We start from the raw sequence: 72,089 nt of genomic DNA, 5'->3' as shown, positions 1-72,089 counted from the left end.
TATTACAGACTACAAAGGGAAGCACTTCGAGGCAAGCAACACTGAGGCATGCATGAGAGCATCAGCTGTTCCGGACGACTGTGTGATCACACTCTCCGAAGCTGACGTAAGACCTTTAAACAGGTCAACATTCACAAGTCCGCTGGGCCAGACGGATTACCAGGACGTGTGCTCCGGGCATGTGGTGACCAACTGGCAGGTGTCTTCACTGACATTTTCAATGAACCTGATGACCCTGATTGAGTCTGTAATACCAACATGCTTCAAGCACACCACCATAGTCCCTGTGCCCAAGAGCACTAAGGTAACCTGCCTAAATGACTACAGACCCGTAGCACTCACGTCCTTAGCCATGAAGTGCTTTGAAAGGCTGGTAATGGCTCACATTAACACCATTATCCCAGAAACCCTAATCCCACTCCAATTTGCATACCGTTTAAACAGATCCGCAGATGATGCAATCTCTATATCACTCCAACACTGCCCTTTCCCACCTGAACAAAAGAAACACCGACATGAGAATGCTATTCATTGACTGCATCTCAGCGTTCAACACCATAGTGCCCTCAAAGCTCATCACTAAGCTAAGGATCCTTGGACTAAACACCTCCCTCTGCAACTGGATCCAGGACTTCCTGACAGGCCGCCCCCAGGTGATGAGGGTAGGTAGCAACACGTCTGCCACGCTGATCCTCAACACTGGAGCCCCTCAGAGTTGCGTGCTAAGTCCCCTACTGTACTCCCTGTTCACCCACGACTGCATGGCCAGGCACGCCTCCAACACTATCATTACGTTTGTAGAAGTGGTAGGCCTGATCATCGACAACGACGAGACAGCCTACAGGGAGGAGGTCAGAGACCTGGCCGGGTGGTACCAAAATAACAACCTATCCCTCAACGTAATCAAGACAAAGGAGATGATTCTGGACTACAGGAAAAGGAGGACCGAGCATGCCCCCATTCTCATCAACGGGGCTGTAGTAGAGCAGGTTGAGAGCTTCAAGTTCCTTGGTGTCCACATCACCAACAAACTAACATGGTCCAAGCACACCAAGACTTACAGTAGTGAATGCATACATTTCATACATTTCTATTCATTTCATAATTTTTTTTTTTCTGTACTGGCCCCCCGTGGGAATCGAACCCACAACCCTGGCGTTGAAAACACCATTGCAAACACCATGCTCTACCAACTGAGCCACAGGGAGGCTCGACAAAACCTATTCCCCCTCAGAAGACTGAAAAGATTTGGCATGGGTCCTCAGATCCTCTAAAGGTTCTACAGCTGCACCATCGAGAAAATCCTGACAGGTTACATCACTGCCTGGTATGGCACCTGCTCGGCCTCTGACCGAGCAGTTGCCATCACTGAGGCTAAGTTACCTGTCATCCTGGACCTTTACACCAGGCGGGTGTCAGAGGAAGGCCCGAAATATTGTCAAAGACCCCAGCCACCCCAGTCATAGACTGTTCTCTCTTTAACCGCATGGCAAGCGGTACCCGGATGCCAAGTCTAGGTCCAATAGGCTTCTTAACAGATTTTACCCCCAAGCCACCTGAACAGGTAATCAAATGGCTACCCGGACTATTTGCATTATCTATTTCTTTACTCATCTATTGTTTACCTAATACCTATTTATTCCTTAAAAAAATGCACTGTTGGTTAGGGCTTGTAAGTAAGCATTTCACTGTAAGGTCTACACCTGTTGTATTCGCCGCATGTGACAAATACATTTTGATTTGCTTCTAATCGGTTGCCATTGTCTGGAATCAAACACAGTAACAACTGGTCTGCAAGTTTAATCTTGTGGGTTTTATGTTGCATTTAAGACTGAGGTTATAGGAAAACAAGTGCTAACACAACTGTGCCTCTCCATTTCTACTCACCACCTGCAGAATGCAAGTATGGATTTCATATCTTCCTTTATGTCTGCTATGTCAGACAGTCAGCCAGCCAAGCAGTCAGTCACCCAGCCGATCCGCGCGCACACCACCCACCCCTCTGTCCCTCCATCCATCAGATAGACAGACAGACCGCCCGCCACACAGACAGACACAGAGAGACAGACAGACAGACAGACAGACAGACAGACAGAGGCAGCCAGTCACACAGACAGACAACGACGGAAAGTATTCAGACCCCTTGACTTTTTCCACATTTTGTTACGTTACAGCCTTATTCTAAAATAGACTAACATTTTCATCAATCTACACACAATACCCCATAATGACAAAGCAAAAATAGGTTTTTAGAAATGTTTGCTAATGTATTAAAAAAACTTTGTTGAAGCACTTTCGGCAGTGATTACAGCCTCGATGTTTCTTGTGATGACGCTACTAGCTTGGCACATCTGTATTTGGGGAGTTTCTCCCATTCTTCTCTGCAGATCCTCTCAAGCTCTGTCAGGTTGGATGGGGAGCGTCGCTGCACAGCTATTTTCAGGCCTCTCCAGAGATGTTTATTCGGGTTCAAGTCCAGGTTCTGGCTGGTTCACTCAAGGATATTCAGAGAATTGTCCCAAAGCCACTCCTACGTTGTCTTGGCTGTGTGCTTAGTGTCGTTGTCCTGTTGGAAAGTGAACCTTCGCCCCAGTCTGAGGTCATGAGTGCTCTGGAGCAGGTTTTCATTAAGGATGTCTCTGTACTTTGCTCTGTTCATCTTTCCTTCAATCCTGACAATTCTCCCAGTCCCTGCCGCTGAAAAACATCCCCAAAGCCTGATGCTGCCACCACCATGCTTCACCGTAGTGATGTGCCAGGTTTCCTCCAGATGTGACGCATGGCATTCAGGCCAAAGAGTTCAATCTTGGTTTCATCAGACCAGAGAATGTTGTTTAGGCCAGCTCTAGGAAGAGTCTTGTTGGTTCCAAACGTATTCCATTTAAGAATGATGGAGGTTACTGTGTTATTGGGGACTTTTAATGCTGCAGACATCTTTTGGTAGCCTTCCCTAGATCTGTGCCTCATCACAATCCTGTCTCAGAGCTCTACAGACAATTTCTTCGACCTCGTGGCTTGATTTTTCCTCTGACATGTACTGTGAACTGTGGGACCTTATATAGACAGGTGTGTGCCTTTCCAAATCATGTCCACTCAATTGAATTTACCACAGGTAGACTACAATCAAGTTGTAGAAACATCTCAAGGATGATCAATGGAAACAAGATGCACCTGAGCTCAACTTCGAGTCTAATAGCAAAGGGTCTGAATACTTATGTAAATAAGATATTTCTGTTTTTTATGTTTAATAAATTAGTTTAAAAAAATCACTACCTGTTTTTCACTTTGTCATTATGGGGTATTGTGTGTAGATTGCTGAGGATTTGTATTTATTTAATCAATTTTAGAATAAGGCTGTAACGTAACAAAATGTGGAAAAAGTCAAGGGGTCTGAAAACTTTCCAAAGGCACTGTACGTTTATTGGTATTGGGAGTCTTGTCCTTGGGGAAGAACTGAGTGATTTCAGCTGGAGGACCAGATGCAAAGTCAAAATTGGCTATATTGCTTTTTGGTCTCAATATAAGGTTATAAGTATGGTTAAGGTTAGGTTTAAAATCATAATCAGATTTTATGACATTGTGGCTGTGCCAGCTTGTAACCACTCTGCAGAGCTGCCTCCAGAACAAGATTCATGATGGAAAATGCTAACCTGTTGGGCGGTGGTGAGGGAAGGTAATGAGGGGGGCTGTGCCTGCTTGTGACCACTCTGCAGAGCTGCCTCCAGAACAAGATGCATGATGAAAAATGCTAACCTGTTGGGCGGTGGTGAGGGAAGGTAATGAGGGGGGCTGTGCCTGTATCACCCCGCAGAAGGCATAGTGGCCCAAATGCGGTGTGACAGGCCATGCCAGAGGAGGACATGGGGGACCTAATGTCTTGTGATCCCCCAGAAGGTGACAGACATTGATTGGGAGCATTCTGACGTTACGTGTAATGACAACAGAAAGGAAAGGTCAGAGTCAAATGGCATGAAAGTGAGGAAATGGCTGAGTATCACGCTAAGTCCTGACGAGCCATAGGCTCTTTTCCCAGTACCTGATTCCATGTGTTTTTAAGAATAAAATATTATGATTTTACTTACATATGGATGTAGGTAAAACCTACATATTAGCCTGCATACAGTATGGATAAAAAGCTGTAGTGTCTCATTGTACTTACAGGTAGTTGATAATACAGTATTATCTACCTTTTATAAGCCTTTTGTAGGTGCTACCTTTTGTCACCATATTATTCTGACAGTGAAGTCTGGATATAATAAATGTGAAACTTCACAATCATAACCATTTTGTGTCATTTAGGGGTCATAGAATTGAAATCAATGGAGAAGGGAGGGTCGTTTTGGAATGTGCTGAGAGCAACATCAAACTTTATCTACTTCTAATCTCATGGATTTTAAAACATCCTACATTCTTCAAATGGCCTCATGACAAAATGTACTGTGAACTGGTGTGATTCAATATGTTTTAGATACTGTCTCTGAACAGCTGGTTAGGATACTGTGAGCTATTTTACAGTATACTCCTAGTGAGAGTATGCTTTCCTGCTGAATGGGTGTGTCTCTCTATAGCCAACCTTAAGACTCACTTTAGGGGTGAGGATGTGAGAAGTCCACTCCCTTCCCCCCCCTCCCCCCAGTCTAGCCCTGGGCCCTGTGCTATGGCCATTAGGGAGATTTCTAGTCCACCCCAAGCAATGACAGGTGAAATGGAGCACAAAATCCTTCATACATCCTTCATTCATCTAGCGAAGGGCCTCTCCTCAACCTTTCTTCAACCCCTCTGTGTTTGTCTCTCTCTATCATCATTTGTGTCTGTCTTTTGTCTCTGTCTTTTGTCTCTATCTCTTGCTCTCACTCATTCTCTCTTTATATCTTCTTCTCTCTGAAACACTCTAAAACATACAATGAATACGCCTTCAAATGTTTGTGAACACCCTTCTATCCTTGACAATAGGGGAGATTTTCGAACTGTACACCTATTGCATTACACATCCAACCACAGCAGGCAAAGGTAAGGGAATATTCCCTTAGGTAAAAGTCTACTGAATAAAAGACAGTTAACAACATGTCCTTGTTATAGGCCACATCGTCTAGAGCTCTTCAGCCATGCTGGCCAGCTGGTTTGCATAACAATCAGGTTACATTCTGAGGTGCTGCTCTTATATGTCACAATGAACAACATCCCTTATGGCTGACATGAGATTACCTGAAAGCTGCAGAAGGCAGAACATATACATACAGTATATACACGCACACACACATGCACACACACACACACACACACACACACACACACACACACACACACACACACACACACACACACACACACACACACACACACACACACACACACACACACACACACACACACACAGTTCAGAGAGCCATGCGGATATGTGATGGAAGATGGCACCTATTTACACAGGCCTTATGTCCCCTGGCAGTGGGGGAAGTGCTTGGTCATCAGTTTTCTGATTCATTAGACTAATGAGATGGAGTTTGAGTCCCCCCCCCCCTCGCTTTTCATCTCTCTTTCCCTCTCTCTCGCTTTCTCTCCCCCTTGCCCTCTCTGGCTCCAGAAATTCACACTATTATGGTTACCAGTCCGTCTAACAGCTTGTTAATTCATTCAAAAAGCCCCCGCAGTCAAATATAATGACATTTAATTATTGTCTTTGGCCATAGGGGTATTGAAGCCACCACTACAGTCACTACATAATGAGAGAGCCTATCTGCATTATTGATAATTACCAAGTTACATACTATACCAACCATGGCCAGGACTGGGCCCATAATGATATCACCGCTGGTATTTCTTATGTTTTGATTAGATTTTTGTTTAATTTTCAGCAAAAAACATTCATATCCAATCATCAGTGTTCTGAGTTTCTTTGAGTGTCTTGTTCCCACTGCTTTTGTACAACTGAAATCAAAGGGAGGGAGATATTTGTGGTAAGAGCTCTGTTACTAGACATTCTCGTTGGGATAATGAGGAATGACTTTTGGAAGTTGGGTTCTATTGTGCCAGAGCTCTAAGCAAACGAAACGTGTTCAGTGTCTGTATCAAAAGAAGAAAAGAAAATGTTAAAAATGCAGACAGGCCTTTTTTTTGTTAATATGCTATCTGATATGTTTATTTTAAATAATACTAGCCTTTGAACTTTTAGGTTTGCAGTGTGGATATGTATTGTATACTCAGTGTAAACAGATACATTTTGGTCAAACTGAACCCCATCACTTGAGTAGTGTGTCAAACCATGGCCAAATCGTCTACAATCACAATAATAGTAATAATGTAATGTAAGAGGCCTTTTAATCAATAGGGGAACCCAAAACACCACTTCAAATGTGTTGTCATATGGGTCAGAATGAAACAGTGACAAAAACTAGAGATGATTTTAACTGAAAAGAATACTGTACGAGTCAAAAGTTTGGACACACCTAGTCATTCAAAGGTTTTTCTTTATTTTTACTATTTTCTACATTGTTGAATAATAGTGAAGACAACAAAACTATGAAATAACACACGTGGAATCATGTAGTAACCGAAAACAAATCAAAATATATTTTATATTCTTCAAAGTAGCCACCCTTTGCCTTGATGACAGCTTTGAACACACTTGGCATTCTTTCAACCAGTTTCATGAGGAATGGTTTTCCAACAGTCTTGAACGAGTTCCCATATATGCTGAGCACTTGTTGGCAGCTTTTCCTTCACTCTGCGTTCCAACTCATCCCAAACCATCTCAAATTGGGTTGAGGTCAGGTGATTGTGGAGACCAGGCCATCTGATGCAGCACTCCATGCAGCACTCTGATGCAGAACTCCATCATCCTCGGTTGCAACACTCACTACCGAGTTCCAAACTGCCTCTGGAAGCAACATCAGCACAATAACTGTTCATTGGGAGCTTCATGAAATGGGTTTGCATGGCCGAGCAGCCGTACACAAGCCTAAGATCACCATGCGCAATGCCAAGCGTCGGCTGGAGTGGTGTGAAGCTTGCTGCCATTTGACTCTGGAGCAGTGGAAATGCGTTCTATGGAGTGATGAATCACGCTTCACCATCTGGCAGTCCGACGGACAAATCTGGGTTTGGCGGGTGCCAGGAGAACGCTGCCTGTCCGAATGCACAGTGCCAACTTTAAAGTCTGGTGGAGGAGGAATAATGGTCTGGGGCTGTTTTTCATGGTTCGGGCCCCTTAGTTCTAGTGAAGGGAAATCTTAATGCTACAGCGTAAAATGGCAGTTTAGATGATTCTGTGCTTCCAATTTTGTGGCAACAGTTTGGGGAAGGACCTTTCCTGTTTCAACATGACAATGTCTCCGTGCACAAGCGAGGTCCATTCAGAAATGGTTTGCCGAGATCAGTGTGGAAAAACTTGACTGATCTGCACAGAGCCCTGACCTCAACCCGATCGAACACTTTGGGATGAATTGTTCCGCTGACTACGAGCCAGGCCTAATCGCCCAACAACCGTGCCCAACCTCACGAATGCTCTTGTGGCAGAATGGAAGCAAGTCCCTGCAGCAATGTTCCAACCTCCAGCAGCAAAGGGGGGACCAACTCCATATTAATGCCAATGATTTTGGAATGAGATGTTCAACGAGCAGGTGTCCACATACTTTTGTTCATTTAGTGTATGTACAGCGCCTTTCGAAAGTATTCACCCCCCTTGGCATTTTTCCTATTTTGTTGCCTTACAATTAAAATATATATTTTTTTTTTGGGGGGGGGAGGTTGTATCATTTGATTTACACATCATGCCTACCAATTTGAAAATTCAATTTTTTATTTTATTTGTATTTTTTATTGTGAAACAAACAAGAAATAAAACAAAAAAAAACGAAAACTTGAGCATGCATAACTATTCACCCCCCAAAATTCAATACTTTGTAGAGCCATCTTTTGTAGCAATTACAGCTGCAAGTCTGTTGGGGTATGTCTCTATAAGCTTGGCACATCTAGCCCTGGGCAAGGCAAAACTTCTCCAGCTCCTTCAAGTTGGATGGGTTCCGCTGGTGTACAGCAATCTTTAAATCATACCACAGATTCTCAATTGGATTGAGATCTGGGCTTTGACTAGGCCATTCCAAGACATTTAAATATTTCCCCTTAAACCACTCAAGTGTTGCTTTAGCAGTATGCTTAGGGTCATTGTCCTACTGGAAGGCAAACCTTCGTCCCAGTCTCAAATCTATGGAAGACTGAAACAGGTTTCCCTTCAAGAATTTCCCTGTATTTAGCTCCATCCAGCATTCCTTCAATTCTGACCAGTTTCCCAGTCCCTGCCGATGAAAAACATCCCCTCAGCATGATGATGACACCACCATGCTTCACAGTGGGGATGGTGTTCTCGGGGTGATGTGAGCTGTGGGTTTCCGCCAGACATAGCGTTTTCCTTGATGGCCAAAAAACTACATTTTAGTCTCATCTGATCAGAGTACCTTCTTCCATATGTTTGGGGAGTCTCCCACATGCCTTTTGGCGAACACCAAACTTGTTTGCTTATTTTTTTTTTAAGCAATGGCTTTTTTTCTGGCCACTCTTCCGTAAAGCCCAGCTCTGTGGAGTGTACGGCTTAAAGTGGTCCTATGGACAGACACTCCAATCTCTGCTGTGGAGCTTTGCAGCTCCTTCAGGGTTATCTTTGGCCTCTTTGTTGCCTCTCTGATTAATGCCCTCCTTACCTGGTCTGTGACTTTTGGTGGGCGGCCCTCTCTTGGCAGGTTTGTTGTGGTGCCATATTCTATCCATTTTTTAATAATGGATTTAATGCTGCTCCGTGGGATGTTCAAAGTTTCAGATATTTTATCTAACCCAACCCTGATCTGTACTTCTCCACAACTTTGTCCCTGACCTGTTTGGAGTGATCCTTGGTCTTCATGGTGCCCCTTGCTTAGTGGTGTTGCAGACTCTGGGGCCTTTCACAACAGGTGTATATATACTGAGATCATGTGACAGATCATGTGATACTTAGATTGCACACAGGTGGACTTTATTTAACTAATTATGTGACTTCTGAAGGTAATTAATACATCAAGATGGACCGACAGAGATGGTCGCTTCAGGTCCTTAGGAAACATGCAGTCATTTGTTTTTTTATGTATTATTTCTTACATTGTTAGCCTAGGAAATCTCAAGTGTTATTACATACAGCCGGGAAGAACTATTGGATATAAAAGCGATGTCAACTTACCATCATTACGACCAGGAATACGTCTTTCCCGAAGCTGATCCTTTGTTCGGACCTCCAACCTGGAAGTGGGATATTATCGCAGAGGTCGACCCAAAACAACGCGGTCGCCGCAGGAGAGGCAGACGGAACAGCCTACTGGTCAGACTCAGAAGGCGAGAACACCATCCACCGCTCCCAAGCATATTACTCGCCAATGTCCAATCTCTAGATAACAAGGTGGACGAAATTAGGGCACGAGTTGCCTTCCAGAGAGACATCAGAGATTATAACATTCTCTGTTTCACGGAAACATGGCTCACTCGGGATATGTTGTCAGAGTCGGTGCCGCCACTCGGTTTCTACATGCATTGCGCCGACAGAGACAAACTTCTCTCTGGTAAAAAGAAGGGCGGGGGTGTATGCCTCATGATTAAAGACTCATGGTGTAATCATAACAACATACAGGAACTTAAGTCATTTTGTTCACCTGACCTAGAATTCTGTACATTCAAATGCCGACCGCATTATCTTCCAAGAGAATTCTCTTCAAATATAGTCACAGCCGTGTATATCCCCCCAAGCAGATACCTCGTAGGCCCTGAAAGAACTTCACTGGACTCTATGTAAACTGGAAACCATACATCCTAAGGCTGCATTTATTGTATCCAGGAATTTTAACAAAGCTAACCTGAGAACGAGACTTCCTAAATTATATCAGCATATCGAATGCGTGACACAGGCTGCTAGCATTCTAGATCATTGCTACTCTAACTTCCGCGATGCATACAAAGCCCTCCCCTGCCTTTGGCAAAGTCAGACCATGACTCCATTTTGTTGCTCCCAGCCTATAGACAGAAACTAAAACAGGAAACGCCCTTGTTCAGGTCTGTCCAATGCTGCTCTGACCAATCGGATTCCACGCTTCAGGAATGCTTCAATCACGTGGACTGAAATATGTTCTGGATAGCCTCAGACAACAAAAATTATGTATACGCTGACTCAGTGAGCTAGTTTATTAGCTAGTGCATCGGCGATATCGTACCCACTGTGACTATTAAAACAATGTCCTAACCAGAAACCGTAGATTGATGGCAGTATTTGCGCAAAACTGAAAGCGCAAACCACTGCTTTTAATCATGGCAAGGCAACTGGAAACATGACCGAATACAAACAGTGCAGCTATTCCCTCCGCAAGGCAATTAAACAAGCAAAGCGTCAGTATAGAGACAAAGTAGAGTCACAATTCACCGGCTCAAACACGAGACGTATGTGGCAGGGTCTACAGTCAATCACGGATTACAAAAAGAAAACCCCGTTGCGGATATCAACGTCTTGCTCCCAGACAAATTAAACAACTTCTTTGCTCGCTTTGAGGACAATACAGTGCCACTGACACGGCCCGCTACCAAAGCCTGTGGGCTCTCCTTTTTCGTGGCCAACGTGAGTAAAACATTTAAACGTGTTAACCCTCGCAAGGCTGCCGGCCCGGACGGCATCCCTAGCCACGTCCTCAGAGCATGCGCAGACCAGCTGGCTGGTGTGTTTACGGACATATTCAATCAATCCCTATCCCAGTCTGTTGTCCCCACATGCTTCAAGATGGCCACCATTGTTCCTGTTCCCAAGAAAGCTAAGGTAACTGAACTAAATAGCTATTGCCCTGTTGCACTCACTTCTGTCATCATGAAGTGCTTTGAGAGACTAGTCAAGGGGCATATCACCTCCACCCTACTTGATACCCTAGACCCACTCCAATTTGCTAACCGACCCCAGTACCACACTGCACAGTGCCCTATCCCACCTGGACAAGAGGAATACCTATGTAAGAATGCTGTTCATTGACTACAGGTCAGCATTTAACACCATAGTACTCTCTAAACTCGTCATTAAGCTCGAGACCCTAGTTCTCGACCCCGCCATGAGAACCTGGGTCCTGGACTTTGACGGGCCACCCCCAGGTGGGGTCATGACAGGAAATAGTGGGGTCATGACAGGCCAACCAGGGTAGGCCCAGCACTACGGGAAACAAAGGAGAATCAATAAGGAAGAGACTGATTCTCTCCTTGTGACCCTCCTGCGTAACCATGTCAAGTGGAGCGGTGGCCTCCCTAATCAGCCCTGACCCTAATGGTTGACTATCTAGGGCGTGCACAGGAACAAGGGGGATCCCTAAACTATGGGCAAATAAAATTCCCAGCTGCACCTGAATCAACAAGCGCCTTATGCTAGGAATGTGGGGAAAACTCAGGAAATTATTGCCCTCTGCGGCCACAGATGGTGCAGGGAATGGCCCCTCCTCCGGTCGCCCTAAGCGCAGCACCTCCCAGCTCCATGGGAGTCGGAGCGGAGGTGCTGGGGGATGGAACTGACAGGCCCCGATCCGGCAGCCGTCCCATCATACACCCTCGGGAGCGTGAGTCAAATCCCGCTGGGACCGGGTGAAGGAGGGGTGGACAGTGGGGCCTTCTGTAGTGGGGCTGGTGGAGGCGCTGGACGACCTCCTCCTCTCTCCCAACGATCCATCGTCTGCAGCATGCGATCCATGGCGGTGCCCAGACATTGCAACATGGTCGCGTGCTGCTGGATGCGCTCCTCTACCGCCACAGGGAGGGTGTCTGCTCCTGCTGACTCCATTTGACAAGTGAGTAATTCTGTAATCGGCCTGTGTGTAGCTGGTGTAGAGAGTCAGGCGCAGGACAGCAGATATGAGTAATCAATGTATTTACTCCAGAAATCACAAATACAACACAATATACCGAGCCCACAGATACGGACCGTATACGAGACAAACAATTACTCACAAACAAACATGGGGGAACAGAGGGTTAAATAATGAACAAGTAATTGGGGGATTGAAACCAGGTGTGTAAGAAAAAGACAAAACAAATGAAAATGAAAAGTGGATCGGCGATGGCTAGAAGGCCTGTGACGTCGAACGCCGCCCGAACAAGGAGAGGGACCGACTTCGGCGGAAGTCGTGACATCTTGAAGCAAGTGGGGACAACATTATGTGCAATGCCCATTGCATGAAATGTTTCAGTGACTGTTGTAAGCCTGTTTAGGAACATTAAGTTATTTCAAAAGACTGCTTATTGTTTTTTCTTTATCTTTTTGTAAAATAAAATGCATCTACCACTTTCATCTGTTGGTCCTAACTGTCAAATCATGGGAATTCCAATCATTGTCCATGGCGCTGAATCCGCTTGTAGGCTACATTTGCCTGTTTGTTTGTTTACCTTTCACGTGGTGAAGTCGCTACTGGCCATATTAACAGTGATGGTAGGCTATAGCTATATATATTTTGGTAGAAGTAACAGTCAGTGGATATTCCCCCTTTCTCTTTATTTTGGATCTTTTTACAGCTCCTGTGAAAGTTTGGATGTGTGTAAAACCATCCATACCCCTGGGTAAATGCTAATTGAATCAACGTTGTTTCCATGTCATTTCAATGAAATTACATTGAACCAATGTGGAAGACATTGAATTGACGTCTGTGTCCAGTGGGTAGTCTACGTGTCTAAGGCCTAATATTATATGCCCACGGGGAGCAATTAGGGCTTCTGTAACTATATTTAGATGTAGCCTATTTAAAACAAGTTGTTGTTTAGTTATTCACTGTCTTTTTTAGGTCTTTTCAGTAGTGAATTGACAATGTTTGGCATGTCCATGGCTCAGACACTAACTGTCACGTCTACTCCCGCTCCCCTCTCCGGAGCAAGAAGTCGCCGGTCTACTAACCACCGGTCCTGGCAACCCATCATTACATACACCCTCCCCTCATCATTAGGCATACCTGGACTTCATCACTTCCCTGATTACTCCCCCTTTATCTAGCACTCCGTTGTTATCACCCATAATACAGTATTGTTTCTGTGTTCATGTTCAGATGCTACGCTTGTTCGTTTATTCACTCTGTTCATTCTAATTAAACTCACCGACTGCACCTGCTTCCTGACTCCCTGCGTCTTCGTTACACTAACATTCACATCAATTTGACGACAACGCAATACATAAAAAACTGTAAATAACCACACATTTAGCCATGGAGCACGTTCTGATTGGCCAGTAAAGAGAGTGCTTACCTAGCTTGTGGACCTACAGGAGACAGAGGAGAAACCAGACAGCCCACTCCTGCAGAACTCCTTCTGCTCTCCTCTCCTGCTCTTTTTCGAGAAATTTAAAAAACCTCTTCCTTCACTTCCTGTTTATGATTCACCCATCAGTCGCGTTGCAGTCACTATATGGACAAAGGCAGAGGACCTGAATGGCATTTGTGTTGCAAAGTGAGAGTCAGAGTGCTGGGCAGTTTGTGATGTGTCAGCAGTTGCTACATGGGGAAAAGATTTGACAATCAATGGCATGATTACAACATAGTATGTCAGAGGTCTAGTCTGCAATAGCATGTACAAAGATCTAGTAATCAGACCTTTCCTACACATATACAAAAAATAAGGTCTACATAGACCTTTCCGCCTCCTCCTCCTCCTCTTCCTCCTGCTCTTTTTCAGGAAATTAAAAACCACCTCTCTTCCTCCACTTTCTGTATACGATTCACCCACTGACTCACCCATCGGTGGTGTTGCAGTGGCCATGGTAACCGAGCTACACCGCTAAAGTGTTCCGGTAGTCGTCCTGTGTCATACCTCTCAGCTTTTGGGGTATTCAGGAAAGAGAAGCTTTGATGGATATCAAAACAATCAATCATCCATTAAAAACTAACATTCACATATTTTACAAGAAGAGAGAGACAGTGATGGGTGTGTCAGTGTGGGGTTTGGTCTCATAGTCAGACAGTGACAGGGTTTGTTTGTTTGGACATCAGTGATTGATGAGGGGGCTGCTACCTTCCAATTACAATGTCACTTATTTGAACTTCCTGTTGAATGCAGTATGTCAAATCAAATTAAAATGTATTTGACACATGCGCCGAACAGGTGTAGACCTTACCGTGAAATGCTTACAAGCCCTTAACCAGCAATGCAGTTCAAGAAATTGAGCTAAGAAAATATTTACTAAATAAACAAAAGTTTTAAAAAAATCTAATGAAATAGTAACAAGAAAATGACATAACAATAACGAGGCTATATACAGGGGACACCGGTACCGAGTCAATGTGCGGGGGTACAGGTTAGTTGAGTTAATTTGTAAAGTGATTATGCATAGATAATAAAAAGCAACTAGCAGCAGTGTAATTGTCTTATGGGTAGACGCTGTTCAGCAGTCTTAGGGGTAGACGCTGTTTAAGGAGCCTTTATCGGTCCTAGACTTGGCACTCCGGTACCGCTTGTCGTGCGGTAGCAGAGAGAACAGTCTATGACTAGGGTGACTGGAGTCTTTGACAATTTTTTGGGCCTTCCTCTGACATCGCTTAGTATATAGGTCCTGGATGTCAGGAAGCTTGGCCCCAGTGATGTACTGGGCCGTACACATTACCCTCTGTAGCGCCTTACAGTTAGATGCCGAGCAGTTGCCATACCAGGCGGTGACGCAACTGGTCAGGATGCTCTCGATGGTGCTGCTGTAGAACTTTTTGAGGATCTGGGGACCCGATGCCAAATATTTTCAGTCTCCTGAGGAGGAAAAGGTGTTGTTGTGTGTGTGTGTGGACAGAGGAAGGGCTCTGAATGGCATTTGTGTTGCAAAGTGAGGGTCAGAGTGCTGGGCAGTTTGTGTTTACATCATAACATGTACATACGTCTATTAATCAGACCTTTCCTACACTGATATCTCAAAACTACAATGTCAGGAATGAGGGGGAAGTTTCTCCTCTGTTCATGTAGATGCAATTTATCAGTAACAGTATTTTATGTTATCAAAAGAAGTGTCTTTCTCATGCTTACACATATATAATATGCAATACCATCACCATGATTCAATATTAATGGTAATGCACTACATTACAACAGTATTTTCTTCTTTTTTTTACTGACTTTTGACTTTTCACCTATATTTAAGGCCAGGGCATGACCCTCTTATTGGTCTTTGCTCACTTAAAGTATATTTCTCCTTGCAAAGCATTAGTCAGCACAATTAAATAAATACTGACACATCTATCGATCTTGTTGGTTGATATCTGGTACTTGTAGGTCTACTGTCATTCTTCCATTGCATGGGGCCAGCTGTCTTTCAAATCAAATCAAACTTTATTGGTCACATACACATGATTAGCAGATGTTATTGCGGGTGTAGCGAAATGCTTATGTTTCTAGAACCGACAGTACAGTAATATCTACCAAGTAAAAAGTAACAATTTCACAACATATACCCAATACACACAAATCTAAGTAAAGGAATGGAATTAAGAATATATAAATATATGGACGAACAATGTCAGAGCGGCATAGACTAAGATACATTAGAATAGAATAAAATACAGTACACTACCGTTCAAAAGTTTGGGTTCACTTAAGAAATGTCTTTGTTTTTGAAAGAAAATTGATTTTTTTTGTCCATTAAAATAACAAGAAATTGATCAGAAATACAGTGTAAACATTGTTAACGTTGTAAATTAGAATTGTAGCTGGAAACGGCTGATTTTTAATAGAATATCTACATAGGCGTACTGAGGCCCATTATCAGCAACCATCACTCAGTTGTTCCAATGGCACGTTGTGTTAGCTAATCCAAGTTTATCATTTTAAAAGGCTAATTGATCATTAGAAAACCCTTTTGCAATTACGTTAGCACAGCTGAAAACTGTTGGGCTGATTAAAGAAGCAATAAAACTGGCCTTCTTTAGACTGGTTGAGTATCTGGATCATCAGCATTTGTGGGTTCAATTACAGGCTCAAAATGGCCAGAAACAAAGAACTTCCTTCTGAAACTCGTCAGTCTTTTCTCGTTCTAAGAAATGAAGGCTATTCCATGTGAGAAATTGCCAAGAAACTGGAAAATCTCGTACAACGCTGTGTACTATTCCCTTCACAGAAGTGCAAATTGTCTCTAACCAGAATAGAAAGAGGAGTGGGAGGCCCCGGTGCACAACTGAGCAAGAACACAAGTACATTAGAGTGTCTAGTTTGAGAAACAGACGCCTCACAAGTCCTCAACTGGCAGCTTCTTTAAATAGTACCCACAAAACACCAGTCTCAACGTCAACAGTGAAGAGGCAACTCCGGGATGCTGGCCTTCTAGGCAGAGTTGCAAAGAAAAAGCCATATCTCAGACTGGCTAATAAAAATAAAATATTAAGATGGGCAAAAGAACACAGACAATGGACAGAGGAACTCTGCCTAGAAGGCCAGCATCCCGAAGTCGCCTCTTCGCTGTTGACGTTGAGACTGGTGTTAACAGTCTGATTGCCTAGAGATAGAAGCTGTTTTCAGTCTTTCGGTCCCAGCTTTGATGCACCTGTACTGACCTCGCCTTCTGGATGATAGCGGGGTGAACAGGCAGTGGCTCGGGTGGTGGTACCTGTTTCCTCCAGCATTTTTGACATCGGGTGTCCTGGAGGGCAGGTAGTTTCTTCCACATTGTAGGCCAATGTTTTCTGCAAAAGGGTAACTGTTATGTCATAACAAAGTTCAGAATATCAAATATTCTGCATTCTTATTTACATCCATATTCCAAAATAAAATACCTATATTCAGAGACCGAATGCCATTAGACATTGTATAGGCTAATTGAGTTTTGTTTTTAGATTAATTGCAGGTGCTAATAGGCTATGTCAGGACCATCAATTGTTCAAAAACTTCAAAGGAAAGATATTGCAATACATACATTATTGGTAAAACATCTATTCATATATGTATCTAAGCTGTTAGCTGCATCTAAATAGAACTAGATATCTTCATTTCTACATTCCGTGGCCTTGTGTTGTTACGTTACCTAGTTGTTGTCACGTGACATCCACTTTCCTTCGTCATCATCCAAACTCATTCCACGCGCCAGCCAACGAGGAAGTACCATTCATGCATACAGTCGCAAGTTGTTTATTTACTAGATAGACAGACAGTGTTGACAAATTGTTAGTGGTGTACGTGACGGTCAACCTGCATTTCTCGCCGCCTTTGAGTGTTTTCTTTCGGTGCATATGCAGACGTAGGAGATACATTTGTTGCCGCTAGCCTGCTAACAGCATCAGCTAACGTTAGCTGGCTAATAGTTAGCAAGCAGTATTTACTTGCCAAAAATTTCACTTGGCAACCTTTGCAATCATTTTAGTTAGCCTACAGGCTATATGAATTGGCTTTATTAGCAGTTGCTCTGATGATGCTTGTAACGAAATTACTTTAGTAAGATTAGCCAGCCAGCTGTAGTTAACTATAAAGCCGCTGCAATGGAACTCATACTTACGTGCACTTCCTCCAAAACGCCTTCCAATATAATGAGGTATGCATGCTCTACGTGCGTGTCCCTACAATTCCTGTAGCTTGCGAACAGACTGATATGTGAGGATATTTATACAATCGTAATTTTGTACACATAACAATAGTTAACCAATATCTTCATTTCCTACAAGGTAAAGCCTAAAAAATACTGTAAGGAGTAGGCTATTGTTATTCTGCCACCAACACTAAAGTCTTATCACACCATTCCATGCCCATTTCCTGTAGGGAGTAGGTGATGATGCAGGATGACCAAAGACCCTATGCATCATGGCACAGACTGAAATTAATTGGGACCAACAGATACCTTTACCAAAGCTTTCCCCATTCCATGCCAAGATCGCTGTGGCACTAGTGGCACTGCTCTGCTTCATCAATAGCTATGATGGAGACTTTGTGTTCGATGATTCTGAAGCCATTGTCAATAACAAGGTAATAATCTACTTATCACATACTCACTACATGTTCCAAGGTACATCTTCAAAGATGCAGTGTCTATAAAAGCATGATCTATTCAAAGTCTGTATTGTGTGCATAATTTTAACAGAAGCTTAAAATAACCTCACAGCCACAGTACATACTGCATCCAGTACAGCGTATACTTACAGTTGAAGTCGGAAGTTTACATACACCTAGGTTGGAATCATTAAAACTAGTTTTTCAACCACTCCACAAATTTCTTGTTAACAAACTATAGTTTTGGCAAGTCGGTTAGGACATCTACTTTGTGCATGACAAGTCATTTTTCCAACAATTGTTAACAGACAGATTATTTCACTTATAACTCAGTGTCACAATTCCAGTGGGTTAGAAGTTTACATACACTAAGTTGACTGTGCCTTCAAACAGCTTGGAAAATTCCACAAAATTATGTAATGGCTTTAGAAGCTTGTGATAGGCTAATTGACATCATTTGAGTCAATTGGAGATGTACCTGTGGATGTATTTCAAGGCCTACCTTCAAACTCAGTGCCTCTTTGCTTGACATCATGGGAAAATCTAAAGAAATAAGCCAAGACCTCAGGAAAACAATTGTAGACCTCCACAAGTCTGGTTTTTGCTTTGGTGCAAAAAGTGCAAATCAATCCCAGAACAACAGCAAAGGACCTTGTGAAGATGCAAAAGTATCTATATCCACAGTAAAACGAGTCCTACATCTACATAACCTGAAAGGCCGCTCAGCAAGGAAGAAGCCACTGCTCCAAAACCGGCATAAAAAGCCAGACTACGGTTTGCAACTGCACATGGGGACAAAGATCGTACTTTTTTGGATTAATGTCCTCTGGTCTGGTGAAACAAAAATAGAACTGTTTGGCCAGAATGACCATCGTTAATGTTTGGAGGAAAAAGGGGGATGCTTGCAAGCCGAGGAACACCATCCCAACCGTGAAGCACAGGGGTGGCAGCATCATGTTGTGGGGGTGCTTTGCTACATGAGGGGACTGGTGCACTACACAAAATAGATGGCATCATGAGGTAAGAAAATCATGTGGATATATTGAAGCAACATCTCAAGACATCAGTCAGGAAGTTAAAGCTTGGTCGCAAATGGATCTTCCAAATGGACAATGACCCCAAGCATACTTCCAAAGTTGTGGCAAAATGGCTTAAGGACAACAAAGTCAAGGTATTGGAGTGGCCATCACAAAGCCCTGACCTCAATCCTATAGAAAATTTGTGGGCAGAACTGAAAAAGCGTGTGCGAGTAAGGAGGCCTACAAACCTGACTCAGTTACACCAGCTCTGTCAGGAGGAATGGGCCAAAATTCACCCAGCTTATTGTGGGAAGCTTGTAGAAGGCTACCTGAAACGTTTGACCCAAGTTAAACAATTTAAAGGCAATGCTACCAAATACTAATTGAGTGTATGTAAACTTTTGACCCACTGGGAATGTGATGAAAGAAATCAAATCTGAAATAAATCATTCACTCTACTATTATTCTGACATTTCACATTCTTAAAATAAAGTGGTGATCCTAACAGACCTGAGACAGGGAATTTTTACTCAAATTAAATGTCAGGAATTGTGAAAAACTGAGTTTAAATGTATCTGTCTATGTAAACTTTCGACTTCAACTGTATGTCATATTCCAAGTCATACATGCACACATCAATGTATGTGTAAAAAATAAAATATATATCCCTAGGCATCTAAAGTTGGTTTTTGTCACATCTCTTTTCTGATGTGTCTCTCGCAGGACCTGAACCCAGCCACGCCTCTCAACAACATCTGGAGAAATGACTTCTGGGGAAGTAACCTGAGCAGCAACAACAGCCACAAGTCCTACAGGCCGCTCACTGTCCTCACTTTTAGGTAGGATACACACATGCATGCCATGAACTCATGTACGCACTCACAAGACTGTCCGCAAGGTAGCTCTGTCAATGTACAGAAAGACGGACAGATCTAAAAGTAGGATCACAGCTGCCTCAATTAACTGCCTCAATTCATCCTAACAACTTTTGTAAAGAACATAATGCCAACATGACCTTGGAATGTATTGATGGATAATTGTTGAAAACACGATTTGATTCTCTGAGAGGATGTCAGAGATGGGTCCCAAGTGCTATTCTTCTCTATAGAATTGCAATTGATAGGCGATGAATATGTACAGTATTTTACTTTGACTGGTTTCAGGATCTCAAAATTGCATTTTATTTCCCCCTGACATACACTATATATACAAAAGTATGTGGACACCCCTTCAAATTAGTGGATTCGGCTATTTCAGCCACACCCCTTGCTGACAGGTGTATAAAATCGAGCACACCGCCATGCAATCTCCATAGACAAACATTGGCAGTAGAATGGCCTTACTGAATAGCTTAGTGACTTTCAACATGGCACTGTCATAGGATGCCACCTTGCTAACAAGTCAGTTTATCAAATTTTTGCCCTGCTAGAGCTGTCCCGGTTAACTGTAACTGCTGTTATTGTGAAGTCGAAACATCTTGGAGCAACAACGGCTGGGCCGCAAAGTGGTAGGCCACACAAGCTCACATAATGGGACTGCCGAGTGCTAAAGAGTGTTGCGCTTAAAAATCGTCTGTCTGGGGTTGCAACAGTCACTACCGAGTTCCAAACTACCTCCGGAAGCAACGTCAGCACAAGAACTGTTCGTTGAGAGCTTCATGAAATGGGTTCCCATGGACGAGCAGCCTCACACAAGCCTAAGATCACCATGCACAATGCCAAGCGTCGGCTGGAGTGGTGTAAAGCTCGCCGCCATTGGATTCTGGAGCAGTGGAAACGTGTTCTCTGGAGTGATGAATCACGCTTCACCATCTGGCAGTCCGCCGGACGAATCTGTCTTTGGCGGATGCCAGGAGAACGCTTCCTGCCCCAATGCATAGTGCCAACTGTAACGTTTGGTGGAGGAGGAATAATGGTCTTGGGCTATTTTTCATGGTTCGGGCCCCTTAGTTCCCGTGAAAGGAAATCTTAACTCTACAGCATGCAAGGACATTCTAGATGATTCTGTGCTTCCAACTTTGTGGCAACAGTTTGGGGAAGGCCCTTTCCTGTTTCAGGATGACAATGCCCCCGTGCACAAAGTGAGGTCCATTCAGAAATGGTTGTCGAGGTCGGTGTGGAAGAAGTTGGCTGGCCTGCACAGAGCCCTGACCTCAACCCTTCACAATTCTAAACCAAACTGCTATTCATTTTGTTGCTCATATTTGGACTCATCACATCACCTATTACAACCAGATCTGGGTTCAAATACTACTTTAAATCTCTAAGTTACCTTCACATACATTTGAAGTACATTGAACAAAATTTTCAACGCAACGTGCAACAATTTCAAAGATTTTACTGAGTTACAGATCATATGAGGAAATCAGTAAATTATAATAAATGCATTAGGCCCTAATCTATGTATTTCACATGACTGGGAATACAGATATGCATCTGTTGGTCACAGATACCTTAAAAAATTGTAGGGGCGTGGATCAGAAAACCAGTCAGTATCTGGTGTAACCACCATTTGCCTCATGCAGCAGGACAAGTCTCCCTAACGTAGAGTTGATCAGGCTGTTTAATGTGGAATATTGTCCCACTCTTCAATGGCTGTATGAAGTTGCTGGATATTGGTAAGAACTGGAACACGCTGTCATACACATCGATCCAGAGCATCCCAAACATGCTCAGTGGGTGACATGTCTGGTGACTATGTAGGCCATGGAAGAACTAGGTCATTTTCAGCTTCCAGGAATTGTGTACAGATCCTTGCGACATGGGGCCGTGCATTATCATGCTGTAACATGAGGCGATGGCGGCAGATTAATGGCACGACAATGGGCCTCAGTATCTCGTCACGGTGTTTTATCAAATTGCTTTTGATAAAATGCAGTTGTGTCCTACAATCAGCATGCCAATTGCACGCTCCCTCAACTTGAGAAACTTTTGGCATTGTGTTGTGTGACAAACCTGCACATTTTACTGGCCTTTTATTGCCTCCAGCACAAGGTGCACCTGTGTAATGATCATGCTGTTTAATCAGCTTCTTAATATGCCACACCTGTCAGGTGGATGGATTATCTTTGTAAAGGAGAAATGCTCACTAACAGGATGTAAAATAATTTCTGCACTATTTGAGAGAAATAAGCTTTTTTGTGCGTATGGAAAATATCTAGCATCTTTGATTTCAGCTCATGAAACATGGGACCAACACTTTACATGTTGTGTTTGTATTTTTTGTTCTGTATAAATATTCAGATATACAGTACCAGTCAAAAGTTTGGACACCTACTCATTCTAGGGTTTTTCTTTATTTTTACTATTTTCTACATTGTAGAATAATAGCGAAGACATCAAAAATATGAAATAACACATGGAATCATGTAGTAACCAAAAAAGTGTAAACAAATCAAGATATATTTTATATTCTTCAAATTAGCCACCCTTTGCCTTGATGACAGCTGTGCACACTCTTGGCATTCTCTCAACCAGCTTCATGAGGTAGTCACCTGTAATGCATTTCAGTTAACAGGTGTGCCTTGTTAAAAGTTAATTTGTCGAAGTCATTTCCTTCTTAATGCGTTTGAGCCAATTCGTTGTGTTGTGACAAGGTAATGGTGGTATACAGAAGATAGCCCTATTTGGTAAAATATCAAGTCCATATTATGGCAAGAACAGCTCCAATAAGCAAAAAGAAATGATAGGCCCATCATTACTTTAAAACATGAAATCCAAATTGAGATGTTTGGTTCCATCTGCTGAGTCTTTGTGAGATGCAGAGTAGATGAAGGGATGATCTCCACGTGTGGTTCCCAGCATGGAGGAGGAGGTGTGATGGGGCTTTGCTGGTGACACTGTCAGTGAGTTATTTAGAATTCAAGGCACACTTAACCAGCATGGCTACCACAGCATTCTGCAGTGATATGCCATCCCATCTGGTTTGCACTTAGTGGGACTATCATTTGTTTTTCAACAGGACAATGACCCAACATACCTCCAGGCAGTGTAAGGGCTATTTGACCAAGAAGGATAGTGATGGAGTGCTACATCAGATGACCTGGCCTGTACATTCACCCGACATCAACCCAATTGAGATGGTTTGGGATGAGTTGGACCGCAGAGTGAAGGAAAAGCAGCCAACTAGTGCTCAACATATGTGAAGCTGGTTGAAAGAATGGCAAGCGTGTGCAAATCTGTCATCAAGGCAAAGGGTGGTTACTTTGAAGAATCTGAAATATAAATATATTTAGATTTGTGTAACACTTTTTGGATTACTACATGATTCCATATGTGTTATTTCATAGTTTTGAAGTGTTCACTATTATTATACAATGTAGAAAATAGTAAAAATAAAGAAAAAAACATGAATAAGTATGTTTCCAAAGTTTTGACTGGTACTGTATTATCAAGTAAGTACACAATGTCCCATTGTATCTCAAGCTAAGCCAATTTGATAGTCCATTTAAACTCAGTTTTTCACAATTCCTGACATTTAATCCTAGTAAAAATTCCCTGTCTTCGGTCAGTTAGGATCACCACTTTATTTTAAGAATGTGAAATGTCAGAATAATAGTAGTGAATTATTTATTTCAGCTTTTATTTCTTTCATCACATTCCCAGTGGGTCAGAAGTTTACATGCACTCAATTAGTATTTGGTAGCATTGCCTTTAAATTGTTTAACTTGGGTCAAATGTTTTGGGTAGCCTTCCACAAGCTTCCCACAATAAGTTGGGTGTAACTGAGTCAGGTTTGTAGGCCTCCTTGTTCGCACACTTTTTTTCAGTTCTGCCCCATAGGATTGAGGTCAGGGCTTTGTGATGGCCACTCCAATACCTTGACTTTGTTGTCCTTAAGCCATTTTGCCACAACTTTGGAAGTATGCTTGGGGTCATTGTCCATTTGGAAGACCCATTTGCGACCAAGCTTTAAGTTGCTGACTGATGTCTTGAGATGTTGCTTCAATATATCCATGCCATCTATTTTGTGGTGCACCAGTCCCTTCTGCAGCAAAGCACCCCCACAACATGATGCTGTCACCCCTCTGCTTCACTGTTGGGATGGTATTCTTCGGCTTGCAAGCCTCCCCCTTTTTCCTCCAAACATAACAATGGTCATTATGGCCAAACAGTTCTATTTTTGTCTCGTCAGACAAGAGGACATTTCTCCAAAAAGTACGATCTTTGTCCCCATGTGCAGTTGCAAACCGTAGTCTGGCTTTTTTATGGCAGTTTTGGAGTAGTGGCTTCTTCCTTGCTGAGTGGCCTTTTAGGTTAAGTCGATATAGGACTCATTTTTACTGTGGATATAGATACTTTTGTACCTGTTTCCTCCAGCATCTTCACAAGGTCCTTTGCTGTTGTTCTGGGATTGATTTGCACTTTTCGTAACAAAGTGCAAATCAAAGTGCAAATCGTAACAAAGTTTTTTTCTGGGGTCTTGGCTGATTTGTTTTGATTTTCCCATGATGTCAAGCAAAGAGGCACTGAGTTTGAAGGTAGGCCTTGAAATACATCCACTGGTACACCTCCAGTTGACTCAAATTATGTCAATTAGCCTATCAGAAGCTTCTAAAGCCATGACATAATTTTCTGGAATTTTTCAAGCTGTTTAAAGGCACAGTCGACTTAGTGTATGTATACTTCTGACCCACTGGAATTGTGATACAGTGAATTATAAGTGAAATAATCTGTTAACAATTGTTGGAAAAATGACTTGTGTCATGCACAAAGTAGATGTCCTAACCGACTTGCCAAAACTATAGTTTGTTAACAAGAAATTTGTGGAGTGGTTGAAAAACTAGTTTTAATTAATGTCTCAAACCTAAGTGAATGTAAACTTCCCACTTCAACTGTACATGTATGTACTTTGTTGATATCATTGTGTATTATTGATATACATTTTTCAAATCTGTTTGTAGAATTCATGCTGTCATCTCTTTTATTATGGACCCAGGCTCAACTACCTCATGGCTGGTGGGCTGCACCCAGTAGGCTTCCATGTGCTGAACATCGGCCTGCACAGTCTCATATCAGCGCTGATGATCGACATGTTCTCCATACTGATCGGTGGCTTGGCATACGATGGGAATGGGAACAGGCTCAACCACGCACCCAAAGCTTCTCTCCTGGCTGGTCTTCTCTTTGCAGCGCACCCCGTTCACACCGAAAGCGTAAGTAGACAAACATTGTATGGGATGGAGGGATGTAGGAAATAGTGAAAACACACAGACTGGTACTATGAAGCAACCATTGTTGCGTGGCTATCACATAATATTTGTTTGTTTTATTGCGATTGACTGAAATGAGAGGCGGAGACCTATGAGATGGATACTGTGCGCAAATATGAAAAGTGGGAGTCTTGGGGATTGAACCCGGACCCATCACAAGGGGCAATGCATAGTCCGGAGTCGGCAGTGCTGTTACCAAAACCAAACTCCGGCACTGGAGCTATGATGACACTGGGTTGTTAGCTCAATTGAATCAGAATGGACTAGAAGAGACGTCCTTAATCAGAGCAATGTTCCGTGGTGGATAATCGTGTATTGGCGGCCATATCTGGTGTACCATTTGATATGTAAAATTTTGAACTGATAGACTTTGTCCAATTCTATGATTCCCCCTCTGGCAAACAATATTTCTTCACTTACTTTCCAAAATAATAACAGCCTCCCATCACTACATGTGTTCCAACATCCGCGGGTGTTTGTTGTATTAAACATGCGTTAGAGCCATGCCAGGAACAAAGGCCCATCTCAATCGGAATGTGCATCGGAAAGGTGTGCGTTTTGAGCGAGGCCCAGACTATTAAAAGCTTATTCATACCCGGTGGTGGTGTGTGAGGGCTGTTTTGCCCGGTTGGAGGGCTGCACCCCCCCTGCTCTCGGCTGGCTTTAATCAGGGAGGGCAAGGGGCTGAGGGAGACCTGGGGGTGGGAGCGGGCAGACCTCAGACCCAAGGCCTGCTGCATGTATCAAAGGAGATAGCCCCCAGGATCCCAGGACGTATGCAGTACACACTATGCAGACACAGTATAAATCATACACACACTATATGTAATATACTCTCTCTCACACACACCGACAGAAAGGGGGAGAGAGATACACACAGCGACAGAGAAGGACACACACACACACACATGCACTGCACACACAGGCCAGTAATGAGACTCCTGCGCTGGATATTAGTTGGCTGCTGTCAGTAAGGCTGTTATACAGTACAGGAGCAGATACAGGAAGAGAGTGTATTTGCGTTATTACGTTTGATCATGTGCAGGTTGTTAAAATATACATTCCGACTCTCTGTTGGCTGACACAGTTGCCTTCATCTGATCATTTCTGCTCTATCAGAAGTGTCCAAGGGCAGATTAGATAACAGATGTAGATTTTTAACTGGACATGTCAAATGACGGAATTCTGTCTCTCATACAGCAGTTACACCCCTCTGTCTCTCTTTCAGGTGGCAGGGATTGTAGGCCGGGCAGACCTACTCTGTGCACTGTTCTTCCAGCTCTCCTTTCTGACCTACTGCAAAGCCTTCAGAGGAGGTAGGTTGTGTATGCATTAAGGATGGTGTGTCATGGTTGCTTGAATGTATACAGAGAGAGTAAGAACATGCATCACAGCTATAGGCAATGTACACAAGTCTCATTCATGTTTTCAGATTCCCTAAGTTAACATAGTTGATATGTTTTGGAGGTATATATATTATACACACTACACACACACACACACACACACACACACACACACACACACACACACACACACACACACACACACACACACAGACACAGACACAGTACCAGTCAAAAGTCTGGACACACCTACTCATTCAAGGGTTTTTCTTTATTTTTACTGTTTTCTACATTGTAGAATAATAGTGAAGACATCAAAACAATGAAACAACACACATGGAATCATGTAGTAACCAAAAAATGTGTTAAACAAAATATTTAATTTTGAGATTCTTCAAAGTAGCCACCCTTTTTCCTTGATGACAGCTTTGCACAGTCTTGGCATTTTATTGTTTGAATATTTAATGCAGAAACCATTTTATCGTTTTAAATATTTAATCTATGAACTACGTCTCACTCATCTATGGATGTCTTCTGCAGGTAGGGAAAGCGAGGAGAAGTTTTCCATCCATTGGATTGCCGTGAGCCTCTTGCTGTGCGCTGCGGCCATGCTCTGCAAAGAACAAGGCATCACAGTCCTGGTAGGGGCGTCAAAACATCCTCACTTTACTGCTAAATAAATGCGACCTAGTAGCCGCTTTTATCCAAAGTGCGTAGATATTTAGTATGTGATCCCTGCGATAATTAAACCCACAACCTTGGCATAGCTAGCGCCACTCTCTTGATGGTCATATACAGTACATTGTGTTAATGACTAAGCTTGTGTAATGGAAGCCAAATACATTTGTAGCCTATATTTAACTCTTGTGAACCCGACCCAGCAATTATCTGATGAAGATGTCTGTCGCTGGTTTACATTGTGCTTGAATGTCTAATCTCTAATGTTTCTTTCTTCTCTTCTCTCAGGGGGTGAACGCTGCCTTTGATGTCCTTCTGATCTGTAATGTAAATGTCTACGAACTGAGCCAGAGGTTGTTCATCAGGAGGAAAGCAGAAGACGTGAGTAACTAGCATACTACTTACAATGCCCAATACATGTTTTCATTCTACAAGGTATGCTAGTGTGGACATTGGAACAGTGACATTCGCTAGGGTTGGGCGGTATCCAGATTTTCATAAATTCATAATGTTCTTGGACCATACTGGGATGAATGGTATTACCGGCACTGCACACAAGGGGCGCTATTTCTTTCCAAACGTAAAAAATATACACTACCATTCAAAAGTTTGGGGTCACTGAGAAATGTCCTTGTTTTCCATGAAAACATACATGAAAAGAGTTGCAAAATGAATAGGAAATATAGTCAAAATGTTGACAAGGTTATAAATAATGATTTTTAATTGAAATAATAGTGTCCTTCAAACTTTGCTTTCATCAAAGTATCCTCCATTTGCAGCAATTACAGCCTTGCAGACCTTTGGCATTCCAGTTGTCAATTTGTTGAGGTAATCTGAAGAGATTTCACCCCATGCTTCCTGAAGCACCTCCCACAAATTGGATTGGCTTGATAGGCACTTCTTACGTGCCATACGGTCAAGCTGCTAACACAACAGCTCAATAGGGTTGAGATCGGGTGACTGTGCTGGCCACTCCATTATAGTCAGAATACCAGTTGACTGCTTCTTCCCTAAATAGTTATTGCATAGTTTGGAGCTGTACTTTGGGTCATTTGGCTTTGGCTTTTTCTTTGCAACTCTGCCTAGAAGGCCAGCATCCCAGAGTCTCCTCTTCACTGTTGTCGTTGAGACTGGTGTTTTGCAGGTACTATTTAATGAAGCTGCCAGTTGAGGACTTGTGAGGCATCTGTTTCTCAAATAGACACTCTGACGTACTTGTCCTCTTGCTCAGTTCTGCACCGGGGCCTCCCACTCCTCTTTCTATTCTGGTTAGAGACAGTTTGTTCTGTGAAGGGAGTAGTACACAGCGTTGTACGAGATCTTCAGTTTCTTGGCAATTTCTCGCATGGAATAGCCTTCATTTCTCAGAACAAGAAAAGACTGACCACTTCAGAAGAAAGTAATTTGTTTCTGGCCATTTTGAGCCTGTAAACGAACCCAAAAATGCTGATGCTCCAGATACTTGACTAGTCTAAAGAAGTTTTATTGCTTCTTTAATCAGCCCAACAGTTTTCAGCTGTGCTAACATAATTGCAAAAGGGTTTTCTGATGATCAGTTAGCCGTTTAAAATTATAAACTTGGATTACCTAACACAACGTGCCATTGGAGCACAGGAGTGATCGTTGCTCACAATGGGCCTATGTAGATATTCCATTAAAAGTCGCCGTTTCCAGCTACAATAGTAATTTACAACATTAACAATGTCTACACTGTATTTCTGATCAATTTGATGTTATTTTAATGGTAAAAAAATATATATTCTTTCAAAAACAAGAACATTTCTGCGTGACCCCAAACTTTTTAATGGTAGTGTATATTATGCTAACAAAGTACCAGCGAATTCCCATAGCAGGCGCTAGATAAATGCTAACAAGCGCAAATGTATTAAAAACAAAACTGATATCACATTTACATTTACACATTTGGGGCGGCAGGTAGCCTAGTGGTTAGAGCGTTGGACTAGTGACAGAAAGGTTGCAAGATCGAATCTCCGAGCTGACAAGGTAAAAATCTATCGTTCTGCCCCTGAACAAGGCAGTTAACCCACTGTTCCTAGGCCGTCATTGAAAATAAGAATTTGTTCTTAACTGACTTACCTAATAAAATAAAAAAATACAAAAATTGTTAAATGTTAAAAAAATTAAAAACATAAGTATTCAGACCTTTACACAGTGCTTTGTTGAAGCACCTTTGGCAGCCTCGAGTCTTCTTGTGGGTATGACGCTACTAGCTTGGCACACTGGTATTTGGGGAGTTTCTCCCATTTTTCTCTGCAGATCCTCTCAGGCTCTGTCAGGTTGGATGGGGAGCATCGCGGCACAGCTTTTTTCAGGTCTCTCCAGAGGTGTAAGATTGAGTTCAAGTCCGGGCTCTGGCTGGGCCACTCAAGGACATTGAGACTTATCCCGAAGCCAGTCCTGCGTTGTCTCCCCAAATACAGGTGTGTCCTTAGGGTCGTTATCCTGTTGGAAGGTGAACCTTCGCCCCAGTCTGAGGTCCTGAGCGCTCTGGACAGGTTTCCATCAAGGATCTCTGTACTTTTCTCTGTTCATCTTTCCCTCAATCTTAACTAGTCTTCCCGTCCCTGCCACTGAAAAACGTCCTCACAGCGTGATGCTGCCACCATCATGCTTCACCGTAGGGATGGTGCCAGATTTCCTCCAGATGTGACGCTTGGCATTCAGGCCAAAGAGTTCCATCTTGTTTTCATCAGACCAGAGAATCTTATTTCTCATGGTCTGAGAGTCATTAGGTGCCTTTTGGCAAGCTCCAAGCAGGCTGCCATGTGCCTTTTACTGAGGAGTGGCTTCCGTCTGGCCACTCTACCATAATGGCCTGATTGGTGGAGTGCTGCAGAGATGGTTGTCGTTCTGGAAGGTTCTCCCGTCTCCACAGAGATACTCTGGAGCTCTCTCAGTGACCATCGTGTTCTTGGTCACCTCCCTGACCAAGGCCCTTCTCCCTCGATTGCTCAGTTTGGCTGGTCGGCCAGCTCTGGGAAGGGTCTTGGTGTTTCCAAACTTCTTCCATTTAAGAATCATGGAGGGCACTGTATTCTTGGGGACCTTCAATGCTGCAGAAATGTTTTGGTACCCTTCCCCAGATCTGTTCCTCGACACAATCCAGTCTCGGAGATCTATGGACAACTGTCGGACCTTACATAGACAGGTGTATGCCTTTCCAAATCATGTCCAATCAATTGAATTTACCACAGCTGGTCTCCAATCAAGTTCTAGAATCATCTCAAGAAGTATCAATGGAAACAAGATGCACCTGATCTCAATTTTGAGTCTCATGGCAAAGGGTCTGAATATTTACGTAAATTAGGTATTATTTTATTTATTTGTAAACATTTCTAAGAAACTGTTTTTGCTTTGCCATCATGGGGTATTTTAAAGTAAGACTTTAACGTAAGAAAATGTGGGAAAATGGAAGGAGTCTGAATACTTTTCGAATGCTCTGTACATTGTGGAGTTGAAACTGGGCTAGCTAGAAAACTAGCAAACTAAATGCATAGCCGGAGCCCTGAGCTGGAGAAAATGTATTTGGCACTTCTTACGTAGTTAACTTATAGTTATAAGATATTTAGCTGGCAAACATTAGTAGTGAATTTAAAGTGTAAACTGATCAACTCTCTTGGGCTGCTCAACAGTGGATCGTCATGTCACGTTTGCTCCATTAGCTTTTTGTAAAGAAACATACACTTATGTGACTGGCTCAATTGAATATTTCAGCAACATTTTTTGTACGGTATTTAAAATCATACCGTCGGTAGAATGAAGGTTTGGATTTTGTAACGTAGTGTGGCAAAGAAGGGGGTCGAGTGATAAATGGCAGATATGTGAGGGCAGAACTAATAAACGGGCTCTGCCCGATCACTAAAATGGCCACCCCGATCAGAACTACAGATCACAAAATGGCCGACTGCCAAAACTACAATTCCCAGAAGCAAGGGGAACCATCAGAAGGTGGAGCCGACCCACTGATAAAAGGTCAAGAAAAACCAGGAAGAGAGAGGGCGGGAAGGATCTATGAACCATAGAGAAAGAGACAATCTACATTGGCTGGATTTACCGTGTACGAGCTGGACTGTTTTGGACTTACCTGTTGGCGTTTAGACCTGGACCTACCGAGAACCAGATTTGTGTACCGAACCCTGCTATCCTTGACCTTACCTGCGGCCTGGGTGGACCAGGACAGCGAAACAAACACACAGGTACTGTCATGTTCGAAAGAACTTTCATTCTGGGCTGACTTTGGTGACAGTTTCCCACTTAATTTGTGACAAACGCTCCTAACTTTGAAGAGGTTTGCCACAGTAGCCATTGTAACATAATTTCACCATACACTCATATAAGCATGTAAACCATCCATACTAAGCCCTCTGAGTCTAACTAGAGCCCGAACGATATGGGATTTTTTGTTTTTCCGATTTTAGAGAGTGGAAATATTAATCGATAACTGATATGTGCTGATTTATTTTTATTTTAGCTGAAATAAAAAAAAAACATCCGTACAAAAGATACTCAACGTTGATTTCTTACATTTGAGGAAAGAACATTAATGTAATAATTTAGGAGCACCAGAAAGAGATTTTTTTTATGTAAAAATTGTGTGTTACTTTAATCTAGTGAAAGGAGGATAAACTGCACTGATTCCATCATCAACAAATAAATGCCTAGGCTCTGAAGAATGAGCTGCCTCATGCTAGCCAGCTGGAAAACAACGACAGGACACATTTTCAGTGTATTAGTATTTAGCTATGTTTTCATTGTAAGGCTGTAGCCACTGAATTCTGGTAATCACTTGAAAGGAAAAACAACTTATCTTTGTGCTATCTGGGATCCTTGGGACCTCCAAACAAGTGTTTAGTGTAATGGTTCAGGTTTAGCGTAGGGACGTCCCAAGGATTCTTGATACTACTAAGCTTTAGTGAATGGCGTCAAGAACTCTCACACAGCTAGTTAGATGGCTGGCTAGCTAGCACTTGTCAAGGAAAGGATTAGCGATTGGCGAAACGTGAATTTGAACCAGTCCCTATCAAGTGACAATGCATCCATACATCAAAACGTAGCTACAAAGTGCTACTTTGTAAACTGCAAAGTTTTTTTTTTTTTTTGTGTGTCTCAGAAAACATTTGAATGACAGAGCTTGAGGAATAAGCTTCTCAAAGAGCAAATATAACACTAGATTTTGGTGGCTTCACTAAAGGGCATTAACGTTACCACAGAGCTGAATGTTCTTAGCACTGCTCTTTCTTTACATTTGGGTGTACCATCAATTGTCTGTCAAGACACCTGACACCCTACCATGAGACTTCACGTAATGGTATATGCCCAGAGTGCATTTCTGGCCAGCTCAATAAAGTGGTAGCAGTAAGACTAAGAGTTAGTTCACAGTTGTTCACTCTCCTCTCTGACTTAAGGTATCTTCATGCTTCCCAGCTGAAACAGTTTGGAAGTGTTCGTGCGTATATTATGATGACATTTTGTGCCGTTTTTGTACTTTTCGGGCACAAGCCATCTTTTCTCGAGGCAAGCCGACGTCTACGCCCTTTCGTCGGTGATTGGTCAACTGTCACGTCCTGACCAGCAGAGGGAGCAATTGTATTAGTTTTGGTCAGGACGTGGCAGGGTTTTTGTGTGTTAAGTGTTGTGTTGGTGATTGGACTCCCAATTGAAGGCAGGTGTGTTGAGTTGCCTTTGATTGGGAGTCCTATATAGTAGTGTGTGTTTTTCTTTGGGGTTGTGGGTAGTTGTTTTTGCACTGCGTTTTGTGAGCCTGCAAAACTGTTCCTGTTGTCGTGAGTACTGTTTATTGTTTTCCCTGTGGATGCTTTGCGTGTTTTCATTAAAAGAATATGAGTATCCACATACCCGCTGCGCCTTGGTCTTCTCTCCACTACGACACATGTGACATCAACAGTAGGGATTCTTCAAGTCTTTGTTGTCATTCAACGAGAGATGACTCATTTTCATGCAGTTTTTCTGCAACAAACATCTTAGTTAATGTAAAACTGAGGGACGAAGATCTCTGCAAAAACATCAAAATTAATGGGAGATTTCTTGAGTTATCTTAGATTAATTCTGACTATTTTGAGGAAGTGTATACTAGCTACAGCGTTTCAAAATGGACAAGTACTACTATTGCCGCCCTCAAGACAAATAATGAAATGCACAATAAAGTCAAATTCTATGAACTACTACTTTCTCCGCATCTTACATACGTCCTTTCCAATGGATCAAACGGCGATACAAATACATCAGTAAAAGGATAATATCATCTGATAATATTGGACGGGCTCTACCTCTTACACTAATTGTGTTGCGTTTCGTGCTACACTACTGTATATGCCCTTATGTTATACTAAGGAAGTTGTATTTCCGTAGCTAGGGCTGACAGTAAGGGTTTGTGAAAAGCAGAATCAACAACCTCTGCATAATAATAACAGTGGCTTTGTGAGAATGAGAAAGTTCACAGTTTGCCATTGTTATGCAAATGAAGGCTGAAAAGTACCAGTTGCTTGGCTTTGACCCAAAGTGAGAGCATGTCCGCTGGAGCCATGGTCGAGTGAGACACATGTCGGCCCCGCGTAGATGGAAAAAAATGTCTGAGCCTTTTGGGTAAAACACTGGGGTAAATCCTGCATGGAAATGCACCAGAATAGCCTTCTAACATGTACTGATCATGTACCCTATGGTTATGGTTAGGTAAGTGTACTTAATTTGGACTCGGGCTGTTGTTGTTGTTGTGGACTCCTCTACACTGAATGATGCAAACATGATTAGTTTTGCAAGATGCAGGAATTATTACTATGTTTGTCTGATGTGTGTCGTGTCAGGTGAGTGAGCGGGTGAAGACGGGCCTCCTGATCCGATTGGCTCTGCTGGCTATGGGCGGAGCCTCCCTGCTGTACGCCCGCTGGAGAATCATGGGAACTGGGCCCCCTGCCTTCACTGAAGTAGACAACCCAGCATCCTTTGCAGAAAATGTCTTTCTCAGAGTGAGTCATGTTTTACCTATTTGAATGATACTGGATGGAGTATGTAGGTTAAATAACGACTCTTATGGTAATTTGTAATCTCACCCTCCTCTATGGAAGGAAATTATTTTTTGGGTTTTGAATTGTCTTTTTAGGACGTGCTCTTAATAGTTGAAAACATCTATCACCGCGCAGACCTCTATAGTAGTACACCAATCTAGAGGTCGACCGATTATGATTTTTCAAAGCCGATACCAGTTATTGGGGGACCAAAAAAGCCGATACCTATTAATCGGCCGATTATTTTCTATTTTTTTCCCTAATGACAATTACAACAATACTGAATGAACACTTATTTTAACTTAATATAATACATCAAAATCTATTTAGCCTCAAATAAATAATGAAACAAGTTCAATTTTGTTTAAATAATGCAAAACAAAGTGTTGGAGAAGAAAGTAAAAGTACAATATGTGCCATGTAAGAAAGCTAATGTTTAAGTGCCTTGCTCAGAACATGGGAACATATGAAAGCTAGTGGTTCCTTTTAACATGAGTCTTCAATATTCCCAGGTAAGAAGTTTTAGGTTGTAGTTATTATATTATAATAGGAATTATAGGACTATTTCTCTCTATACGATTTGTATTTCATATACCTTTGACTATTGGATGTTCTTATAGGCACTTTAGTATTGCCAGTGTAACAGTATAGCTTCCGTCCCTCTCCTCGCTCCTACCTGGGCTCAAACCAAGAACACATCGACAACAGCCACCCTCGAAGCAGAGGAAGGGATCAACTACAAGTCTCAGAGCGAGTGACATTTGAAACGCTATTAGCGTGCACCCGGCTAACTAGCTAGCCATTTCACATCGGTTACACCAGCCTAATCTTGGGAGTTGATAGGCTTGAAGGGGTGGGTATAATTTGTGGAACGTTCCAACAGGAATCTGTTCCAAAAAACGTAAAGTAAAAGGTTGCCAACCAACAACGCATACAAAGTAGCAACGCATACAAACCTAGCTAACAGGCTGCCGAATAGGCATCAACTCACCACGTAGCTTATTCTTAATGTTTGTCCATAGGCAAACAGACATGTGAGGACAGACATTTTTCTGAATAAACGTGATGAGTGAAAAACGCAATGAAATAGACCACTCCCTACCCGGTATCTTATTCTGCCGCTATACAACTTTGTATGCGTTGTTTTTTGGAAACCCTGTTATTTACGAAGTTTTTGGAATAGATTCCTGTTGGAACGTTCCACAAATTATACCCATCCAGGTTGAAGTCATAAACAGCGCAATGCTTGAAGCACAGCGAAGGGCTGTTTGAATGAATGCTTATGAGCCTGCTGCTGCCTACCACCGCTAAGTCAGACTGCTCTATCAAATCATAGACTTAATTATAATATAATAAACACACAGAAATACGAGCCTTGGGTCATTAATATGGTCGAATCTGGAAACTATCATCTCGAAAACAAAAGTTTTTTTTCTTTCAGTGACATACGGAACCGTTCCGTATTTTATCTAACGGGTGACTAAGTCTAAATATTCCTGTTAGGCATTGATGTTTATGGTTAGGTACATTGGTGCAACGACAGTACTTTTTTCACAAATGCGCTTGTTAAATCAACACCCGTTTGTCGAAGTAGGCTGTGATTCAATGAAAATTAACAGGCACCGCATCGATCATATGCAACGCAGGACACGTTAGATAAACTAGTAATATCATCAACCATGTGTAGTTAACTAGTGATTATGTTAAGATTGATAGTTTTTTATAAGTCTAATGCTAGCTAGCAACTTACCTTTGCTTCTTGCTGCCCTCGCGTTACAGGTAGTCAGCCTGTTAATCCTTGTGGAGTGCAATGTAAGGCAGGTGGTTAGAGCGTTGGACTGGTAACCGAAGGTTGCAAAAACGAATCCCCCCTGAACAAAGCAGTTAACCCCCGTTTATAGGCCGTCATTGTAAATAAGAATGTGTTCTTAATCTGACTTGCCTAGTTAAATAAAGGTGGCCAAAAATACCGATTACTGATTGTTATGAAAACTTGAAATCGGCCCTAATTAATCGGCCATTCCGATTAATCGGTCGACCTCTACACTAATCATAATCGTATCAATCCATTGATTGTCTGTGCTTTTTTATTTGAAATGTTCTTATTTTTTCCCTCCCTCTCTCCTTCTCCCTCACACTCTGCCATCTCGCTCTGCTCTCTCTCTATCCCTCCCTCCCACTCTCTCCCTCCCCTCTTTCATTCTCATCCCCTGTCCTGTTCTGTGTGATTGGCAGATAGTCAACTATAATTACTACTACTCACTGAATGCCTGGGTGCTGCTGTGTCCCTGGTGGCTGTGTTTTGATTGGTCCATGGGCTGTGTGCCCCTCATTAAGTCAGCGTTTGATTGGAGGACGGCCTGGCTGCTGCTGCTCTGGTGCTTCCTGATAGGCTTGATAAGCCAAGCCTTATGCTCACAGGACAGCCAGAGGAGGAGGTAGGAGAGAGCTCAGCCGACACGTGTGCGCGCGCCACACACACACACACACACACACACACACACACACACACACACACACACACACACACACACACACACACACTGTTGTCAAGATAAAACATGTTTGGTTACAATGTTGGTTACTCAGTTATGAACAGTGGATCGAATGTGACTCAAGCATCAACTCTGATCACTTTATAGAAACATTCAGAATAATTTCAGCTGACTTACAACTGTATATTACACAGTATGTCTATTTGTTGTAAGTATTATGTAACAGTGTTTTTTAGGGATCCAAGCAGTGAAAAGAACAAAGGCCAGCACACTGAATATGCTCTGATGAAGGTCCTTTGAAATGTTGCCAATAAAGGTGGTAATTGGAAGCATATATAGTGTGCAGGCATTTCTGTTTTTTTCTACTATACTTCATTAGCCCAGTGTTATGTTTCCACTTCCACCAAGTTTTTTTTTAAAGGATTTCGGTATGACCATGAACACAAACCATGACCTTTTCTATAGACTGGTGAAAGCAGTGAAACACCCACCCACCTCTTCCTTCTCACGTCCTGTTCACTGCAGACCCTCATTCAAATAATAGGTGTGAGTTCAGGTGGGCCGACCAAAAGTGGTGAAGGTAGGCAACAACACGTCCGCCCCTCTGATCCTCAACATGGGGGCTCCCTGTACTCCCTGTTCATCCATGACTGCGTGGCCACACATGTCTCCAACTCAATCATCATGTTTGCTGATGACACAACAGTGGTAGACCTGATTACCAACAATGATGAGACAGCCTACAGGGAGGAGGTGAGAGCCCTGGCGGAGTGGTGCCAGGAAAATAACCTCTCCCTCAACGTTAACAAGACGAAGGAGCTGATCATCAACTACAGGACAGTCGAGAGAGCACATTGACGGGGCCGCAGTGGAGAGGGTTAAAAGATTCAAGTTCCTCTGCATCCACATCACTGACAACCTGAAAAGGTCCATTCACACAGACAGTATTGTGAAGAAGACGCAAAGGCACCTCTTCAACCTCAGGAGGCTGAATACATTTGGCTTGGCCCTTAAGACTCTAAAGAACGTCTATAGATGCAGCATTGAAAATATCCTGTTGGGCTTTATCACCGCCTGGTATGGCAATTGCACCGTCTGCAACAGCAAGGCTCTCCAGTAGGTGGTGCGGTCAGCCAAACACATCACCGGGGGGCACACTGCCTGCCCTCCAGGACATCTACAGCACCTGGTGTCACAGGAAGACCAAGAAGATCATCAATCACCCGAACTACGGCCTGTTCACCCTGCTACCATCTGGACTGAGAAACTGCTTATCTCCAGGCCATCAGACTGTTGAACAGTCACCACTCGACCAATAAACGTTGATTTGATTTGGGCCTCTGTGCTTCAATGAACAAAGGAAAGGAGGGGTGCTCGATAAAGGTGTGAATCAGAAAAGACAGCTTGTGATTAAAAAAAAGAGTTTATCACAACTGTGCTTGGCTTTTCTAATAAATTACTATGTAAGTGAGGTCACATCAGTGTGTCTGCATGCACATCAGTGTGTCTGCATGCACATCAGTGTGTCTGCACACAGGAACTTGGGATGGTGGCTACTATATAACACACTCTTGACAAAAGAGTTACCACTGGCAGGGCAGGATGGAACATACTTCACTCTTTCTACGCTGGACACACTCAAGTACTTAAGGTTGTTCTCACTGTGCATCCATGGCCACAGATACTTGAAAATCAACTGTCACATCAGATGTCTCTTACTGAGCTGTGCGAAGCAGGGGAGCTCTACTGGATGGTTTGTGAAGAGGGACAAAGCAGTGGATCTACATACCAGGGGTGGTATGGACAAGTACATTAGAGTGTCTAGTTTGAGAAACAGACGCCTCACAAGTCCTCAACTGGAAGCTTCATTAAATAGTACCCGCAAAACACCCGTGTCAACGTCAACAGTGAAGAGGCGACTCCGGGATGCTGGCCTTCTAGGCAGAGTTGCAAAGAAAAAGCCATATCTCAGACTGGCCAATACAAAGAAAAGATTAAGATGGGAAAAAGAACACACTCTGGACAGAGGAACTCTGCCTAGAAGGCCAGCATCCCAGAGTCGCCTCTTCACTGTAGACGTTGAGACTGTTGAGACAGATATTCCATAAAAAATCTGCTGTTTCCAGCTACAATAGTAATTTAAAACATGAACAATGTATACACTGTATTTCTGATCAATTTGATGTTATTTTAATGAACAAAAATGTGAAATTTTTAAGTGACCCTAAACTTTTGACCGGTAGTGTGTGTGTGTAGATTTATATGTAGATATATATATATATATAAAGATAGATATCCCATCTCTCCCATCTATTTCTGGTAGCTTTTTTTCTATGCCATATCTTTCAAACTGTTTCAAACTATTTCCAAAAAGTAATTTTTTCAATTTATTTAACCATTATTTAACTAGGCAAGTCAGTTAAGAACAAATTCATATTTACAATGGCGGCCTACTCCGGCCAAACCCTAACCAGGACGACGCTGGGCCAATTGTGCGCCGCCCTATGGGACTCCCAATGACGGCCGGTTGTGATACAGCCTAGAATCGAACCAGGGTCTGTAGTGACACTCTAGCACTGAGATGCAGTGCCTTAGACCGCTTTGGCACCTGTTTTACGGGCACAGTATGTTTTACATACCGTAAATTCCGGACTATAAGCCGCAACTTTTTTCCCAGGCTTTGAACCTCGCGGCTTAAACAATGACGCGGCTAATATATGGATTTTTCCCGCTTTCTGGCTGTGCTGGGTGGAGATTATAACAGTACATGGCCAAGATGTTAAAATGTTCATAGATGACCAGCACGGTCAAATAATTATAATCACAGTGGTTGTAGAGGGTGCAACAGGTCAGCACCTCAGGAGTAAATGTCTGTTGGCTTTTCATAGCCGAGCATTCAGAGTTCGAGACAGCAGGTGAGGTAGGTAGGTAGAGAGAGAGAGAGAGTCAAAAACAGCAGGTCTGGGATAAGGTAGCACGTCCGGTGAACAGGTCAGGGTTCCATAGCCGCAGGCAGAACAGTTGAAACTGGAGCAGCAGCATGACCAGGTGGACTGGGGACAGCAAGGCATCATCAGGCCAGGTAGTCCTCAGGCATTTTTTGCCAGATCCTAACTGGTATGTCAAATTTAAGATTGACACTTTTTAAAAACCTTTTTAACCAAGAAATGTTTTGTAAAGCTGAATTATATCTTTGTTTAGCAAATAGCAATTAAAGTGTACTTATTATAGGAGAGAAGAAGGACCCACTGACTCCGATACAGACCTTATATTGGTTAATCTCAAAATGTACACATACGATTTGTGGTTTCACTCAAAGTATTTGTACAATCTATAAATAGGAGTCGAAGACTATTAGAAAGAGACAGACCGGCGAAACAAAAAACATTATTAAAGTGGGGAAAGCACTTCTTCTCAGCCAAACTTTACCTTCCATTGCAGATTGTTAAGTGAGAGAGTTTTGCATAGCATACAGTAGCTGTTTTGTCAAATACAAAAGTTGAAGAAATGGCCTGGAAAGATTTGCTACGTGATTACGGAGAAGAACTGCAGACAGACCATTGTGACTAGCAACTGGAACCAATGACTTTCTTGCAGCAGAACTTTGGGGAGTTCACTTGTAGTATTGGATGACTGCACCTCATCTCAGGGTCTTCAACAACCTGATACACTGACATATGGTTTGCCCTTTTTTATGATCAGTTTGAGTTCATTGTCGGATGGGACTGTTCAAATACTAATCGATCAATTCAATCGCATGTAAGCTTTTTATAAATGGATTATGAATACTTTTTTCATGACAAATATTATAAAGTGTTACTTTGACCCTGTAAATCTTGTCAGGACGTTGACCCTGGGTCTAGTGCTTCTGGTAGTCCCCTTCCTGCCCGCCTGCAACATATTCTTCAGGGTTGGCTTCGTCATTGCAGAGAGGGTCCTCTACCTCTCCTCCGCTGGCTACTGTCTGCTACTGGCCTACGCCCTGGGACACTGCTGCGGCCGCTGGAGCAGACACAAGGTAGAGAATATACACACACACACACATCCTCGCCCAGCTAAAAGCTACACATCACATACATTTGAGGTTCTCCCAATTTTCTTGTAACCTGATCTAGTCTTTTGTCGGACATTGAAAAGAGATGGAGGATTTTAAGACTGTTAGGATGGAGCTGAATCAAACAGGGTTCACTTCATTGCCTTCACTTCATTGTCCTGGCGTAACGGATGGTCCTCAATCTTGTGTGTTGTAGGGTCTGCTCCGTGCCTCCCTGCTGGCCCTGCTATGTGTGTATGTGGCTCGCTGTGCCCTGCGCAGTCACCAGTGGCGCTCCGAGCAGAGCCTCTTCACCAGCGCCCTGTCAGTCTGTCCCCTCAATGCCAAGGTGGTGTCTGTCTGTCTGATGTGTCTATCTTTCTGGCTGGCTTGTCTGTCTGTCAGGATTACTGGTGCATCGATTGGTGTGTCTGTCTGTCTGCGTCTTTGTCAGACCATATTGGGTCCTCAAGCAGTCATGAAAATGATTCCCAAACTATTCAAAATAAGTTTGATTTTAATTTGATTTGTTTTTATTTATTTCGTTTTCACTTTTGCTGCCTCTTTCCCTCTCCAGGTGCATTATAATGTGGGTAAGAACCTAGCAGACAGAGGGAACACCAGTGCTGCCATCAAGTACTACAGAGAGGCAGTCAGGTACGAGTACTACAGGTTCACACTCTCAATATGAGTTTTTCTCTAGTTCTATGGTATGGCTCTTGGGTACGTGTAGGTTACATTCCAATGTCCATACTTGTATATCACTTACACCCAAAACATTGTTTCATACTAGGTGTTATGGTACTGTGGATATTGGAACAGAGTCGCATTGGAAAGCACATGTCACGATAATACTTTATCAAACCTACGACCGAAACCACTGAACCTCTCAGCTGTGTTTTGTGTCAGGTTGCACCCTACGTATGTCCATGCTATGAACAACCTAGGCAACATCCTGAAAGAGAGGAACGAATTGGTGGAGGCAGAGGAGCTTCTGGCAAAAGCTGTACTCATACAGTAGGTGGACACACACACACTGACATGCACGAACGTAGGCATGCATGTACAGTGAGGGAAAAAAGTATTTGATCCCCTGCTGATTTTGTACGTTTGTCCACTGACAAAGAAATGATCAGTCTATAATTTCAATGGTAGGTTTATTTGAACAGTGAGAGACAGAATAACAACACAAAAATCCAGAAAAACGCACGTCAAAAATGTTATAAATTGATTTGCATTTTAATGAGGGAAATAAGTATTTGACCCCTCTGCAAAACATGACTTAGTACTTGGTGGCAAAACCCTTGTTGGCAATCACAGAGGTCAGACGTTTCTTGTAGTTGGCCACCAGGTTTGCACACATCTCAGGAGGGATTTTGTCCCACTCCTCTTTGCAGATCTTCTCCAAGTCATTAAGGTTTCGAGGCTGACGTTTGGCAACTCGAACCTTCAGCTCCCTCAACAGATTTTCTATGGGATTAAGGTCTGGAGACTGGCTAGGCCACTCCAGGACCTTAATGTGCTTCTTCTTGAGCCACTCCTTTGTTGCCTTGGCCGTGTGTTTTGGGTCATTTTCATGCTGGAATACCCATCCACGACCCATTTTCAATGCCCTGGCTGAGGGAAGGAGGTTCTCACCCATGATTTGACGGTACATGGCCTCGTCCATCGTACCTTTGATGCGGTGAAGTTGTCCTGTCCCCTTAGCAGAAAAACACCCCCAAAGCATAATGTTTCCACCTCCATGTTTGACGGTGGGGATGGTGTTCTTGGGGTCATAGGCAGCATTACTCCTCCTCCAAACACGGTGAGTTGAGTTGATGCCAAAGAGCTCCATTTTGGTCTCATCTGACCACATCACTTTCACCCAGTTGTCCTCTGAATCATTCAGATGTTCATTGGCAAACTTCAGACAGGCATGTATATGTGCTTTCTTGAGCAGGGGAATATTGCGGGCGCTGCAGGATTTCAGTCCTTCACAGCGTAGTGTGTTACCAATTGTTTTCTTTGTGACTATGGTCCCAGCTGCCTTGAGATAATTGACAAGATCCTCCCGTGTAGTTCTGGGTTGATTCCTCACCGTTCTCATGATTATTGCAACTCCACGAGGTGAGATCTTGCATGGAGCCCCAGGCCGAGGGAGATCGACAGTTCTTTTGTGTTTCTTCCATTTGCGAATAATCGCACCAACTGCTGTCACCTTCTCACCAAGCTGCTTGGCGATGGTCTTGTAGCCCATTCCAGCCTTGTATAGGTCTACAATCTTGTCCCTGACATCCTTGGAGAGCTCTTTGGTCTTGGCCATGGTGGAGAGTTTGGAATCTGATTGATTGATTGCTTCTGTGGACAGGTGTCTTTTTTACAGGTAACAAGCTGAGATTAGGAGCACTCCCTTTAAGAGTGTGCTCGTTACCTGTATAAAAGACACCTGGGAGCCAGAAATCTTTCTGATTGAGAGGGGGTCAAATACTTATTTCCCTCATTAAAATGCAAATCAATTTCTAACATTTTTGACATGCGTTTTTCTGGATTTTTTGTTGTTGTTATTCTGTTTCTCACTGTTCAAATAAACCTACCATTAAAATGATAGACTGATCATTTCGTTGTCAGTGGGCAAACGTACAAAATCAGCAGGGGATCAAATTATTTTTTCCCTCACTGTACATGCGCACAGAAAAAAATCACAGAAATAACTTTATTAGCCTTTGACTTCACACAAAATAAAAAATTCTTGACATTAAATGCAACTGTGGTGTTCTTCTGAGAAAGGCCGGACTTTGCAGCAGCGTGGATGAATCTGGGAATAGTGCAAAACAGTCTGAAGAAGTTTAAGGAAGCAGAACAGAGCTACTGGAACGCCATCCATTTCCGGAAGAAATACCCTGACTGTTACTACAACCTGGGACGCCTGGTGAGTACAAAGGTTGGACTTAACTTCTCTAGGGTAGGGGGCAGTATTTTGACGTCCGGATGAAAGGTGTGCCCGTAGTAAACTGCCTGCAACTCAGGCTCAGAAGGTGGGATATGCATATTATTAGTAGATTCGGATAGAAAACACTCTGTAGTTTCTAAAACTGTTTGAATGATGTCTGTGAGTATAACAGAACTCATATGGCAGGCAAAAACCTGAGAAAAATCCAACCAGGAAGTGTGGAAATCTGAGGTTTGTAGTTTTTCAAGTGATTGCCTATACAGTATACAGTGACTTAGGGTTCATTTTGCACTTCCTAAGGCTTCCACTAGATGTCAACAGTCTTTAGAACGTTTGTTTTTTCATGCTTCTACTGTGAATAGGGAGAGAATAAGGGAGAGGAGAGAATAAGACATAGAATAGGGAGAGAATAAGAGCTAGCGTCCCACATACCCCAGACAGGTTAAAGCCACAATCCGAGGTCGGACTTAAAGCCACAATCTGTAAGATTTCCTACTGTTAAACAGTCAATAGAATTTGCACTAATTAATTATTGATGAATATGTTATTAAATGCCTTATGAGCTTAGTACTGTTGTAACCCCAAATCTAAGGTTAAATAAACTACATGTTTAAATCTATCATGTTGACCAGTCTATGCAGAAAAAGTTAATTCAATAGATTTGAGAGTGGTAACTCTTCCCGATGAGGTACTGTAGCTTGTTCTGTTCCAAACCTAGTAGGCTGCTGTGAGCCTCAAACACAGACTGCAGATTGTGGTTTGCTAGAATGGTAATGTATGAGATCTACATAACCTGGTTCAAGCATTCATGACATTACCCTGAAGAAGGCACAGCGATGCCGAAACGTTGGTGTTTTTTTTACATTTACGTCATTTAGCAGACGCTCTTATCCATAGCGACTTACAAATTGGTGCATTCACCTTATGATATCCAGTGGAACAACCACTTAACAATAGTACATCTATATCTTTTTTTTGGGGGGGGGGGGTTAGAAGGATTACTATATCCTATCCCAGGTATTCCTTAAAGAGGTGGGATTTCAGGTGTCTACGGAAGGTGGTGAGGGAGCTTGTTCCACCATTGGGGTGCCAGGGCAGCGAACAGTTTTGACTGGGCTGAGCGGGAACTGTGCTTCCGCAGAGGTAGGGGGGCCAGCAGGCCAGAGGTGGATGAACGCAGTGCCCTTGTTTGGGTGTAGGGCCTGATCTGAGCCTGAAGGTACGGAGGTGCCGTTCCCCTCACAGCTCCGTAGACAAGCACCATGGTCTTGTAGCAGATGCGAGCTTCAACTGGAAGCCAGTGGAGTGTGCGGAGGAGCGGGGTGACGTGAGAGAACTTGGGAAGGTTGAACACCAGACGGGCTGCGGCATTCTGGATGAGTTGTAGGAGTTTAATGGCACAGGCAGGGAGCCCCGCCAACAGGGAGTTGCAGTAATCCAGACGGGAGATGACAAGTGCCTGGATTAGGACCTGCGCCGCTTCCTGTGTAAGGCAGGGTCGTACTCTGCGAATGTTGTATAGCATGAACCTACAGGATCGGGTCACCGCCTTGATGTTAGCGGAGAACGACAGGGTGTTGTCCAGGGTCACGCCGAGGCTCCTAGCACTCAGGGAGGAGGACACAATGGAGTTGTCCACCGTGATGGCGAGATCATGGAAAGGGCAGTCCTTCCCCGGGAGGAAGAGCAGCTCCGTCTTGCCGAGGTTCAGCTTGAGGTGGTGACCCGTCATCCACACTGATATGTCTGCCAGACATGCAGAGATGCGATTCGCCACCTGGTTATCAGAAGGGGGAAAGGAGAAGATTAATTGTGTGTCGTCTGCGTAGCAATGATAGGAGAGACCATGTGAGGATATGACAGAGCCAAGTGACTTGGTGTATAGCGAGAATAGGAGAGGGCCTAGAACTGAGCCCTGGGGGACACCAGTGGGGAGAGCACGTGGTGCGGAGACGGATTCTCGCCACGCCACCTGGTAGGAGCGACCTGTCAGGTTGGACGCAATCCAAGAGTGAGCCGCGCCGGAGATACCCACCTCGGAGAGGGTGGAGAGGAGGATCTGATGGTTCACAGTATCAAAGGCAGCAGATAGGTCTTGAAGGATGAGAGCAGAGTTGAGAGAGTTAGCTTTAGCAGTGCGGAGAGCCTCCGTGACACAGAGAAGAGCAGTCTCAGTTGAATGACCAGCCTTGAAACCGGACTGATTTGGATCGAGAAGGTCATTCTGAGAGAGAGCAGGAGAGCTGGCCAAGGACGGCACGTTCAAGAGTTTTGGAGAGAAAAGAAAGAAGGGATACTGGTCTGTAGTTGTTGACATCGGAGGGATCGAGTGTAGGTTTTTGAGAAGGGGTGCAACTCTCGCTCTCTTGAAGACGGAAGGGACGTAGCCAGCGGTAAAGGATGAGTTGATGAGCGAGGTGAGGTAAGGGAGAATGTCTCCGGAAATGGTCTGGAGAAGAGAGGAGGGGATAGGGTCAAGCGGGCAGGTTGTTGGGCGGCCGGCCGTCACAAGACGCAAGATTTAATCTTGAGAGAGAGGGGAGAAAGAGGTCAAAGCATAGGGTAGGGCAATGTGAGCAGGACCAGCGGTGTCGTTTGACTTAACAAACGAGGATCGGATGTCGTCGACCTTCTTTTCAAAATGGTTGACGAAGTCATCCACAGAGAGGGAGGAGGGGGGGGAGGAGGATTCAGGAGGGAGGAGAAGGTGGCAAAGAGCTTCCTAGGGTTAGAGGCAGATGCTTGGAAGTTAGAGTGGTAGAAAGTGGCTTTAGCAGCAGAAACAGAGGAGGAAAATGTAGAGAGGAGGGAGTGAAAAGATGCCAGGTCCGCAGGGAGGCTAGTTTTCCTCCATTTCCGCTCGGCTGCCCGGAGCCCTGTTCTGTGAGCTCGCAATGAGTCGTCAAGCCACGGAGCAGGAGGTGAGGACCGAGCCGGCCGGGAGGATAGGGGACATAGAGAGTCAAAGGATGCAGAAAAGGAGGAGAGGAGGGTTGAGGAGGCAGAATCAGGAGATTGGTTGGAGAAGGATTGAGCAGAGGGAAGAGATGATAGGATGGAAGAGGAGAGAGTAGCAGGAGAGAGAGAGCGAAGGTTGCGACGGCGCAATACCATCTGAGTAGGGGCAGAGTGAGTAGTGTTGGAGGAGAGCGAGAGGGAAAAGGATACAAGGTAGTGATCGGAGACTTGGAGGGGAGTTGCAGTGAGATTAGTAGAAGAACAGCATCTAGTGAAGATGAGGTCAAGCGTATTGCCTGCCTTGTGAGTGGGGGGGGACGGTGAGATGGTGAGGTCAAAAGAGGAGAGGAGTGGAAAGAAGGAGGCAGAGAGAAATGAGTCAAAGGTAGACGTAGGGAGGTTAAAGTCACCCAGAACTGTGAGGGGTGAGCCATCTTCAGGAAAGGAACTTATCAAGGCGTCAAGCTCATTGATGAACTCTCCAAGGGAACCTGGAGGGCGATAAATGGTAAGGATGTTAAGCTTGAATGGGCTAGTGATTGTGACAGCATGGAATTCAAATGAGGAGATAGACGAGAAAGAGAGAATGTCCACTTGGGAGAGATGAGGATTAAAGTGCCACCACCCCGCTGACCAGATGCTCTCGGGGTGTGCGAGAACACTTGGTCAGACGAGGAGAGAGCAGTAGGAGTAGCGGTGTTTTCTGTGGTAATCCATGTTTCCGTCAGCGCCAAGAAGTCGAGGGACTGGAGGGTAGCATAGGCTGAGATGAACTCTGCCTTGTTGGCCGCAGACTGGCAGTTCCAGAGGCTGCCGGAGACCTGGAACTCCACGTGGGTCGTGCGCGCTGGGACCACCAGGTTAGAGTGGCAGCGGCCACGCGATGTGAAGCGTTTGTATGGCCTGTGCAGAGAGGAGAGAACAGGGATAGACCGACACATAGTTGATAGGCTACAGGAGAGGCTACGCTAATGCAAAGGAGATTGGCATGAAAATTAACTAAACAACTGGGGAAGCGAGAGAGCAGGGCCTCCCTCACTAACAATTCACTGAAACACTAAAACGCTAAAATATAACTTTTCTAGTTACCACTAGAAATTAAAATTGATGTAAAAATGATACAGCTAGCTGGTAGGGTTAGCTAGCTAGCAGTGGGCGCGTTGTAGACTATGTTAGAAAATGTAGCTGGCTAGCTAACCTCGATAGTTACTCTGTACTACGCCTTTATCTTGATACAAAGACAACTATGTAGCTAGCTAACATTACACTAGTCAAATCGTTCCGTTGTAATGTATATAGTTTCTACAGTACTGCTAATTGGTAAAGTTGGCTAGCTAGCAGTGGCTGTGGTGTTATGGTGTTGATGCCGTTTTGAAAACGGCGTGAACGAACGAATACAGCTGGCTAGCTAACCTTGTTGGTTCCTCAGAGCTACACGACCACTCACTCCAGCATCCGGAAGTGTCCAATAAATGACTGGGAGGTTATACATATGGAGTGTGCAGCTCTTTGTTTTTATAGCTTACAGTTTATTCACCGTTAGTCAGCACCTAAATCATTTTCTCTGGGTGTGCTCATGCTTTTTATTTGAACTGTATAAATTATAACCATTTTTCAATCTCATTTCCTCTCCAGTATGCAGACCTGAACAGACACCTAGATGCTCTGAATGCGTGGAGGAATGCTACAGTGCTGAAGCCTGACCACAGCCTGGCATGGAACAACATGGTCATACTACTGGACAACACTGGTAACCACACACACACACTGCCACGTGCACGCACACCACATACACACTACTAACACACTTTCACAGACACACACACACTACCACATGCATGCGCACCCAGGGCTCTAAATAAAAACATTTAAATTGCTAGCACTGGTTCACCTAAAGTGAACACAACATAAGCACAACATAACATCTGTTTCTCAAACTAGACACTCTAATGTACTTGTCCTCTTGCTCAGTTGTGCACCGGGGCCTCCCACTCCTCTTTCTATTCTGATTAGAGACAGTTTCCGCTGTTCTGTGAAGGGAGTAGTACACAGCGTTGTACGAGATCTTCAGTTTCTTGCCAATTTCTCGCATGGAATAGCCTTCATTTCTCAGAACAAGAATAGACTGACGAGTTTCAGAAGAAAGGTCTTTGTTTCTGGCCATTTTGAGCCTGTAATCGAACCGACAAATGCTGATGCTCCAGATACTCAACTAGTCTAAAGGCCGGTTTTATTGCTTCTTTAACCTCTATGGGCTAACCTACTCAACAGCGAGTTGAATCCTGTGGCGCGTTATTCAAATACCTTAGATATGATATTACTTCAATTTTTCAAAAATATGACTATTTTACACCATTTTAAAGATAAGACTCTCGTTAATCTAACCACACTGTCCGATTTCAAAAAGGCTTTACAACGAAAGCAAAACATTAGATTATGTCAGCAGAGTACCCAGCCAGAAATAATCAGACACCCATTTTTCAAGCTAGCATATAATGTCACATAAACCCAAACCACAGCTAAATGTAGCACTAACCTTTGATCTTCATCAGATGACAACCCTAGGACATTATGTTATACAATACATGCATGTTTTGTTCAATCAAGTTCATATTTATATCAAAAACCAGCTTTTTACATTAGCATGTGACTAGCATGTGACTAGCATTCCCACCGAACACTGCCGGTGAATTTACTAAATTACTCACGATAAACGTTCACAAAAAGCGTAACAATTATTTTAAGAATTATAGATACAGAACTCCTCTATGCACTCGATATGTCCGATTTTAAAATAGCTTTTCGGTGAAAGCACATTTTGCAATATTCTCAGTAGATAGCCCGGCATCACAGGGCTAGCTATTTAGACACCCAGCAAGTTTAGCACTCATCAAAGTCAGATTTACTATAAGAAAAATGTTATTACCTTTGTTGTCTTCGTCAGAATGCACTCCCAGGACTTCTACTTCAATAACAAATGTTGGTTTGGTCCAAAATAATCCATCGTTATATCCAAACAGTGGCGTTTTGTTTGTGCGTTCTAGACACTATCCTAAAGGGTAAATAAGGGTGGCGAGCATGGCGCAATTCGTGATTTTTTTTCTTCTAAATATTCCATTACCGTACTTCGAAGCATGTCAACCGCTGTTTAAAATCAATTTTTATGCCATTTTTCTCATAAAAAAGCGATAATATTCCGACCGGGAATCTGCGTTTAGATAAACAGACAAAGGAAAAGAAAGCATTCGGTCGAAGCGGGCACGCGCCTAAGCCCATAGTACTCTGAGTGGCCACTTGCCAAAAGCTATAAAGTGCTTCAGCCAGAGCCTGCCTCGATATCGTTCAACTTTTTCCCGGGCTCTGAGACCCTATGGAAGCCGTAGGAAGTGTCACGTTATTGCACAGATCCTGAGTCTTCAATAAAAAGAGCCAAGATGAAACACTACTTCTCAGACAGGCCACTTCCTGCTTGAAATCTTCTCAGGTTTTGGCCTGCCATAGGAGTTCTGTTATACTCACAGACACCATTCAAACAGTTTTAGAAACTTTAGGGTGTTTTCTATCCAATAATTATATACATATTCTAGTTACTGGGCAGGAGTAGTAACCAGATTAAATCGGGTACGTTTTTTTATCCAGCCGTGTCAATACTGCCCCCTAGCCCTAACAGGTTAATGAGGACAACAGTTTTCAGCTGTGCTAACATAATTGCAAAAGGGTTTTCTAATGATCAATTAGCCTTTTAAAATGATAATCTTGGGTTAGCTAACACAACATGCCATTGGAACACAGGAGTGATGGTTGCTGATAATGGGCCTCTGTACGCCTATGTACATATTCCATCAAAAATCTGCCATTTCCAGCTACAATAGTAATTTACATTAACAATGTCTACACTGTATTTCTGATCAATTGAATGTTATTTTAATGGACAAATAAATGTACTTTTGTTTCAAAAACAAGGACATTTCTAAGTGACCCCAAACTTTTGAACGGTAGTGTATATACGTTTTACGGACACAGTATGTTTTTACGTAAGTTACCTTGTGTTATTAGTTGTTGTTAGTCTTAACCTTCAGCTCCATTGAACCCCTCCTATCTATCGCTTAACACCAACCATATTGGATTTTTATTTACCATGTATTTTTCAACTGAGCTGTGAAGTTTCTCAAAAGTTCTGAACCTTTCTATTCTCATTGTTTCTACAGATTGTATATTGAAAGTAAACATATGTTATTGATCGAATGAAACTGGTATACTTTTTGATTTATCACAATTTTCTTTAACCAATTCTGGTCTTTAATACAGGGCCGATAGACAAGTTCCTTACTTTTTCCCCCTTCCTCTTTCATTTTCTCAGGAATGCTGCAATTAGTTGGTTGTAATTTTGTGTAGAGCAAACTTTTCCATATGTTTTTGTTATCTGCGTGTGTGACAACTTCACCAGTCCTATTGATATAATTTACGAAGATTATACCTTTTTTTAATAATATATATATATATATATTTTTTTTTTTATCAAATAGTATATATGAGTTTAACCACAATATTTGTTGTATTATTTGTTCTGTCTTTTCTGGTGGATTAAATTGAAATTGCAACCAACTTTCTATGGCTTGTTTTAAAAATGACGATATTTGGGACATAGTTTCCTTTTCAAATAACTGAAAGTGAGAGGTTGTGATCCAATACATAATATAGTACACTTATCATAATTTGGTTGTAATCCAGAGAGGTTAGAAAAAGTATCTAGATCCTCTTGAGGCTGTGGAGGGATCCAAATTGTGGATCTAAAAGAACATGAATCATCAGCGTACAATGACACCTTTGTTTTTAAGCCCTGGATTTCTAATCCCTTGACATTATTGTTGGGTCTGATTTTAATAACTAACATTTCGATGGCCATAATAAATAGACATGCTGATAGTGGAGGGATCCAAATTGTGGATCCCATATGAATCCAAGAAGGCATAGCAGTAGGACGTGTGTGTTTGTCTTTGTCTTATCCCGTGTAAATAGCCAGTCTTTTTCGTATATATTTTAATCTCACTTTCTATCTACGAACTAAATATACTTTCCTGCAACCGCCTCACCCAATGTGCTACGGATCTGCTATTTTTATACCTTATAACTGGAACCTCCATCAGGAGCTAGCCAGCTAACTAGCTGCTAGTCTTTGTTAGCCACGGCTAACGGTCTTCACCTTTTTCTCGGTCGCCAGCCAGCCTTAGCTCGGACAACACCTGCCTGTCTGCGCATCGTGATATCAACCCAGAGCATATCGGACTGCTTCTCTCTACCACATCACCGGATTCCTGCCGCAAGCTCTGGACCATTACACCTGATCATCGCAGCTAGCTAGCTGCAAACGAGTGGCTACTGTTAGCTAACACCTCTCCCGAAGCAAGCACCAGCTAGCCTGGAGCTAGGCCCATATACCAGCTAATTCTAGGTCTACAATACCTCCTTTGCCAATTGGCCTGGACCTTTTATTGTCGACACGGAGCCCTGCCGATCCATCAAGACTGGACTGCTGACGTGATCGTCCGATGTGGTCTTAACAGGCTATTCTGTTAAAATGTCGCCAAAGAATCATCTACTATCCCCGGCCCGCTAGCGTAGTAGCGATTACCGAACGATCACCTTTTGCTGCTCTTTTGACCCTAAGATCACTAGGCTACACAGCTGATGCCCCCTGGACTGTTTCAATAACACGATACCTCATTTTGTTTACCTGTCGGCCCCAGCCTCGAACTCAGGTCCTGTATGTACCTAACTGACCCGCTCTGCCCATCCATCGCCATTTACCCGTTGTTGTCTTAGCTCTCCTGATCAACACCTGTGATTGCTTTATGCCTCTCTCTAATGTCAATATATCTTGTCTACTGCTGTCTTAGATAGTTCTTATTGTTTTATTTTACTGTAGAGTCCTTAGTCCTGCTCAAAATGCCTTTGATAGCTCTTTTGTCCCACCCCACACACATGCGGAGACCTCACCTGGCTTAACTAGTGCCTCCGTAGACGAAACCTCTCTCATCGTCACTCAACGCCTAGGTTTACCTCCACTCTACTCACATCCTACCATACCATCGTTTGTACATTATGCCCTGAATCTATTCTACCATGCCCAGAAATCTGCTCCTTTTCTCTGTCCCCAACGCACTAGACGACCAGTTCTTATAGCCTTTAGCCGTACCCTTATCCTACTCCTCCACTGTTCCTCTGGTGATGTAGAGGTCAACCCAGGCCCTGTAGCCCCCAGTTCCACTCCTATTCTCCAGGCGCCATCATTTGTTGACTTCTGTAACCATAAAAGCCTTGGTTTCATGCATGTTAACATCAGAAGCCTCCCCCCTAAGTTTGTTTTATTCACTGCTTTAGCACACTCCGCAAACCCTGATGTCCTAGCCGTGTCTGAATCCTGGCTTAGGAAAGCCACCAAAAATTCTGAAATTTCCATCCCCAACTACAACATTTTCCACCAAGATAGAACTGCCAAAGGGGGTGGAGTTGCAATCTACTGCAGAGAGCCTGCAGAGTTATGTCATGCTTTCCAGGTCTGTGCCCAAATACTTTTAAAAATCCACCTTTCCAGAAATACGTTTCTCACTGTTGCCGCTTGTTATAGACCCCCCTCAGCCCCCAGCTGTGCCCTGGACACCATATGTGAATTAATTGCCCCACATTTATCTTCAGAGTTTGTACTGTTAGGTGACCTAAACTGGGAGCATGCTTAACACCCCGGCCGACCTACAATCTAAGATAGATGCCCTCAATCTCACAGAGATTATCAAGGAACCTACAAGGTACAACCCTAAATCCGTAAACACGGGCACCCTCATAGATATCATCCTGACCAACCTGCCCTCTAAATACACCTCTGCTGTCTTCAAGCAGGATCACAGTGATCATTGCCTGTGTCCGTAATGGGTCCACGGTCAAATGACCACCCCTCATCACTGTCAAACGCTCCCTAAAACACTTCAGCGAGCAGGCCTTTCTAATTGACCTGGCCCGGGTAACCTGGAAGGATATTGACCTCATTCCGTCGGTAGAGGATGCCTGGTTATTATTTAAAAGTGCTTTCCTCACCATCGTAAATAAGCATGCCCCATTAAAAAAATGTAGAACTAAGAATAGATATAGCCCTTGGTTCACTCTAGACTTGACTGCCTTTGACCAGCACAAAAACATAATGTGGCATACTGCTGCATTAGCATTGAATAGCTCCCGCAATATGCAACTTTTCAGGGAAGTTAGGAACCAATATACACAGGCAGTTAGGAAAGCAAAGGCTAGCTTTTTGAAACAGAAATTTGCATCCTGTAGCACCAATTCCAAAACGTTCTGGCACACTGTAAAGTCCATGGAGAGCAAGAGCACCCCCTCCCAGCTGCCCACTGCACTGAGGCTAGGAAACACTGTCACCACCGATAAATCTACGATAATCAAGAATTTCAATAAGCATTTTTCTATGGCTGGCCATGCTTTCCACCTGGCTACCCCTACCCCGGTCAATAGCTCTGCACCCCCCACAGCAACTTGCCCAAACCTCCCCCATTTCTCCTTCACCCAAATCAAGATAGTTGATGTTCTGAAAGAGATGCAAAATCAAGACCCCTACAAATCAGCTGGGCTAGACATTCTGGACCCTCTATTTGTAAAATGATCCGCCGCAATTGTTGCAACCCCTATTACTAGCCTGTTCAACCACTCTTTCGTATCGTCTGACATCCCTAAAGATTGGAAAGCTGGTGGAGACACAAGCTGGTGGAGGCACTCGCATTCTTATCGGCAGACTCAACAGCCTTGGTTTCTCAAATGATTGCCTCGCCTGGTTCACCAACTACTTCTCTGACAGAGTTCAGTGTGTCAAATCGGAGGGCCTGTTGTCCGGACCTCTGGCAGTCTCTATGGGGGTGCCACAGGGTTCCATTTTCGGGCCGACTCTTTTCTCTGTGTACATCAATGATGTCGCTCTTGCTGCTGGTGATTCTCTGATCCACCTCTACGCAGATGACACCATTCTGTATACTTCTGGCCCTTCTTTGGACATTGTGTTAACAAATCTCCAGACGAGCTTCAATGCCATACAACACTCTACCATGGCCTCCAACTGCTCTTAAATGCAAGTAAAACTAAATGCATGCTCTTCAACCGATCGCTGCCCGCACCCGCCCGCCCGTCCAGCATCACTACATCACTACGTTCTGACTTAGAATATGTGGACAACTACAAATACCTAGGTGTCTGGTTAGACTGTTAACTCTCCTTCCAGACTCACATTAAGCATCTCCAATCCAAAATTAAATCTAGAATCGGCTTCCTATTTCGCAACAAAGCATCCTTCACTCATGCTGCCAAACATACCCTCATAAAACTGACTATCCTACCGATCCTTGACTTCGGCGATGTAATTTACAAAATACAATCCAACACTCTACTCAGCAATTTGGATGTAGTCTATCAAAGTGCCATCTGTTTTGTCACCAATGCCCCATTTGCTACCCACCACTGCGACCTGTTGGCTGGCCCTCACTTCATATTTGTCGCCAAACCCACTGGCTCCAGGTCATCTATAAGTCTTTTCTAGGTAAAGCCCCGCCTTATCTCAGCTTACTGGTCACCATAGCAGCACCCACCCATAGCGCACGCTCCAGCAGGTATATTTCACTGGTCATCCCCAACGCCAACTCCTGCTTTGGCCGCCTTTCCTTCCAGTTCTCTGCTGCCAATGATGGGAATGAAGTGCAAAAATCACTGAAGCTGGAGTCTTACAGCGAGGGAAAAAAGTATTTGATCCCCTGCTGATTTTGTACATTTGCCCACTGACAAAGAAATGATCAGTCTATAATTTTAATGGTAGGTTTATTTGAACAGTGAGAAACAGAATAACAAAAATATCCAGAAAACGCATGTCAAAAATGTTAGAAATTGATTAGCATTTTAATGAGGGAAATAAGTATTTGACCGCCTCTCATTTAGAAACATTTCTGGCTCCCAGTTGTCTTTTATACAGGTAACGAGCTGAGATTAGGAGCACACTCTTAAAGGGAGTGCTCCTAATCTCAGCTTGTTACCTGTATAAAAGACACCTGTCCACAGAAGCAATCAATCAGATTCCAAACTCTCCACCATGGCCTAGACCAAAGAACTCTCCAAGGATGTCAGGGACAAGATTGTAGACCTACACAAGGCTGGAATGGGCTACAAGACCATCGCCAAGCAGCTTGGTGAGAAGGTGACAACAGTTTGTGCAATTATTCGCAAATGGAAGAAACACAAAAGAACTGTCAATCTCCCTCGGCCTGGGGCTCCATGCAAGATCTCACCTCGTGGATCATGAGAACGGTGATCAATGATCTCAAGGCAGCTGGGACCATAGTCACCAAGAAAACATTTGGTAACACACTACGCCGTGAAGGACTGAAATCCTACAGTGCTCGCAAGGTCCCCCTACTCAAGAAACCACATATACATGCCCGTCTGAAGTTTGCCAATGAACATCTGAATGATTCAGAGGACAACCTCCAAACATAACAATGGTCATTCTGGCCAAACAGTTCTATTTTTGTTTCATCAGACCAGAGGACATTTCTCCAAAAAGTACGATCTTTGTCCCCATGTGCAGTTGCAAACCGTAGTCTGGCTTTTTTATGGCAGTTTTGGAGCAGTGGCTTCTTCCTTGCTGAGTGGCCTTTCAGGTTATGTCGATATAGGACTCGTTTTACTGTGGATATAGATACATTTGTACCTGTTTCCTCCAGCATCTTCACAAGGTCCTTTTCTGTTGTTCTGGGATTGATTTGCACTTTTTGCACCAAAGTACATTCATCTCTACGAGGCAGAACGTGTCTCCTTCCTGAGCGGTATGACGGCTGTGTGGTCCCATGGTGTTTATACTTGCGTACTATTGTTTGTACAGATGAACGTGGTACCTTCAGGCATTTGGAAATTGCTCCCAAGGATGAACCAGATTGAGAAGGTCTACAATTTTTTTCCGAGGTCTTGGCTGATTTCTTTAGATTTTCCTATGATATGAGGCACTAAGTTTGAAGGTAGGCCTTGAAATACATCCACAGGTACACCTCCAATTGACTCAAATTATGTCAATTAGCCTATCAGAAGCTTCTAAAGCCATGACATCATTTTCTGAAATTTTACAAGCTGTTTAAAGGCACAGTCAACTTAGTGTATGTAAACTTCTGACCCACTGGAATTGTGATACAGTGAATTAATCAGTCTGTAGAAGTGAAATAATCTGTCTGTTAACAATTGTTGGAAAAATTACTTGTCTCATGGACAAAGTAGATGTCCTAACCAACTTGCCAAAACTACAGTTTAACTTCTTTGGGATAGGGGGCGGTATTTTGACGTCCGGATGAAAAGCGTGCCCAAAGTAAACTGCCTGCTACTCAGGCTGCTCAGGCGAAACCCCGAGGACAAACCATCTGATTTCAATAGGGCGAAATCATCCCCGATTGCAGTTCTTAGGGCTTCCACTAGATGTCAACAGTCTTTAGAAAGAGTTTCAGGCTGGTTTTTGGAAAAGTTAGGGAGAAGTTGTAGTTTTTCTAAGTGGCTCCCATTTTGGCTGTAGTGTTTCCAAGCGCATGGCCGAGAGAGCTCGTTCTTTTTGTTTATCTCCGGTAAAGACAATAACTATTCTCCGTCTTAAATTTTATTGTTTATTTGCGTATTAGGGTAGCTAAGGATTGATTATAAACGTTGATTGACTTGTTTGGATAAGTTTATTGGTAACGTTTGGGATTCATTTTATATGCATTTTGAAGGAGGGAAACCGAGTGGATTATTGACTGAAACGCGCCAGCTAAACTGAGTTTTTATGGATATAAAGAAGGAATTTATCGAACAAAAGGACCATTTGTAATACAACTGGGACATTTTGGAGTGTCAACAGAAGAAGATCTTCAAAGGTAAGGCATATATTATATCGCTATTTCTGACTTTTGTGTCGCAACTCCCTGGTTGAAAATGATTTGTTATGCATTTGTGTGCTGGACGCTGTCCTCAGATAATCGCATGGTTTGCTTGTGCCGTAAAGCCTTTTTGAAATCTGACACCTTGGCTGGATTAACAACAAGTTAAGCTTTGTTTTTGATGTGTTGCACTTGTGATTTCATGAAAGTTTAATATTTATAGTAGTTTAATTTGAATTTGGCGCTCTGCCATTTCACCGGATGTTGGCCAGGTGGGATGCTACCGTCCCACGTATCCATAAGAAGTTAACAAGAAATTTGTGGAGTGGTTGAAAAAACTAGTTTTAATGAGTCCAACCTAAGTGAATGTAAACTTCCGACTTTAACTGTATGTTACTTCGGAAAAATCCTGTTATAAATTCCTCTGTCCTAGTTAAAAACAAGTTGTTATCCAAAAGGCTTTGATTAAGTTTCCGATATCCTCGCCCACGTGGAAATTCAGTAAGAGTAATGTATATGCAAATTATCTGATGGTGTGACTGCATTATATCCCCTATCAACACTTTTTAAACTTTTGTTGCCAATGAGAATGACACATAAGAAAGAAGTCAAGACGACTAGCTTGATTGAGTCTCTGCCATGTATATCTAACTTGGTCAGGATATTTAAGCCTCTATACATCCACTAGTTCCAATATATCCATGACATTCATGATTTCCTTAGGACCATGAGGGTGATAGTTTGTAGTGTGATTTCCTTTACGGTCCATTGAGGTATTTAAAACAATATTATAATCTCCCACCATAATAATAGAGTATTGTATTCCTTGCAGGGTTGATAATTGATTATTTATATTTTCAAAGAAGCGTGGATCATAATTATTTGGTTTGTAAAGGTTAATGAGCCATATCTGTTTACGGTCCAATAACATATTTAAACATAAACATATTGCACATTCGGAATCAAAATTACTGCTAATTAATAACATCACCCCTTTTCAGTTTCTTTGCCCATGGGAGAAGTACACTACCGTTCAAAAGTTTTGTGTCACTTAGAAATGTTCTTGTTTTTGAAAGAAAAACACGTTTGTTTGTCCATTAAAATAACATCAAATTGATCAGAAATACAGTGTAGACATGGTTAATGTTGTAAATGACTATTGTAGCTGGAAACGGCAGATTTTTTTAATTTTTATGGAATATCTACAAAACACCAGTCTCAATGTCAACAGTGAAGAGGTGACTCCGGGATGCTGGCCTTCTAGGCAAAGTTTCTCTGTCCAGTATCTGTGTTCTTTTGCCCATCTTCATTTTTTATTTTTATTCGCCTGTCTGAGATGTGGCTTTTTCTTTGCAACTCTGCCTAAAAGGCCAGTATCCCGGAGTCGCCTCTTCACTGTTGTCATTGAGACTGGTGTTTTGCAGGTACTATTTAATGAAGCTGCCAGTTGAGGACTTGTGAGGCGTCTGTTTCTCAAACTAGACACTCTAATGTACTTGTCCTCTAGCTCAGTTGTGCATCAGGGCCTCCCACTCCTCTTTCTATTCTGAATAGAGACAGTTTGCGCTATTCTGTGAAAGGAGTAGTACACAGCTTTGTACAAGATCTTCAGTTTCTTGCCAATTTCTCGCATGGAATAGCCTTCATTTTTCAGAACAGGAATAGACTGATGCGTTTCAGAAGAAATGTCTTTCTGGCCATTTTGAGCCTGTAATCGAACCCACAAATGCTGATGCTCCAGATACTCAACTAGTCTAAAGAAGGCCAGTTTTATTTCTTCTTTAATCAGAACAACAGTTTTCAGCTGTGCTAACATAATTGCAAAAGGGTTTTCTAATGATCAATTAGCCTTTTAAAAATGATCAACTTGGATTAGCTAACACAACGTGCCATTGGAACACAAGAGTGATGGTTGCTGATAATGGGCCTCTGTACACCTTTGTAGATATTCCATAAAATATCAGCCGTTTCCAGCTACTATAGTCATTTACAACATTAACCATGTCTACACTGTATTTCTGATCAATTTTATGTTATTTTAATGGACAAAAAATGTGCTCTTCTTTCAAAAACAAGGACATTTCTAAGTGACCCCAAACTTTTGAACGGTAGTGTATATTTTTCCACACAACTTCATCTAAAATTGTTTCATGAGTTTCCTGTGAACAATAGATATTATATTCCTTCTCTTTGAGCCAGGTAAATATTGTTATTATTTTCTTATTATCTGCTAAACCATTACAATTAAAACTGGCAAAACTTATTTCACCATTTACCATAATGAGATACAAGTTTCAAATCTTTTTATCATGATATGTTTGTAAATGTACCATAGTGATTGAGTGTCCATATAGCTGTACCATGATATTTGCATTGCTACAATTGATTTCCACTTTTCCACCCGCTAAAGCACCCTCTCTCATCCCAAGCTCTCTCTTTCTTTCTGTGCCCCCAAATGTTTAGATATACTGGTAAAGTAACCAAGTTGTTAGCTAATGAGGTAACATGACTGAACAAGGTGTAAACAAATGTGTGGTTTTTGACGAGAGCCTAAAAACGTACATTTTGGTCCACCAAGCACTTTTGCTGGTAGATGAAAAAATCTACCAGCCACTCATAATTCTTACCAGTCAATACATTTATTTGCCATAATAACACCAAAAATCACTCCAAAAAATGGTCTAGTTTTTTTCTCTCCATGTTTCCGATTTCCCTAGTTTTCTTTTCTTCAGGTATTCACTCTCAAAATCACACCTTTTTTTAATAGAGAAACAACAAAATTGGATGTTCTAAGTCCACAAGAATGCTTAAACCACATCAGGAGACCACATTTGAGGTCTGGGGAAGACAATAAAGCACATATTTGCCCTTTTTTAATTTCAATTCTGTTTATGAAACAAAAGACACTCGATTGATACAGATCATCATAATATTATATTGTTGTGCCAGGTAAGTTTACTTTACAGTTAACGTTTAATTTGGAAAGTTTTATGGGAAAGCCTTTAGAAATGACTATTTCGGCATCACTACCTGGCTACACAAAGTGGTAGACACAGGCATTTCCATGCCGTTACGTCTTCAGAAAGTTGCAAGAAATACAAGTCACTGATGCATTCTTTAACATTCTTTACAAGTAGGCTTTGGATTGCACGAATCTGCGTTCATGTTCTTCTCTAGGGCACTTGGAAACAACTGCACAATGAAGACTATCATTACAACAATTATTATCTGGGAGCATAAGCAACCAAAATGGTCGTACTTTAGAGCCCTGTGCGCACAACATACACACACACCACAAACACACACTTTAAAACACACACCACAGTTGCTGTCTAATGGGAGATACTATGAGTGACAATACCCATCACTTGCTTTGTTTTGTGGCCAAACTATTTTGGTATTCAAAATCAATCTTTAATAGTTGAGTAATGGATGAATTTCCATTGATTACATGCGCCACAGAGTTAGTCAAATGCCTGATATTTTTACTCATTCATCCGTACGCACAGTTGTTCAAAGATTGTTTCTGTACGTTAACAGCAGTGAAGACGGAGACAAAGGTAAAAAAAAATTGGGGAAATTTGATCTAAGCGCCCAATGTGATTAGACTGGAAGAGCAGGAACCGGCAATGCTTGAAATTTATGTATTAAAGCTTTGTGTGTGGAGTTTTCTAAAGGCACTCTTCCCTGCCGTGTGGAGAATGCGCTGATTTCCAGACGTTGGCGCCGCTTTTGTCAGAAGCCTCTCCCGAGGGGGGCGGGGTCTCCCAGGAGGGCTCTAGAACCATCCAATCGCCAGCCAGCGTGCCCATGATCAAACGCAAGGCAGACACAGAGAAGTGCCCCCTCAGAATTCAGAATCCCCCTCCTCCACCCCCTCTCCACATAATTTCTGCCCCAAATCTGCCAAGACTACATGTCACCAAAAACCATAAAGTAACCGGGGTGTGCTTCCTTTATTCTGTTATTGTACAGAGACAAAGCTGAGTTAGCACACATAAACTTAGCAAAAAAAGAAACGTCCTATCACTGTCAACTGCGATTATTTTCAGCAAACTTAACATGTGTAAATATTTGTATCAACATAACAAGATTCAACAACTGAGACATAAACTGAACAAGTTCTACAGACATGTGACGAACAGAAGTTGAATAATGTGTCCCTGAACAAAGGGGGGTTCAAAATCAAAAGTAACAGTCAGTATCTTGTGTGGCCACCAGCTGCATTAAGTACTGCAGTGCGTCTCCTCATGGACTGCACCAGATTTGCCAGTTCTTGCTGTGAGATATTACCCCACTCTTCCACCAAGGCACCTGCAAGATCCCGGACATTTCTGGGGGGAATGGCCCTAGCCCTCACCATCTGATCCAACAGGTACCAGACGTGCTCAATGGGATTGAGATCCGGGCTCTTCGCTGGCCATGGCAGAACACGGACATTCCTGTCTTGCAGGAAATCCCGCACAGAACGAGCAGTATGGCTGGTGGCATTGTCATGCTGGAGGGTCATGTCAGGATGAGCTTGCAGGAAGGGTACCACATGAGGGAGGAGGATGTCTTCCCTGTAACGCGCAGCGTTGAGATTGCCTGCAATGACAACAAGCTCAGTCCGATGATGCTGACACACCCCCCCCAGACCATGACGGACCCTCCACCTCCAAATCGATCCCGCTCCAAAGTACAGGCCTCGGTGTAACGCTCATTCCTGCGACGATCAACGTGAATCCGACCATCACCACTGGTGAGACAAAACTGCGACTCGTCAGTGAAGAGCACTTTTTGCCAGTCCTGTCTGGTCCAGCGACGGTGGGTTTGTGCCTATAGGCGACGTTGTAGCTGGTGATGTCTGGTGAGGACCTGCCTTACAACAGGCCTACAAGCCCTCAGTCCAGCCTCTCAGCCTATTGCGGACAGTCTGAGCTCTGATGGAGGGATTGTGCATTCCTGGCGTAACTCGGGCAGTTGTTGTTGCCATCCTGTACCTGTCCCGCAGGTGTGATGTTCGGATGTACCGATTCTGTGCTGGTGTTGTTACACGTGGTCTGCCACTGCGAGGATGACCAGCTGTCTGTCCTGTCTCCCTGTAGCGCTGTCTTAGGCGTCTCACAGTACGGACATTGCAATTTATTGCCCTGGCCACATCTGCAGTCCTCATGCCTCCTTGCAGCATGCCTAAGGTACGTTCACGCAGATGAGCAGGGACCCTGGAAAGGCCTCTTCAGTAGAAAGGCCTCTAGTGTCCTAAGTTTTCATAATTGTGACGTTAATTGCCTACCGTCTGTAAGCTGTTAGTGTCTTAAAACCTCTTAAGGATCGGTGTTTCCCTGGCGGGACAACTTCCGGTGAAACTGGAGGGTGCGTAATTCAAATAAATAATCAGAAATATTATGGATTTTAAACATTTATGTACATATACAGTTGAAGTTGGAAGTTTACATACACCTTAGCCAAATACATTTAAACTCAGTTTCACAATTCCTGACATTTAATCCTAGTAAAAATGCACTGTTTTAGGTAAGTTAGGATCACCACTTTATTTTAAGAATGTGAAATGTCAGAATAATAGTAGAGAGAATGATTTATTTCAGCTTTTATTTCTATCATCACATTCCCAGTGGTCAGAAGTTTACATAGACTCAATTAGTATTTGGTAGCATTGCCTTTAAATTGTTTAACTTGGGTCAAACGTTTCGGGTAGCCTTCCACAAGCTTCCCACAATAAGTTTGGTGAATTTTGGCCCATTCCTCCTGACAGAACTGGTGTAACTGAGTCAGGTTTGTAGGCCTCCTTGCTCGCACATGCTTTTTCAGTTCTGCCCACAATTATTCCATAGGATTGAGGTCAGGGCTTTGTGATGGCCACTCCAATACCTTGACTTTGTTGTCCTTAAGCCATTTTGCCACAACTTTGGAAGTATGCTTGGGGTCATTGTTCATTCGGAAGACCCATTTGCAACCAAGCTTTAACTTCCTGACTGATATCTTGAGATGTTGCTTCAATATATCCACCCAATTTTCCTACCTCATGATGCCATCTATTTTGTGAAGTGCACCAGTCCCTCCTGCAGCAAAGCACCCCCACAACATGATGCTGCCACCCCTGTGCTTCACGGTTAGGATGGTGTTCTTTGGCTTGCAAGCCTCCCCCTTTTTCCTCCAAACATAACGATGGTTCGTTCTATTTTTCATCAGACCAGAGGACATTTCTCCAAAAAGTACGATCTTTGTCCCCATGTCCAGTTGCAAACTGTAGTCTGGCTTTTTTATGGCGGTTTTGGAGCAGTGGCTTCTTTCTTGCTGAGGGGCCTTTCAGGTTATGTCGATGTAGGACTCGTTTTACTGTGGATATAGATACTTTTGTACCTGTTTCCTCCAGCATCTTCACAAGGTCCTTTGCTGTTGTTCTGGGATTGATTTGCACTTTTTGCACCAAAGTACGTTCATCTCTAGGAGACAGAACGCATCTCCTTCCTGAGCGGTATGACGGCTGCGTGGTCCCATGGTGTTTATACTTGCGTACTATTGTTTGTACAGATGAACGTGGTACCTTCAGGCGTTTGGAAATTGCTCCCAAGGATGAAGCAGACTTGTGGAGGTCTACTATTTATTTTCTGAGGTCTTGGCTGATTTCTTTTGATTTTCCCATGATGTCAAGCAAAGAGGCCCTGAGTTTGAAGGTAGGCCTTGAAATACATCCACAGGTATACCTCCAATTGACTCAAATGATGTCAATTAGCCTATCAGAAGCTTCTAAAGCCATGACATAATTTTCCAAGCTGTTTAAAGGCAGTCAACTTAGTGTATGTAAACTTCTGGCCCACTGGAATTGTAATACAGTGAGTTATAAGTGAAATAATCTGTCTGTAAACAATTGTTGGAAAAATGACTTGTGTCTTGCACAAAGTAGATGTCCTAACCAACTTGCCAAACTATAGTTTGTTAATGACCGTTCCACAGGTGCATGTTCATTAATTGTTTATGGTTCATTGAACAAGCATGGGAAACAGTGTTTAAACCCTTTACAATGAAGATCTGTGAAGTTATTTGGATTTTTACGAATTATCTTTGAAAGACAGGGTCCTGAAAAAGGGACTTTTCTTTTTTTTGCTGAGTTTATGTGCACACATATAGCACACGTGCACGCAGAGCATGACTCAGGGCCTCTCTCCACCCCCACCCATCTCTCTCCCTCCCTCTAGCTCTCTTTCCCTCCCACCTTCCCTCCCGCTCTCTATCTCTCTCCTTCCCACCTTCCCTCCCTGGTCAGACAGGTCTGACAGAGATCAATAAGCCAGTGGTCCTTGTGTTCAGCTCCTAATTAGGAAGCTAAAGCGCTCTTCCATGTGTGGAGAGGAAAAACTCTGCTCTACACACCACAGACAACACACACATGGACACACTGGGCGCTCAGTTTATATTGGGTTTCATCATTTTATCCACAGTATAAAGGTATAAGCACTTGCTTTAAAGCTCTGTACATTCGTACAAGCAGTTGACATTTGTATTCTGTGAATGCATCGACTTCCAATTAAGACTTTTAAAGCTGACTTGTAGTCTGTCGGTTTTAAACTTTGTTCTCCTCATGACTTGGATTTCCACCTTGCATGTTCACAGGCTTTGAACTAGCAAGTTCAATCTCGCCTGTCTGTGTCTGACTATCCGTCTGTCCTTCTCATGTCTATCCCTTCTCTCTCTTGTCGTCTAGGCAACCTAGCCCAGGCGGAGGCAATTGGCCGAGAGGCCCTAAAGCTCCTCCCTAACGACCACACCATCATGTTCTCATTGGCCAACGTCCTGGGCAAACTACAGAAGTTTAAGGTCAGTAAGCCCAGCGAGAGAAATTACTTACAATAATTTACCTCAAATAGGGCTGTGACGGTCATTACATTTTTGGATGACAGTAATTGGTCAGCCAAATGACCGCGGTCACATTTTAACCGTTGGAATAGCAATTTAGTAAAAAAATTATAATCATGTGATTAAGACACATTTTCTCCTCTCCTCCGCTCCTGACTGCATGTGCTGCCATAGAAATAGAATGAGTAAAATGGACGTCCTCATTCAAGTCATTGATGGCACAATGAGTGGACTGGCGGCCATTGCAAGTATAGCATGTAAGTCGCTCTGGATAAGAGCGTCTGCTAAATGACTTAAATGTAATGTAGATGTAGCAGCAAAGGAGAAAAGCTAGGTTGAAGATGACAAAGGTTGAAACGAGGATTCTAATACCCCATAACTCTGCAGCAATGGGACCAGCTATGCAAGTTAGCAACGGCGCTGGTAGTTTGCAACGGCGCTGGTCACGTGAATGTTTATTTTCTAAAAGCTTTCACATGGAGTGCTAACTTTTATCTTCAAGCTAGGAGTAAGGCAGGAACTGAAACCAGGAAGTGTACCTGTCTATTTGTGCTGTGATTTGTTGATTCAACTCAACTGACATTACAAAAATACATTACATTGCATGAGCCCCATCAGTTCACATAATTTTAATGAACATTCTACATTACCATGGAAATGATTGTATCACAGTACCAGGCTGCCATTGCGAGTGTACCCATGAGTTTACCAGTCACATTTTCAGGGTTAGAGGTTCTAAGCCCGTTCTATTCATTCTATTTCCGTGTGTGTGCTGCTCCTGCAGGGATGGGGGCATTGCCTAGGCAACCTAACACTCGTTTGCTACAACACCTTGCGTGTTTCTGCAAGGAGCAACACATTTTCATCACGTGGTTAAGAGTCCATGTTAGCGCAGAAACAGACTTAACCGCATGAATGTCCGACCGTCTTCACTCAGCTGGTAATTGTGCCAGCCCTCACCTCAACTCAATCCAAACTTCAGATAAGTGCATGTTTGACATTCAGCATTGAAGTCAATGAGATTTAAACTATTTTTTGGACTCAAATCAAAATCAAATCAAATGTTATGTCACATGCGCCAAATACAACTGGTGTAGACCTTACCGTGAAATGATTACTTACAAGCCCTTAGCCCTTAACCTCTTGGGGCTAGGTGGGACGCTAGCGTGCCACCTGTGGTGCACTCCATCAACAGCAGGTGCATTTCAAGAGCGGCAAATTTGAATCCAAATAAATGTCAAAATTCAAATTTTTCAAAAATACAACTATGTTACACCATTTGAAAGATAAACATCTCCTTAATCTAACCACGTTTTACGATTTCAAAAAGGTTTTACGGCGAAAGCATAAATTTAGAGTATGTTAGGACAGTACATTTACAAGAGTTGTGTGTAATGTTTTGTCAAGTCAAAGACAGGGTCACCAAAACCATAAAACCAGCTAAAATGATACACTAACCTTTTACAATCTCCATCAGATGACACTCCTAGGACATTATGTTAGACAATGCATGCATTTTTAGTTCTATCAAGTTCATATTTATATACAAAAACAGCGTTTTACTATGGCATTGATGTTGAGGAAATCGTTTCCCTCCAATAACCGGCAGTCAAGTCAGCGTCAGAAATTAAATAATTAAAATTAGAAAACATTGGTAAAATATTATATTGTCATTTAAAGAATTATAGATTTACATCTTTTGAACGCAATCAACTTGCCAGATTTAAAAATAACCTTACTGGGAAATCACACTTTGCAATAATCTGAGCACTGTGCCCAGAAAAATACGCGTTGCGATACAGACTAGACGTCATGTTGGGGAGATCTAAAATCGAAAATACTATGTAAATAATCCATTACCTTTGATTCTCTTCATCAGATGTCACTTCCAGGTATCACAGGTCCATAACGAATGTAGTTTTGTTCAAAAAAGCTCATCATTTATGTCCAAAAATCTCCGTCTCGTTAGCACATGATGTAAGCCAGCCGGACTTCTCGTCATGAACGAGGGGAAAAAATATATTTCCGTTCGTTCAAACATGTCAAACGTTGTATAGCATAAATCATTAGGGCCTTTTTTACCAGAACATGAATAATATTCAAGGTGGACGAATGCATAGCCTTTTATAACGTATTGGAACGAGGGTACCCAACATGAAGTAGCGCGCCAGGTGTCTAATGGGACATCACCGTTCCATGGCTCTTGTTCGGTCAGATCTCCCTCCAGAAGACTCAAAACACTTTGTAAAGGCTGGTGACATCTAGTGGAAGCAATAGGAAGTGCCAAAATATTCCTAAACCCCTGTGTTTTTCAATGGGAGAGGTTTAAACTCAATACAACACATCAGGTATCCACTTCCTGTCAGAAAATGTCTCAGGGTTTTGCCTGCCAAATGAGTTCTGTTATACTCACAGACACCATTCAAACAGTTTTGGAAACTTTAGAGTGTTTTCTATCCATATATAATAAGTATATGCATATTCTAGTTACTGGGTAGGATTAGTAACCAGATTAAATCGGGTACATTTTTTTTATCCAGACGTGCAAATGCTGCCCCCTAGACCCAACAGGTTAACCAAGAATGCAGTTTTAAGAAAATAGAGTTCTGAAAATATTTACTAAATAAACTAAAGTAAAAAATCTAAAATAACACTATAAAATAACTAAAATGAGGCTTATATACAGGGGGTACTGGTACCGAGTCAATGTGCAGGGGTACAGGTGTGTCTGTGTGTGTGTGACTGCACTCCTAATTGCAGCCACACACACAGACACACACACACACTGAAACATGTCCTGTGTTTTGTGCCCAATCAGGAGTCCGAAGGCTTCTTCCTCCAGGCTCTGAGGATCAACCCAAATGCTGCCAGTTGCCATGGCAATCTGGGTAAGACCAGTGTGTTCCGAGATACGTTTGATGTCGACCCATAGTTCTTATAGACCCACAGAAATGTTTTTCCATATACAGTATTTGTCCTTTGTATTAAGACACTTGCCACGTAAATAAATCCATAATACCTCCATGAAATTCAATGTGATCAATGTGGTGTGTTTAATTAATTGTTTTGGGATAATGTGATGGGTTTGGTCTCAAGCAAGAGTAACACTTAGAAACATTATTGGTCAAACATCATATGAAGTAAATGCATGGGCCACCTTCAGTAGATACAAGGTGGAACGTTGCAGGTAGAAATGTCATGAATAGAGGCTGACATGAATTGTGATTCCTTATTCTCAATATCAGAGGCATGTTTATTCTGAGTGTTCCACACCGTGTCTTTGGCTTCACAATAATATGTCTGTCTCTCCTCTCTCTCCCCTCCATCTTAGCGGTGCTGTACCATCGCTGGGGGAAGCTGGAGCTGGCGAAGAAGCACTACGAGCTGTCTCTGAAGCTGGATCCAGAAGCCCCAGGCACCCGGGACAACTACAACATGCTGCGACGCAAACTGGACCAGCTTTACAGGACCACACCACCCTGAGGGACTCAACCACTGACTGCATGCTGCAACACACACATACACACACACACACACATACACAAGTAACCGTTCATTCATTCCAGGTTTGTACCGTTTCCATTCTATTTAAGAAATAAAGACTGTTCTGTGTCACAAGTTCTGTTGCTTGTCCCCCACGATGAAATTGGGGAGGGGACAAGATCGGTCTCCGTCTGTTCGTACATCAATCACACACGATGTCTGACAGCACTGGCCCGATTTTAAGTAAAATTGGGTGAATGGTGCGTCTTCCCTTACTGAAAAAAAAACATTTTCACATGCAAATTAGTTTTGTGGCAAATTTAAGGCGAATTGTGAACTTATGGAAAACAATTCTGGGGAAACTTGTTTCGAACATTCTACTGTTTGCAAATTTGTTTCAAACTCTATGAATATGCAAATAAGATCAGATTTTTGGTTACTGTGTGTTAACATTTAGATGTATCTACATAAACCAAATCACCTAATTTTAAATAAACTTGCTTCTCACAAAGAACTAAACATACTATACTGAACAAAAATAAATGCAACATGTAAAGTATTGGTCCCATGTGAGCTGAAATAAAGGATCCCAGAAATGTTTGATATGCACAAAAAGCTTATTTCTCTCATTTTGTGCACTCATTTGTTAACATCCTTGTTAGTGAGCATTTCACCTTTGCCAAGATAATCCATCCACCTGACGGGTGTGGCATATCAAGAAACTGATTAAACACCATGATCATTACACAGGTGCACATTGTGCTGGGGATAATATAAGGACACGCTAAAATGTGTAGTTTTGTCACAACACAATGCCACAGATGTCTCAAGTTTTGAGGGAGCATGATGAAACTGAAGTATTTCTGAATGTAATAAAGTCCTTTCGTGGGGGAAAAAAAAATATTCTGATATATTCTGGCCCAGGCCCACCCATGTGAAATCCATAGGATGGAGGATGGGGCCTAATGAATTTATTTCAATTGACTGGTTTCATTATATGAACTGTAACTCAGTAAAATCATTTAAATTGAAGCATGATGTGTTTATATTTTTGTTCAGTATAAATGTACTAAATATACTAAACATGTATTCAATGTCTTAACAGATTAAAATGAATCCAATACAACTTGAAATCATCTGCATGCTAGTGAAGAAAAGAGCAAAGATGGGATATTTCCCAAATAGATTGTTTATTGAATCTTTTTATGTAGCTACAACATTGACATGAGAGAAATGTGAACACTATGGGGATCTTGACCTTAAAATGTTTAAAGGGGAAACTAAAGAATTTACATGAGCCAAAGTGATAACTGAGCAATAGCTTTCAACCAGTGGAAGCTTAAAAGATAATTAACAAAATGTAAATAATTAAATAAAAAAAATACTAAATAAAACCCATTTCAGAACCATTGCCTTTTTGAGCTAACTTTGACTTCCCAGTGGAAGTCCTTTGTCCAAAGCTTGTTGAATGCATGCACTGAAACAATCCAGAAAAGCAAAACAAAAATACAACTAGGATACTGAAAACATTTTATATTGTGGCATCTTAAGGTAGACTGCAGGTTTGGCTTTGGGAAAACAGGGTCAGCTATTACAAAGTTGCCTTGATGTTGCTATGCTTCTCACTGAAACTGGCATTCTATATACACTGGACAAAAATAAATGAAACATGCAACAATGTCAAATATTTTACAGTTACAGTTCATTTAAGAAATTCAGTCAATTGAAAAAAATTCTATGGATTTCACATGACTGGAAATACAGATATGCATCTGTTGGTCAACACTTGCCTAATGCAGCGTAACATTTCCTTCACATAGAGTTGATCAGGCTGTTGATTGTGGCCTGTGGAATGTTGTCCCACTCCTCTTCAGTGGCTGTGCTAAGTTGCTGAATATTGGTGGAAACTGGAACACGTTGTCATACACGTTGATCCAGAGCATCCCAAACATGTTCAATGGGTGACATGTCTGGTGAGTATGCAGGTCAAGCACAAGGAGACAGTCATTTACTAGTTGTCTCTTCTTCCTGACTCAGGGCTTGGGTGAAAGAAAAGCAACATAAAATTGAGTTATTCCTAATATGGCAATTCATATTATTTTCCCAAAGTGAATTATCGTTAACTTACATCTCAAAGCCATGCATACAAGAAGCCTTGACCTGGTGGACACATTTCTATGTCCTCAGTTTTGATTCAAGGCCTGTCTCTGCCTTGTAACTGATTGCTTCTAGAAAGAGAGAAGAAACAAGACATGATCAAGATGCACTAGCTACTAGAATAATACATGCATTTGCTTATCGTATCCAGAGTCGTGTGTTTGGGCATCATTAAACTGAAGACATGTTTATCAAATAACTCTCTGTAATTATTATTACGCGAATAAACTGATTAATCGTGTAACTGTAATTAACTAGGTCGGGGCACCAAGGAAAATATTCAGATTACAAAGTTATAATTTTCCTAATATAACTTTCCAGATATCATTAATATCTGATCTATGAGTCTTCTGATTTAATGACTTATTATTTTTACCTCGTGTCAGGCTCATTCCAAACGTCGTAAATTGTTGTTATCTGCACAAACCCAGTCTTCACTAAGTCATCCATACAGCAATTGTCTTAAAATAATTTATTTACTAAACTAAGTAATTCACAGAAAGCATACAAACAGTAGGTATTGTTACAAAGAAATGGTAGAGGAATGTGCCCTAGTGGGCTAAACCGGCATGGCGGCTTGTTAACCTGTTATGGCTAGGGGGCAGTATTTTCACGGCCGGATAAAAAACGTACCCGATTTAATCTGATTATTACTCCTGCCCAGAAACTAGAATATGCATATAATTATTGGCTTTGGATAGAAACACCCTAAAGTTTCTAAAACTGTTTGAATGGTGTCTGTGAGTATAACAGAACTCATATGGCAGGCAAAAACCTGAGACGATTCCATACAGGAAGTGACCTGTCTGACAAGTTCTTGTTCATCTTGGCTCTTTTTATTGAAGACTGAGGATCTTTGCTGTAACGTGACACTTCCTACGGCTCCCATAGGCTCTCAGAAACCGGGAAAAAGCTGAATGATATCGAGGCAGCCTCTGGCTGAAACACATTATCGCCTTTGGTAAGTGGCCGA

At 42.7% G+C, this 72,089-nt stretch overlaps 1 protein-coding gene across 3 annotated transcripts; it reads left to right on the top strand.

The window, feature by feature from the left end:
• The first annotated feature begins 17,064 nt into the window (after nucleotides 1–17,064).
• On the top strand, nucleotides 17,065–69,094 carry tmtc4 (transmembrane O-mannosyltransferase targeting cadherins 4). 3 transcript variants are annotated; one of them, XM_014163787.2, is made up of 18 exons: nucleotides 17,067–17,512; nucleotides 17,737–17,940; nucleotides 19,707–19,822; nucleotides 24,921–25,137; nucleotides 26,423–26,510; nucleotides 27,081–27,181; nucleotides 27,507–27,599; nucleotides 34,061–34,222; nucleotides 36,497–36,699; nucleotides 40,600–40,774; nucleotides 41,007–41,138; nucleotides 41,367–41,446; nucleotides 41,699–41,806; nucleotides 43,559–43,700; nucleotides 48,315–48,429; nucleotides 65,325–65,437; nucleotides 68,295–68,364; nucleotides 68,808–69,094. In XM_014163787.2, exons 2-18 carry the CDS (start codon nucleotides 17,779–17,781, stop codon nucleotides 68,957–68,959), a joined length of 2,229 nt encoding a protein of 742 aa, XP_014019262.1. In that variant the 5' UTR covers nucleotides 17,067–17,512; nucleotides 17,737–17,778; the 3' UTR covers nucleotides 68,960–69,094. The 3 variants fall into 3 exon arrangements, with proteins under 3 accessions (XP_014019263.1, XP_014019261.1, XP_014019262.1); XM_014163786.2 differs by lacking the exon at nucleotides 65,325–65,437 and having other exon boundaries at nucleotides 17,066–17,512; XM_014163788.2 differs by lacking the exons at nucleotides 41,007–41,138; nucleotides 65,325–65,437 and having other exon boundaries at nucleotides 17,065–17,512.
• The last annotated feature ends 2,995 nt before the right edge of the window (nucleotides 69,095–72,089 follow it).

This window comes from Salmo salar, chromosome ssa21 (assembly GCF_905237065.1).
Source record: "Salmo salar chromosome ssa21, Ssal_v3.1, whole genome shotgun sequence".
Classification (NCBI taxonomy): Eukaryota; Metazoa; Chordata; class Actinopteri; order Salmoniformes; family Salmonidae; genus Salmo; species Salmo salar.
This window is presented reverse-complemented; position numbering and strand designations above follow the sequence as displayed.

Bases quoted from the DNA above. Each gene is read 5' to 3' on its own strand.
- tmtc4 (XM_014163786.2), top strand. From the start codon at position 17,779: ATGGCACAGACTGAAATTAATTGGGACCAACAGATACCTTTACCAAAG. The intron at 19,823-24,920 runs GTAGGATACACA...TTATGGACCCAG, and splicing joins CTCACTGTCCTCACTTTTAG to GCTCAACTACCTCATGGCTG. The intron at 27,182-27,506 runs GTAGGGGCGTCA...CTCTTCTCTCAG, and splicing joins AACAAGGCATCACAGTCCTG to GGGGTGAACGCTGCCTTTGA.